The 72,089-nt window shown below is 38.9% G+C and overlaps 3 protein-coding genes across 3 annotated transcripts; 1 reads left to right on the forward strand and 2 right to left on the reverse strand.

Moving 5' to 3' along the window:
* Positions 1-12,130: 12,130 nt before the first annotated feature.
* LOC107770753 (uncharacterized) lies at positions 12,131-30,270 on the forward strand. Its single transcript, XM_075237054.1, has 2 exons — positions 12,131-12,987; positions 29,713-30,270. The coding sequence occupies exons 1-2, from the start codon at positions 12,335-12,337 to the stop codon at positions 29,975-29,977; spliced, it is 918 nt and encodes a 305-aa protein (XP_075093155.1). The 5' UTR covers positions 12,131-12,334; the 3' UTR covers positions 29,978-30,270.
* A 3,122-nt stretch (positions 30,271-33,392) lies between these two features.
* On the reverse strand, positions 33,393-35,656 carry LOC107822544 (uncharacterized). The gene is made up of 5 exons (XM_016649099.2): positions 35,445-35,656; positions 35,197-35,302; positions 34,201-34,272; positions 33,922-34,124; positions 33,393-33,812 (listed from the first exon to the last, which is right to left on the reverse strand). Exons 1-5 carry the CDS (start codon positions 35,552-35,554, stop codon positions 33,704-33,706), a joined length of 600 nt encoding a protein of 199 aa, XP_016504585.1. The 5' UTR covers positions 35,555-35,656; the 3' UTR covers positions 33,393-33,703.
* Positions 35,657-51,587: 15,931 nt separating this feature from the next.
* On the reverse strand, positions 51,588-53,191 carry LOC107819279 (transcription factor TCP7-like). Its single transcript, XM_016645377.2, has one exon. It carries the CDS (start codon positions 53,097-53,099, stop codon positions 52,197-52,199), a length of 903 nt encoding a protein of 300 aa, XP_016500863.1. The 5' UTR covers positions 53,100-53,191; the 3' UTR covers positions 51,588-52,196.
* Positions 53,192-72,089: the final 18,898 nt, after the last annotated feature.

Here is a 72,089-nt window from a genome sequence, read left to right on the forward strand (position 1 = left end):
GTATATAATTAGTCTATTCATATGATGTATATGCACTGATTGACCAAGGTTCCACCTTATCATTTGTTACTCCGTTAGTTGCTAGTAAGTTTGAAATAAAACCTGAATTGGTTAAACCTTTGGAGGTGTCTACACCTGTTGGGGACTCAGTGATAGCTAAACGAGTATATAAGGGTTGTATAATAGTAGTTCATAATTGATCTACCGTAGCGGACCTAATCGAGTTGGATATGGTAGAATTTGATATTATAATGGGTATGGATTGGTTGGCTTCTTGTCATTCCAACGTTGATTGTAGATCAAAGATAGTTCGATTTCAATTTCTAGGGGAGCCTGTTTTAGAGTGGAAAGGTAATACGGCGTCACCGAGAGGTAGATTTATTTCCAATCTCAAAGCAAGGAAGATGATCAGAAAGGGCTGTATTTATCACTTAGTTCAGGTTCAGGATGTGGAAGTAGAGTCGTCAACTGTTCAGTCCATCCATGTGGTTCATGCATTTCTCGATGTTTTTCTCGGTGAGCTTCCGGGTGTCCCGCTAGAGCGAGAAATTGAGTTTGCTATTGACCTACTACAAGATACTCACCCAATATCTATTCCTTTTTATATAATGGCCCCACAGAGCTGAAAGAGTTGAAAGAACAACTAAAGGACTTGCTTGAAAAAGGCTTTATCAGACCTAGCACATCACCAAGGGGAACACCTGTGTTATTTGTGAGGAAGAAAGATGGTTCCTTATGGATGTATATTGATTATAGACAGTTGAATAAGGTGACGATCAAGAATAAGTACCCGCTCCCGAGGATTGACGATTTATTTGATCAGTTGCAAGGTGCGAAGTGTTTTTCAAAATAGACATGAGGTCCGGGTACCATCAGGTAAGGGTTAAGGAGGAAGATATTGCAAAGACAACATTTAGAACTAGATAAGGTCACTTCAAGTTTCGTGTTATGTCGTTCGATTTGACCAATGCCCCAACATTATTCATGGATTTGATGAACCGTGTGTTCAGGCCCTTTTTAGATCGGTTCGTAATTGTATTTATCGATGATATATTCTCGTTCAGAGTCCGAACATACAGACTATTACTGTGCTCAGAACTCTTCAAAAAGGGAAGTTGTATGCAAAATTCTCTAAATGTGAATTATAGTTAAACTCTATAACTTTCCTTGGGCATATCATTTCGGGTGAAAGCATCCGGGTGGATACACAAAAGATTGAGGCATTAAAGACTTGGCCTAGACCCACAACACCGACGGAGGTTCGTAGCTTTCTCGATTTGGAAGGTTATTACAGGAGATTTGTGGAATGATTTTCTTCCCTTTCAGCACCTTTGACAAAGTTGACTTAGAAGGGAGCAAAGTTTCAATGGACTGACGCTTGCGAACGGAGTTTCCAGGCCTTAAAAGACATATTAACTTCAGCACCGGTTCAACGCTCCCAAAAGGGACCAATGGTTATGTGATCTATTGTGATGCTTCAGGCGTTGGATTGGGTTGTAAGCTGATGCAACATGGTAAGGTTGTAGCCTATGCTTCAGACAACTAAGAAAGAATGAGAAGAACTACCCGACCCACAATTTAGAGTTAGCCGCAGTGATTCATGCACTAAAGATGTGGAGGCACTACTTGTATGACATTCATGTTGATATCTATATGGATCGTAAGAGCCTCCAGTACATCTTCAAGCAAAAGAAATTGAATCTACGTCAAAGAAGATGGTTGGAGCTACTTAAAGACTATGACGTTGATATTTTATACCATCCGGGGAAGGCGAACGTAATAGCCAATGCCCTCAACCGTAGATCTATGGGTAGCCTATCATATTTACAACTAGAAAAGAGGGGAATATCCCATGAGGTTCATCAACTAGCTAGTCTTGGAGTTTGGTTACTAGACTCAGGTGATATTGGAATTACTATTCAGAATACAGCAATATCCTCTTTAGTAACTGAAGTAAAGGAACGCCAGTACGAGGATCATGTGTTAGTTCATTATAGGGATACCACCCTTTATAAGGAGAAGACACCATTTGAAATTATAGAAGATGGGGTCCTCAAATATCGAGGACAATTATGTGTCCCTAATATTGCAAGGCTACGTCGGCAGGTTATGGGAGAAACTCAATATTCTCGTTATTCTGTCCATACAGGAGCAACAAAAATGTATCATGATATCAGGGAAGTGTATTGGTGGGATGAAATGAAAAAGGATATAGCGGAGTTTGTTGCTCAGTGTCCTAACTGTCAGAGGTTAAGATTAAGCATCAGAAACCCGGTGAGTTATATCAAGCTATGGAGATTCCAACTTGGAAATGAGAAGTAATCAATATGGATTTCATCGTAGGCTTACCTCGTACCCAGCGTAAGTTCGATTCGATAAGGGTGATTGTTGATAGGCTTACAAAGTCAGCCCATTTTCTGCCCGTTAGAACTACATATTCCTTAGAGGATTATGCAAGGCTTTATATTAAGGAGATAGTACAATTGCATGGTGTCCCTGTATCTATTATCTCGGATAGAGGAGCTCAATTTACAACTAACTTCTGGAGGTCCTTCCAAAAAGGATTGGGGACTCAAGTAAGTCTTAGTACAACATTTCATCCCTAGACGTACGGACAGGCTGAGCGTACTATTCAGACATGGGAGGATATGTTACAAGCTTGTGTAATAGACTTCAAAGGTAGCTGGGGTGATCATTTGCCGTTTATTAAGCTCGCATATAATAATAGCTACTATTCAAGTATTCAGATGGCTCCATACGAAGCTCTATACGGACGGAGGTTTAGGTCGCCTATAAGGTGGTTCAATGTTGGAGAATTTGGATTACATGCGCTAGACCTGCTTCAGCAAGCCATAGAAAAAGTGAAGCTTATCAAGGATCGACTATTGACAACTTAGAGTCATCAGAAGTCATATTCTGATATGCGGCGATGAGATTTAAAGTTTGGGGTTGATGACTTGGTATTCTTAAAAGGTGTCACCTATGAAGGGTGTGATGAGATTTGGAAAGAAAGGCAAACTTAGACCACGGTATATTGGGCCTTATAGGATCATTCGGAGAGTGGGCCAAGTAGCTTATGAGTTAGAACTGCCCTCGAAATTGGAGTTTGTCCATCCGATTTTTCACGTATCTATGTTACGGAAGTGCATTAGCGATCCTACCCAAGTGGTGCCCACGGATGATGTACAGATTACAAAGGACTTGTCATACGAGGAAATTTCGGTTGCCATCCTAGACCGACAAATCCGCAAGCTACGGAATAAGGAGGTAGCCTCCGTGAAAGTACTTTGGAGGAACAACAATGTGGAAGAAATGACTTGGGAGGCTGAGGAAGATATGAAGTCTAGATATCCCTACTTATTTCCTCATCCAGATAAGAGTCCGACTGAGACGTCATAACCTCAAGGTACATGTGCGAATTCTTGTGTTAGCTATTATTATTGGTCGTGTGAGGCCATCGACGTTATTAATGATTGTGGTCCTATGTGGCATTAAGTTATTGGGTTTCTCCAGGAAGAGTTGGTAGTAGCGTTGTTACAAAGGCAACTTTTCCAAGGTTATATAGATCCCGGAGAGTTAAACATTCGAGGACGAATGTTTCTAAGGGGGGAAAGATGTTACATCTCGCGTTTTCGTACGCTAAAAGTTTCGTCTTCAGTAAATTGATGCAGACTGGGGGGTGAGATTATCTTGAGGTTAATGTAGTTACGCTATTTATAACAAGCAATAAATAAGTGTCATGAAGGATAAAGGGTACACAAATTTAAAAAAACGAGTTTCGTTGAAAGTGACCAATTTGGAATAAAATACGGGTCGAGCGATAATACCCGATAATTATGAACTAGTACCATACAAGGTACCATATGATCATGGTAGTATAATATATAAAGTATATTAAAAATAAGTAGAATTTTAAGTAATTTATGACAATTTTTAAATTATGCGGGTAATTGGTTAATTACCGGATAACGGGACATGACCCAGTTAACTAATAAGTGGATAAAAATTTATTAATTACACCTTCCCTAAAACGTGGCACAAAGCCACAATGACTAAGAATGATTCTTAGTCATTTATGCCATGTGGTTACTTAGGGTTAAATTAAAATTTAACTAAAATGAGACTTGAATATAAGTCTTATCTCAAAATGTCCATTAGGATCAAAATAAGACTTGATTATAAGTCTTAGCGTTCCTTCTTAGTTCAAATACGTTAGGAGCAGAAGTAAGTCCTGTCTTTGTACAGTTATATTTCTATTAGAGAGGTCTGTAGACGGTATGTCTAGTTGGATAGTATGTAGCCTTGCCGGCTTCCAATTTTGAGTTATATAGTTGTCTATAGCAGCCTTGTCGGCTCGCCCTACGTATGTTGCATGTATATGTATGTATTCCTTTTGGGCAGGTTTCCTTCATGTATATTATTCTTGTAATTCAGAAAATGTTATTCAGGTTTATATCTTAGACGCATGCTTAGGGGTGTTTGATGGGTAGGACTTGAGCACCCCTCGCGGCCCATCGGTCTGGTTCATGACAAGATTGGTATGTCACCATACAAATTGGTGTTTGAAAAAGCGTGTCACTTACCGATAGAGTTAGAGCATAGAGCTTTTTGGGCGTTAAGGCAATTAAATCTTGACTTGGAGGCCGCTGGAATGAGTAGAGTCACAGAGCTGCATGAACTTGATGAGTTCCGTTACCATGCTTTTGAGAGTACAAGGCTATATAAGTAGAGAATAAATATGATGCATGATAAAAATATATTTGAGCGAAATTTTAAACCTAGAGATGTAGTATTGCTATATAATTCGAGATTGAAGTTGTTTATGAGCAAGTTGAAGTCAAGATGATCAGGACCATTTTGTGTGGTAGAGATGAATCCCGCCGGAGCCGTAGAAATTGCATCAGAAGATGGCACTCGCATGTTTAGAGTCAATGGGCAAAGGTTGAAACATTACTTTGGCATGGATGAGGACAAAGTTGTATTAGTGATTCATTTGAAGGAGCCTCAAGTGTCAGGTGATTCTTGAGTTTGAGTGATTGCGTCGTGCCGCTACGTTAAATCAGGCACTTCGTGGGAGGCAACTCATTGAAATGTTGTATTCGTCATGCTGTGACGTTAACTAAGGCGTTCGTTGGGAGGCAACCCAATTTCTAGTTTATTTTAGCCCAACTAGAATTTTCTTTTTGCTTTTAGGCACTAACAAGTTTTTAGTTAAGTCTTGGTGTTTGAACAGGTACTAGAGCACGCTGGTAGGTCATAACTCTTGGAGTCATTCACAGAACGGAATGAAAATCACATAAGTACGCTCTAGACCTCGCTGCCTACCTCATGCTGCATAACCTAAAGCACAATGGACCTGTCAGTAGACCTCGCGTCATCCAGCTCCTAGCGTGATACTCCGCGCTACACAGCTCGCGCCGCACAGCTCCTATCATACTAATCTGTGCTGCTTCTCTTGTGTCTCCTGGTCTCCTCCTCATTGCAGAGCTCGTGTAGCCTGGTCCCCTACTCGCTGCCTCCTTTGCATTGCATGGTCTAACGCAAGAATGTCCTCGCTGCTGGACTCGCGGTGCTAGGTAAGTTTGAATTCTTTTTTTTTAATATCTTTTCTTTTCTTCTTATTTCCCCCTTTTCTTAAAATACCAAATATCACCATTGCCCGACCACTGTTCTCCAAAATGCCACTGCTCACCCTAATCTCCTCAATCACAAACTCCATTAATTTCATACATTCCTCCACTCATTCACTCCCTAACAACATCAATTAAAGAGCAATCCCCTAAGTATTTAAGGTATGATTTCTAACTCTTCTCTTTGTCAAATTTCGAATTGGGTGAAGTAATGAATCAGACACCTTTTGGGTATGTTCTTCATAGTAACAATGTGCTTGTTTGTCCTAATCCCATAAACCCCCATAGGAATGGTATTTTTGTTGTTTACAAGGGTGGTAACACAAAATTCCCAAGCCGATTTGGGAGGGTGAGGCAATCCCTCATTCGTACAAGCACCTCCATGGCACTAGTGCATGCTAAGTGTTTGTCAAAATACCTCAAAGGCATTCTTTGTCCCCATTGGAGCCCGAGTCTCCAAGATTGTTATACTAGTGCTATGTCATCTTGCACCACTTGAAATTTTAAGTGTGGGGTAGATCACCGGAGCCGAGATGGTATCTATATGCATCGCATTTGTAGTAGACATCATTGTGCCATTGCTTGATTCTTGTGCAGAAAAAAATAAAGAGGTGAAGTCTGAGTAGCCTCAAAATTGTGAACATCATGTGATGAACTCTTAAGTGTGGGGTCGTAAGACCATGTTTTAAATTGATTCAATGTCCCTAAGGCTGACTAGTGTCTACTTGTGTAGGTACAAATAGGTCTCCTAAGAAGGACAACGGTAAAGGAAAGGGCAAGGCCACTGCTCCTACCAAAGCCTAGGCTTCCTCCGCACCTCTACCGAAAAAAAGAGAAAAGGAGGGGAGGCCACTTCAAGTCAGGTTGAGGGATTGCAAGCAGCGGCAGCTATATCAGCCTCACACCCACAACCTTCAGGACAACGAGAATTTGGACTTAAGAGTATACCCCCATCGGTCAAGGATTGGTACAAGATTTGTCGGCCGAGACATATACACTTTGAGTCGGTTGTTCATGAGTGCCGTCTAAAAGTGAAGTATCAATCAATTTGGAAGGGTATTCATGATCTTGGATTGAGCTACGTGTTTGGAAACATTGGGGACATCCATGTAAACCTTGTCCGTGAGTTTTACGGCGTCTATGATTCGAATGATCCTGAGCAGCTAGTGCCTATTCGGGGGAGGTTGATTGATTTTTCTGCATTAGCTATATGCTATTACTTGGGAGCACCGGATGTTCTCTAGGATCCCCTAGATAACTTCATTGCCCGCCCAACATATGTGGCGCTAAGACACACTCTCTGTGGTGCCAATTATGTGGCTGCTTGGGTCTGTGACAAGAAAACCCAATGTCATAGGAAATTTACAAAGAGAAAAATGAAGCCGAAAGCTCAGGTGTGGTTGAAATTAATCAACACGCGACTGCTACCATGCAACCATGAGACTCTGATTAGCGGTTAAAGGGTCTGTCTGTTGTACTTCCTAATGACTGGCCAGAAGGTAAATGTGGGCTAGTTGATACAATACCAGATAGCGTAGGTGAGAAAAAGCAAGAGAATTGATAGATAGTCCTTCGATAATATGCTGACTCATTACCTGAGAAAAGAAGATGTGGAGGAGGAGCGAGATTTTGATGTAGTCATTCCACCACCCCTCCGACTGACGGACATCACCAGCATCTGGTTAAAGGAGGAGAGTGTTATGTACTCACTGATAGGTGCTGAGTGCAATGCTCGAGATGACAACTTTATGGCCCATTTATTTGGGATGATGGACTTGTAGCTTAGGATTGGAAGGAGGCTGGGCACTACGGAGGAGAGGGCCATCTTGGAGGAGTGTTTTCCGCTCAATCCTCATGCCCAAAATCTGGTTGGGCTTGGTGATGGCCAAAGATTCCTAGAGGAGGAGGATGTCAACATGCCAAAGTGTTCCGAGGTCGAGCCGGAGCAGTCCGAGGAGGAGGAGGAGGAGGATGCTGATGAGAGAGCAGAGGATGAAGAGTGGACAACTGCAAATGGGGCCTTCGACGACGAGGGCGATGAGGATGATTGATCAGGGAGTTTTTCCTACCACCTCACTTGTTTTTATTGATTTATATATGCAACGAGGACATTGCAAGAATTAAATGTGGAGTGGGGGATTCTATATTCTCTATGACTTGTTAATATTAGATAAACTAATTATTTTTTGTTTTATTTTTTAATTTTTAGCTTTTGTTTCCTTCTATTTTAGCATAGAATTAAAAAAATATAATAATAGTTTCATATTTTTAATTTTTTAAAGTAGTTTAGTATTTTAGGTGATTAATTTTAAAATAAAAAAACGAAAAATATTGAAAAATATTGGACTTTTCCAGACGATGGATCTCCTAGACAGTTTTCTTGAGGGATTAAAGTCTAGCAAAAAACCATTTTTTTTGAAAAACAGAAAAATCCAAAAATATATCTTTTTATTATTTTAGATAGTAATAATCCCTTGTGGTTTTTCTTTGTGGCTCGATTTTTTCCACGTGATGTAATTGAACCGTGTAGCAGTTTTTTTTTTTATATCTTTAGAGTAGAGTATGATTTAGGGAATAAAACGATGGGAAAAGGGAGATTTGCTTGGTGCCTTTGACTAGTTTGATAGTAGCATATTTAGGCTCTAGCATGTGTTGTACCTTCCATGTGGTTTGAAAATGCTTATGATGCCTTGTTGAGTAGATAACATGTTTATTGACGCATATATCTCGTTTTCTCGGCTTGTGTCACTTTGTGCTTGATACTTAATATTTTGTGGCTTCGTGAATACTTGCAATTATTTGAGAATCGGAATGGAACCGTCTTTAGTGAGTCATGTGCCATGTGTGGTGAGAAATTATATAGTCCGTGTCATTGCATTAGAGTCTAGAACTCGCCCGACATGTGAGTTGAAGCGAAATTTTAGGTTTTGCGTGGTTTGAAAAATAATTTTAGGCTTTCTTTAATCTTTTTGAGCTTAATGCTTACCACAAATAAAAATTATCTCTTTTGAGCCTATAAACTTTTATTTGGCAACCACATTACAAGCCTATACTCCTTTGTTCTTAAGTGTCATTGTTTTGATCCTTTTACCTCTCAAGACATTTTAATTGTAAAATGAGCGCTAAAAGAAGTAAGGAGAGAACTTGGGTAGATTTTGAGTGGAACAAATGAAGGAAAGAAAGGTGCACTTGTATTATACGGAATACACCACTAGCATGAATGGTAAAAATATTTTTTTGTTAAAAAGAAAAAAAATATATAGCAAAAGAAAATGAGAATATCTTGTCCTTTCTAGTGGGTATGAATTAAAGTAGTGCTTAAAAAAAGAGAAAATATTTTTGGAGGTGATATTGTTTGTGAAAGTGAAATTGATTGAAGAAAAATATGCATAAAAGTTAATTTCGTGATGTGTTAAAGTGCCTAGGAGGGTTAGTCACTATTCTTAAATTAATCCTAACCGTCCCTTAGCTTACAACCATGAAAAAGTCCTAATTGATTTTAGATTGAGCAAGCCTACATTAGTAGATGTTTACATAATGGGAAAGCCTATGGTACTTTGTGCATGCATGTGACTTCTTTGTGAGAGTGAAGAATTTCTTTGATTTATCTGAGTCCTTAAAATATATTTGAACATTTGATTCAAGTGTGTAGATTCGACTTACTCTTTTGTTCTTGTTGTGAGGACACATGATTTCGCAAGGGATATGTGACATTATTAGATGTCTCTGTGATATTAAGTGTTCAAGCCATAGATGCATTGTGATACTGAGTCGGTTTGTGAGGCTAGGATTATTATAAACATGTTGCCTTATGTTGATTAAATTTTTGAAGTATGGCATAAAGTAAAGGGAACTGTGTGTTGAAGGCATATGTTAAAGTTTAATTATTGCTATAAACCATAGTCATAGGTATGTTGTACTTCGAATTTGTTAAAAGGAAATAAAGTGCTCTAGGTTAATGTGAATTGGCGGTTGACACGAGGACAAGTAACGTTTAAGTGTGGGGTGATGATGTTTGACCAAAATGCTATAATTTTAATACATTACTTGCCCCATATTTTGTTGGTTTAGTGATTAATTATGCAATATTTGAGTTAAATTGTGTTGTTTTATGTTTAGAAACATCGGGAGAAAGAGTCGGATGAAAGTTGTACGAAAAAAGGACAAAAATGCAAAAAAAAAAAACACAAAATCATCAAGTACCCAAACCGTGCTACAGGCCAAGTAAAGCCAGCTCTGTAGCGTGCCTAACCGTGCTATAGACCAAGTAAAGCCAGCTCTATAGCCAGCTTAACCGCGCGACATGCCAGGCGTAGCTAGCTCTGTAGCCAGGCTGACGCGCTATAAGCCTGGTCTTACGAGGTCCATAGCCTGGTAATTAAATGTTGCGGGTTAAAAGACTCCAACCCGGATTTAGATTCAAGAATTTCGGCCCTAACATATAAATACTCCCCCAAACGAGTTGAGAGGGGGTTGGATACGAGTTTGGAGAAGAAAAAGGATACGGAGCACTGTGGAGCAAGAATCAAACGAGTTTTTCCTCCGTTTATCTCTTTACGTTGTAGTTTAATATCTTTGAACATCATGACGATTGTTGATACATTTATGAGTATTTAAACTCTCTAATCTAGGGTTAGATAAAACCCACCGGAGGATGATTTTCTATTACGTTTAATATAATTTAGCCTTTGATTTTTCTCTACTTGTTCAACTACGTTTTCATTGTTTTTGATTGAAGAGCTCTCAATTGACTGTGTCTATTTAGTGTGTATTGCTTGGAAAATGGTACACATTTAGGTAGTTGTTGAACAATATCACTCTTAATGTATATGAGGAATCAATACGAACGATTTAAAGGTGAGATTAAGAATAACGAAACCTTGGTGCGATCATAGTAAGCGGTAAATTAGTGTCAGCTAGCGTAGTTCGGAAGAATACGTCTAGTAAATTGTGGTAGTTACTCGGAAGAGAATTACGACACCCAAAGTACTCACGATCGGTAGAGAATACTTAGGCGAATTTATAGGAAATGTAACGGGGTGGATTCCGATAATAGGGAAAATCATAACCCTAGACTTTTTTAAATCTCGTCTACAATATTTACTCTGATGGTAAGCAACCTCCACTTCCAACCAAGAGGTTGTGAGTTCGAGTCTCCCCAAGAGAAAGGTGGGAAGTTCTTGGAGAGACGGATGCCGGAGGTTTATTTGGAAACAGCCTCTCTACCTCAGGGTAGGGGTAAGGTCTGCGTACACACTACCCTCCCCAGACCCCACTAAGTGGGATTATACTGGGTTGTTGTTGTTGTTGTCTACAATATTTGCTCTGTTAGTTATAAATTACTATATTTTAATTACGTTAATTTTAGTTAGTAAATATTCAAATCGTTATTTAATACTTCTGAAGATTGATTAATTGAATTCGTGCAAAACTAGTAGCTGTAATTAATAGGTTAATTCTCTCTGGGATTCGACTCCGAACTTGTAAATCGAATTATATTTGCAACGATCACTAGACCTTTTGGGAGGTATAGTTGAGCATGATAAGATCCCATTCAATCCAGCCTATTGTTAATCACCAACGCGATTACTGAGTAAAGAAATGTGAACTAACTAGTATTGAAAGAAGTGCATCACAAATTCTTATGACCTAATATTGTGTTATTCCCTAACTTTTTTGCGAAAGTGAAATGTTCTGTTCCACTTGCTTCAATTAACTAATTATTGCAAAAACATATTCTTAATTTTCTCATTTTTATTATCTCTCTTTACTGACCAACAACCGCTGACATTGTATCTAACGATATCACTCTTCTTATTATCCAAGGTTGTTCTCTTCAATGAAGTCACACATGCTTTTGGCCAAGTATCACCCTCTTTGTCACGAAACAAGTTATCTCAAGATTAATTATCTTTATATTAGTTATTCCGGGATTGTTACCCCATTTTTTTATATGGATAAATAAAAATACTATAATCCCGAAATAATTAATTTCAAAATTAATTATACTGTAATTTTATCCTAACCAAACATGATATAAACTCATCTCAAATTTAATTTCGAAATTAATTATTTTTTATCCCTCGTACCAAAGGAACTTTTAGAATTGGTACAATGCACCGGTCAATGTTATTCCGGGATGAAAATAATGACGGTGATGGAATAGAAGATGGATAGAGGGGTGACATTCAAGCAGAAGGCGGGATAGAAAAGAAACTTCTCTTTTATTAAAAGAAAAAATAAAAAGAAAAAAGGTGACACAAAAGAAAAAGCCTGCATGGGTCTGTTGAAAAAGAAGAAAGAGAAAGAAAAAAAGGAAAAAGAAAAGAGAAATATAATTTTTAAAAAGTAAAGGTAAAAAATAAAATAATTTAATACTGGTGCTATTTGTATATCATGCCCTTTACAATTGTCCTATTTTCCCCACTGTATAAACGTTATTCACCAAGTCATATTAACATTGGCATATATTGGAAGATACTGAAGTAGATTCGATACTATTAAATTCATCGAATTATAAAATATTGATTAGTTGAAATAATTGATTTTGTTTTTCTTTTCAAATTACAAAATCCTTTTCCTTTTAAAAAGAATGATTTGCGGCGTCGTACTGTATTTTTATGCACTTCGATAGTTAATTTCGTTGAACTGATTGCAAAATTAACCACAAGCTGTCAAAATCATAACCCCACGGTCCTCAGAAGATGCCCCCTGCGACCCCTCAGTCCACCGCCACCGCCTCCGCCTCCACTGCCGTCGCCGTCGCTTCCACCGCCAATCACCGTCAAGGAAACCCCAATCCCAACCTTAACCCTAACAGAATTGACCTAAAGAACGCCAACAATCTCAACAGAGCAACCAATTCCCGTCTCTCTTCCGTAGTAGACTCCGACATGCCCGACCCGAATTCCTCGACCGGCGCCAGTTCCGCCGGCCGTCCCTCCTCTTCAACGCCGATCAAAATTGACGGATGCGAGGAGGACACAATTTTGGGCAAGTCCAAGTATTTGCATAAATTGGAAGTTCTCAAACGGCGGCATCGGCGGACGAAGCAACTACAACGTATATACAGAGACTGTTACTGGGCGTTAATGGAAGAAGTGAAGCTTAAGCACAGGGAATATTGCTGGAAGTATGGAACGAGCGCTTTTCAAGAAGACGAAGATAAGACTAAGGATGGTGGCACTCTAGGGGGAACTGGAGAGAACAACAATGGCAATAATGCAGTTAATAGCAATACGTGTGGGGTTCATGGCTGCAAGTCGAAGGCAATGGCACTTACTAGGTTTTGTCATATGCATATATTGTCGGACTCCAAGCAGAAGCTCTACAAGGCTTGCAATTATGCCATCAAAAGGTTTGCTTTTTATTCTTTTCTACTTTGTGTTTCACAGATTTTTGTCTTTGCATTTTACACATTTACCATAAACATATTTCTAAGCTTTTTATGTCTGTCTCTCCGAATAGGTAGGTTGAACTTATCATGCCCTAGAATATATAGCACTGCTACTTGTTAAACCTATTAAAACAAGGAATATGTAGTACTACTTGTTATTTAGTTAGCCCGAGTATGATTACTAGGCGAAATCTGCTGACAGTGGAAAAAGATAGTCTCTTCTTTTGTGGAGAAATTTTTATACCAGCTAATTGATGGCTGGTTGCACTTATTAAGATATGAATTGCGAGAAATACACGTTGCTTGGAGAGTAATTCGCAGTGATTTGTCCTTCCTGAATTGTTTCTGAAGCAGAATTCGTGCCCCTAATTTTATGTTTTATTGCTTAACTAATCTGGATCTAATAATTTTTTACTTACTAATAAAGAAAATCTTTATCTTTTTACTCAAAAGGAGTTTTACTAATATAGAATCTAACTATTTTTTGATAAGTTGCTGATATTTTTGAAAATGATACCTTTAGTGAGTGAGATTGGTTCATCATGAATTGACAACTTGTTTGGGACGGAAATGTAGTTGTTGTTATAGTGAGTAAAATTGGTTGCCTACACTGTATCCAGAGCTGCAAATTACCACGTTATGACTTGTAAGTTAGTATAAGTAGGCTAATGTCGTTCTTGCACGTGCATATTGTGTTCATTTACTGAGTAATCTGTTTGGTTATGGCTTTCAATAATCAATATATCATCTATGTCTCAATCCTAAGTTATAGGGGTCGGCTTTGGTACTGTCTTAATTAAAAGAAAATTATTCTGTTTGGTGATCGTGACTCTTACTCAATAAATGTGTGAGCCCAGCTCAGATAATTTAGGCTTCATTTTTGCCGTGCTTATGAATCGATGCTTGTCAACTCTTTTTTATTATTTCCATTTAAGAAGCAATCAGAACTTTTGTTCAAAATGATTCACCGAATTGCCGTTGTCGTGAAATGCTTGCATCTATTAGCATGCTTTTCAGTTCTCATCTTTGTCTCTAACCTGCTTCCATGGAGGGCTAACACATGCCAATGATGCTCCTTACTTCACATATGCACGTTCTTCCTCCATTTGTCTCATCTTATTCCCATAATTGATATATCCAATCTATCTGTTACACAAAGACAACCTTTAAAGAGCCATTTGTCCACAGTGGCCTCAAGGTATAGTGTCCTCTGCCGCCTAGATAGATTTGCACTACATATCAATGTTATTGGGAGTTCTTCTACTTCTATTTGCTCAAACTTCAAGTACTGAAGCCCTAGGATATCCTGAATTGCCTATTCTACAATTAGAAGGTGTCTGCGAACACTCGAGTGATCTCTCAAAAAATTAAGCTGGACTGCCATCAAATTCTCTACTCTATTTTTAGCTTAGCCTTAAAAGAAATATCTTCCTTCAGTCCCAGAATCCATATGATAGCAGCATATAATCTTTCAGTAAAAAGAAATCTTGTCAGTGCTATATTCACTGCTTTCAAGTTGTCTCCATGTTGTTATTCTTAAAAAAGTGTTGTCTCCATGTGTTGAAAGGATTCTATGAAAATGGTTTCCTTTCACCATTCCGTTCTCGAATTCACCTGGTTTCAATTCTGTTGGCTTCATTTGTTACCGTAGCAGCAATGGCAGATTGTTTCTAACGGGAGTTTCTTTGCTGCACTGATCATCCCAAAACTTTAACCTGCATCTCTTCCCTATCTCTAAACTGCTGCTTTATGAAGTTCCCATCCTTTCATCATGCCTTTTCATAGGGACCAGTAGAGACACCATTAACACATCCTTTTTTTAGTATCAGTGCCAGCAGCACTGATCCATCTTTGATATCTGCTTCATATTAGCAGGTGATCACTTCGTGTCACTATCTGGCTTCTTCCATGCTATATTTCCAAGCCAAATTATCCAGAAGAGCTATCTTAAAGTTAACAACCTGAATTATTGAAATAAAATAGCACCAGGGAATTTGCCCATGAACTTTGATAAATTATGTACCCCTTGTTGTTTCCATCCGAATAGAAATCTCCTTGTAGTTGCTTTAACCTATCGCGATCTGATTTGGTGACAGAAGCATTTTAAAGTTTGTAAAAGGTGCAGGACGAGTATTCTTTTTTCCTTTTCTTGGGTGATTGGTAAAGTAAAAATAATTTTTTTTTAAAATTAAGTGCTTGTTTGGCTAGACTGAAATAGTGCTTGTTTCGACGGGCAAAAAGACCATATCTCTAGAGTAAAAAACAAGTTACGACATTTCTTTATTGGTGTATGATAAATGGACCTTGGGCCTAACTCAACCCCAAAAGCTAGCTTATGAGGTGAGGATTGCCCAAGAGCGTATAGGGAGACCAAGGACCTCAAATTCCACCGATGTGGGACAACTCAACAATGTAAAAGTAGCTTCATTGATAATATAGACCAATATATGGATTTTCTGGAGTAGCTAGGGAGATGTTCTACCTGACCGTATGAATATGCCCAGCAGTCTTGTGTAACTTTTTGGTACCATCTTGGTACTCGGTTAATAAATCATTATGGTAAAAAAATAATAATTTTAAACCAAGTGGCAGGCTCCAAGATGTTGCATAAACTATAGACAATATTGGGAATGAGATGGACTAATGATGTACGCATCCGCACACATGCACATACATAGGGACAAGAGATGGGGGAATCTAAAGCAATGTGAGCCGAATTGAAGTTTAGTCATTGCGTTGAAAGAAGTTCGAAAAGGGCCAAATGTCTTTGACTTGTTTAGGATATGAGCCTTACACTACAATATAAAGGCCTAATGCACCCAATTGCAGTATATGCACTTTAACGTCTTTAAAGCATTTGTTGTTGCTCCCTCTCCAAGTGGACCAAAACAAAAAAGCAATTACAATTAGGAAGAGTCTACTACGACGTACATTTGACTTTTTGGATCTCATACCTTGCACAAGAAAATGAATGAGAAATAACAGATTAGGTTTGGGAATGTGGGTAGTCCAAGGTTCAAGCACCATTTTCAGAACTATTTTATTGAAGATGAGATGTTCGACAGCTTACATAATTAGTTTAAAGTAGTGATTATTTTCTATTTATCAAGGTTCTCTATTTTTCTGGAATATTTTGTGAGTTTTTACTGAAATATTCTACTCTCGTGCAAAGAGTGCTCTAGTACCTAGGAAGCAAAAATTTGTGTGCGAGGGTAATTTTGGTTCTTGAAGGTTTGAAGGTAAAGTAAACGCACTATAGGTAGGTCATAGGTGGCTTCACTTTTGTTCTGAAATCCTTTTAAGGTGGATTAGGTCACTCACTCGGCAACTATGCTTTGTTTTGAATTGTGTACTTCTATTCTAACTTTCTAATGTCATGGTGTAATGCCTATTGGATCTAGTTCTGATTCGTAGGGTTTTATCTTTTCTTTCTTTTCAGATGATACTACTTGTTATTCATTTTGTTCCGGCCCATTTATGCTTAAACCTTCCATATGACATTAACCATCATTAATGATTTAAACCCATAAATTCCGCTAAATTCAACCTCAAATCTGCACTAAATTGAATCCTAAAAACTAACCTTCATGCTATGTTGTGCGGACTATCCAAAACAGCTGCCGCCCACGTGTCGGATCCTCCAGAAATGCACTAGTTTTGGAGGATCCGACATGCACCCATCAACATTTTCGGAGAGATGGAGCAATATAGCCCCATGCTTTTTAGTAAATAAAGGAGAAACTCTCAACTGTGATGATCATTATTTCTTGATAATGGAGAGATTTCCAATTTTTCCAGCTTCAAAATACGATGGAAAATGGGCCTCCCTATATCATTCTCCACTTAAATAAATAAAAAATACTTGGTTCACTAGCCAACATTTGAACTCGTGATGTACACCTGCGCCACGTTACACGTTGTGCTATCTCTTCCGTTGAACCAAAGTTCCCAATTAACTTTCATTATTTCATGTATTAGAAATGCTCATTTAAAGTCTTTCTCCCAATGAGAAGGCATTTTGACATTTCAATTGAGAGGTCTAAGGCCTCATTTTTTTTAATTTAAAAATAAGACGTCTCAATCTGAATGCATGTCTGAATATCAAGGTGTGTATTAAGATTAACACATCTGAATCTGAATACACATCTGAATGTTAAGATGTGTATTAAGATCCGAATACTAAATGATTAAGACTGTTTGATTTTTAACATCTAAATGTATAAAATTTACCTTTATTTAAAAATTAATAAACATAAAATTAAATAAAATACTAATTAATCTAATATTCCACCAATAAAATATATAGTTTTTAAAAATATGATAGTTGTTGGTGGTGATGGCTAACGATAGTGCTTGTGAATGCCAACTAAAAGCGGTGGTTGGTGGTAGATTTGGTTGATGGTGGTAGTTTTGGTTGGTGATAGTTTAGGGTAGTAGCTAGTGGTGATTGGTAGTGGTACCTATTATCTAAGTTGCACGGACTCTTCAATTTTGGTGCCGTCCCCGTCTCGATACGAGACTTGGACGGGTGCTGGAGCGGGAAACGTCCCGGATACGGTCAACCGACTTCGGACACTTTGACCGGAGTTCATCGACAAATTTGGGAGAAAAAATTGAGATTTTGATTTCTCAAAATCAAAAATTAAACAGATTTAAGTTATGGAAAATGGCATACCTTTAATGTTGTAGTATTTTTGTCTCATATTTGCTTTTGTGTGTCGGAGAAACCAAAAATTCAAAGTGTCATGTTCTGATTTTGGACTTCATGTAAACTTAGCAGATGTAGATGGAACTTTGCCTTGAATTGCTTTCTTTTTCTCTTATGAGGGAAGAACAAAAGGGATGTGAACGAAGCGTGAATGGCGATCTGTACGAGCTTGAAAGAAGCTGGGGAATTTTGAGCATTTGTAAGAGAAGATGAGAAGTTGGGGAATTTTGAGGAAGATGAGAAGTAGGGGAATTTTGAGGAAGATGACCTAGAAGATCGGTAGTTCCTTCCTAAAGACTCTTAATTGTAATAATATAATAATAAGTAACCCCTTCATTCTCCATTATATGCCACCTGTCCCCTTTATTCTCCACACTTGTGAGTTGTGACACGTTATTGACAGGTTTTTAGTTGCTATTTGCAAATATTTCTTTCTCATACAATATATAGGAATAATTTCTAAATTAATTTTTAGCATGTTGATTTTTTGCTAAATAATTTATATATTTTAATCGCGCAAAATTAATTTATACGAAATTATTTACTAGTTGTACAAATTTATAGCTCTATTTTTTATTATTTTGAATTTTCTTAGCCGTATCCCCGCACCCGTATCCATATATGGATTCACACCTCCGAATCTTAAAATTTAGATTTTGCCGAATCCGATACTTGGAACCGTCCCCGTATCGGATACCCGCACCTGAGTCCGAGCAACTTAGCTATTATGATTGAGGCTGGTGGTTGTGAGTGGTGATAGTTAATAATGGCGGGTGGTGGTGGTGGTGGTAGTTGTGATTGAGGAAGATGGTGGCGGGTGGTAGTAGTTTATAATCATGGGCAGTGCCAGCTATGGTTGTTGATGGTGATGGGGTGGTTAGTTGTGGTAGTTGAGGTGGATGAGTGTTGGTTGTCGTTGAGAATGATGGTGGTGGGAAGGGTGAGGATGGTGGGTGGTGGTAGTCGACAATGATGGTGGCTATGATTGAGGATAATAGTGGTGGTGGGTGGCATGATGATAGATGATAATGGTAGGCGATGGAGGCAGTTAATAATAAATATGGATGATAGCATCTTAATGAAATTAAGTCTTTGTTATAAATCTTAATCATACAAACCTATTCAGACCCGTTAAGTGGTTGTGAAGTAAAAAAAACAAACACATTTAATGATTAAGATCTGGATAATTAAGATTTAGACTTTAAAAACAAACGCACTTAATATCTGAAATGATCTGAATGATTAAGATTTAGACCTCCATTAAGTGCAAACAAATGAGGCCTAATTACCATTTTCTATCTATTAGCCATCACCATAACTCTAACTTTATAGATGCACCTATCCTCAAAATGAAATTTATATGGATTTACCACGTACATCTCATTCCAAGTCTGAAGCCTTTGAGATTGAAAGCCCCCAGCCCCCCTCCTTTGGGGGGGGGGGGGTCCCTGGAGTGAAGCACGTGAAATTTGGCGTGAGCCTTTCTCGTTATATTATCTGCTGACTCTAAGTATCTCATTTATGCTTCAGAAAGCTACCAACCAATTGGACCTGGTGATATATTTTATTAGAGTCAATGTGATTTAATCTTTTAATACAAAAAGCACCAAGTTGGTACACACAGGTAAACCCTATTGGATGGAATTTTTTTATTTTTTATTTTTTTATATTTCAAAAGCAAGAAAGACTATTTGAATATTTGAATCCAAGACGCTTGGACAAATGATAACAAAAAACAAAAAAGACGCAAAAAACTGGTAAGGCCCTCATGAACAAACCACTCAATAGTTATAATTGCTAACTCTTTCTTCTTGTGCTTGTCATAATTTATGTTTGTTTCCATTCTTCTTAATTAGATTCTAATTTTTAGCTTGATTGCTTTCTTCCTGCCTTCATCTTCCTGCGTTAAACTTTAACAGAACAGCCTCTAGTTCTCTCCTCATTTTCCATGTCGACGCCCTAAAACTTTCCAAAGGATTTAACAATTAAAAAAAGGCTTTCCAAAGGCTTTATCTACAGTTCACGCATTTGACTCAAAAGAGGTCTAGCATATAAAAATATATTCATATCTCTATTTCACGGTGTTAGAGTCAGACTGCTGTGTACTTCCCATGTCACTTCCATTTGTGGAAATAGAGGAAACAAAGAATGAACTCCTGAGATTCATTAAGTCCCTTTCGCAAGGATGATTAAATTCCTTAGCTGCTTGGCTTTGGACCTCTCATCAGAAAGAAATTTGGAAACTTCGCAACCCCTTCTCAGTGACTCCGTTAGTTCAGGTTTGCTTTCCTAATTCTGTAAATTGCTCTTTTGGGTGATTTCATCTACGCTTCTGATCCGTCTCTTATCTTCACAAATAAAATGTTCTAACTTATACTATTCCTCTTAAGAAAAGGGGACGTTTGCTATGTTTGAAGCTTACTTCTTCTGGTGAAGCTTACTCCTGATGATGCATTATTTTCCTTCATTAGGCATCTCCTTTCGTTCAGTCTTGTTTACTGTCTTATCTTCCCTCTCACTTATTCTTTGGACTCAGTAGTAGTGGGTAAAATATCTGCCCCGCATTGTTTCTTACTCAGAAATTTGTAGCCCGTCTTGATTTCCGAGGCCAATATTTTGATATGATTCTGGCCCATTTGATGTGATCTATAATGGTCAATTCTACTGATATTTACAATTGCCTCTTGCTAGCCGCGCCCGTTTCCCACATCCATCAATTTTACGCATGTCCGAGAATTCGTCCCTATGATATTACTAAAGATATCTTTTCGAACTCCTATAGTATTGATTTCTAAGAACTATCTCAGTAAGTATTCCGTTTGCTCGGGATTGAGATTAGGAAAATCCTCACCATTAAGTTGTGGTTGCATAAAATAGGTCTTCATAAAGACTTCCATTAAATTTCATTCTCTTCTTGTTTCTTTTCCAAAATATCGTGGACCGCCACCAAGTCTTTGGTCTGGTAGTAAGAGCGTAGCGCATGATGTGGGTTAGACACACGAAACGAGTTCAACTCTATCGCAGAACAAAAACCTGGTATTTAAGTGGAGAAGGACAGGCCCATTATCCATGAGTTTCGAATCGTGCACCAATTGGCCCTTGGGGATTTCTTATATACAAATACATATATATATATATATATATATAATATATATATATATATATATATATATATATATATACATATTGGGCCTGAGGTAACCGGTTTAGTTTACCGGTTCCTTTCATTAAGAATAAGGTAAATAAATCTTATTAATAAGGGAGAATTTCCTTATAAAAGTTGCATACCAGGAAGTCGAAAGGCTACACTAAAATATAATTATCTAAAAAAAACACGCAATCCTCTATATTAATAAATAATAGGGGCCTCATGGGTGCACCTAAAGTTTAATTAAAAATAAAATGGTACTCCACAAATGTATACTGTCATTCTCCATCCCCAGAGCTTTGGTTTAGTGGTAAGGTCGCAACACTTAGTGTGTGAGTTAGACACACGTCACAGGTTCGAACACTGCCATAGATAAATCCTGGTATTAAAGTTGCGAGGAGACTAGATGGGCGAGTTCGCACTCCCGGAGTTTCGAACCCGTTGGGCAACTGGAGTCGGGTAGAAGACCACGAGAGATTTCTCATATATGAAAAACAAAGTCATTCTCCATTCCTTTAAAACTTCTCCTATTTTTATCCTTGGAGAGGTAGATGGATAATGTCTTATGCCCTACATAAGTTTTCCTTCTTCCAGTGGCAGAGTTGTGTAGGCATCTTCACCATGCCCAATAATGTCCATTATACTCCAAACTAGTTTAATAGCACAGACCACAGTTGGTGCCACATGGAAATGCAACAGGAGGTCCACTCTTTGCCCAAGCATCTGCACTACTGATGAAGCACCGACTAGCATAGTTGAGCCTCCTCCTCCTCAAGTTCTCAGCTGTCAATATCATTCTCCTTGTTTCCGGCCATTGGCACCCTGAGAATCCAGATCCATAAGTGCAGGAAGCCCGAGTTCTCTCTTAGCAAAATTTTGCTGTAGTATAGCTTCATTGAAAAGAGGCCACCTCTCTGGATCCCGCCTTCACAAGATATGCTGGTTAGCATCTCTTGCATTCTGCCTGTAGAGCATTTCAGTTGGAATCCAGCTACCTCCAATCTATAGTTTCTTCTGAGCCTCAGATACATGATACTTCTGAGCCTCAAATCGAGTGAACTTGTCCGTCTCGTGTCCTGCATATTTACTGCATTCCATCTCTCTCATTTCTCTGGTTCAGTACTATATAATCCTCTACATGTTTTCTCCAACCACCTTCCACCCGTGACCCTAAAAACTAAATCATGCAACCGAAGGGTTGCATGATTTTGAGTCCTTCATCCCCTTCACAGTCCCACATTTTTATATGGTCACAACCCTCCATAAAGCATGTTCCTCAGTCTTAAATCTCTATAACCATTTTCCTAGCTGTGCCTTGTTGAATATTCTCAAGTTTTTCACCCCGAGGCCTCTCCTCTTCCTAGGGGACATGATGCCATCTCTATATGGCACAAGATATTTATAATTCAGCCAATGCACGCCTGATTTCTCTCCAGTCCCCTTATCAGGGTCAGTTTTTTCTTGTCATGCAGATTAATATTCATATCTCAATTTTGCCTAGAATTGCCATTCTCCAATTTAAATTATCTGTCTTTCTTTTTATTTGGTGCTACTCTTTGATACGGATTCCTTGCACTTTTAGCTGGTTCCCCATATATGGATCCTTTACTTGTAACCAAGTTGTTCAATTCCCAGATTCTGAGTGGAATGAGGCTTTCTCTTGGTGCAATCCTCACAACCATATTAAAGGACCATGTTTCAGGCAGTTCTTGCCAAACAGAATTGACGAGACAGGAAGGTACTCTTTCCTGCGGGGAAAGTTAAGTGATTTAAACTCCAATGAAACCAAACAAAGAACTCTCCTCAAGTAGCAAGTCCAGCAACTCATGCTTTGCAATAGAAGGAGCCGCTGATTTGTTTCTGTTTCTTAATAGAAGAAGACACTGATTCATTGACGGCTTCATGGTATTCCCATTAGGATAACCAGGGGAAAAATGAGGACCAACCACTTGCCAGGAGGTCTGACGTAAAAAGACCCAATAAAAGCAACCTTTTACTCTTTGTTGATATCTATTGTCGGTTTATTAAAAGCCTTTGCTTTGCTAAAATTGATGAAATGATGTGTAGCTAGGGGTTATCGCTTCATGGGTGAAACCATGCTCGTCAAACGATGATGTGCAAAGTGATCCAAGCGAGAATCAGTTGGTTCTTTGAATCTCAACTTTGAGGAGCTGGATTAACATCAACATTATTATATATTGGACATTTTTGAAATTAGAGTTTTTGTTCTAATGCACTAAACTCCTATATGTTTGGTTTTTTCCCCCCTTAAATTTTTGTGAGCTACCTGCCACACCTTAAAGTGCTGAGGTTCCTGGCATCAATATCTTCCGTTTTTGTTTCTTGGAGGCAAATACATCACGCCTAAGCGTTGAAATTATCCTTAACCCATAATTAAAGGGACCATCACCCTTCTAAATGTTGGGTTTACTTAGTTGAAATTAATTGACATGTAAATACTTAAGCACTTTTATAGTACAATTGCTTCTCTTTAAAAGAATTTGAAATTAATTGGACTGTTTATAGCCTAGGAAGAGTCTCACGCTGGAATTTCGTCTTCTAATCCATGTAGAATCTTCACACCCCCAATGGATTTCATAACTTTTCCCCTTTATACTTGGAAAATTGTAAATATTTGTGTGCCTTAACGCCTTTAGTAGTCATTTAAATTCTTTTTTAGGTTGACTTGTACCCTTATCTCACTCTTATCTTCTTGCAAAAGTTTAAATTACTCAGCCTTACTCACCTCTTGTTGAAGTTATTGGGGAAATCCCAAGTTCGTTATTCAACTTTTGGGATTTTAGTGTATTCGCAATATTCTGACTGTGCGGAATTCTTGCATTATGCCTTCATCGCCGTGTCCTTAAACAATTTTGTTTGCCATCCTGTTTTGGCTTGGAATGGGAGAATCCCTCTTGGATGTGTTGTCTGAATGGCGGGGTACGGCGGGGTACGGAGGAATACAATTATCGCTCTAAAAGTCATTGAAGAAGGACTTCTATATTCAAACACAGTCTTGAATCATAAGTGGGCAAGCAGAGAAATGAAGGAAGCGGAGGTCCAACAAGAAGGAGACTTATATCTGGAGATTTAACACAACGATCTGCTAGGTAGGTGCCTGGTGGGATTCATTACAGAAGAAAGCTCCGAAATTGCAACCGTATCGAAAGTTCGTAAATGGGCAGCAAATTCTCGTATCAACATTTACGAGATGCACCAAAATAGGTTTCTCTTCGAATTCCCTTCGAAGCTAATCGCTGACCATGTACTGAGAAGCGAATGGTTTTGGAAGAAACACAAAGTTAAGCTCCAATGGTGGAATCCGATGGTGGGGTCTGTTCCAAGAAATAAAAGATGAATCATGTATGGATTAGACTAGTAGGACTTCCACTATATCTATGGTCTCAAAAAGTTTTCAAAGAAGTTGGGGAATTTTGTGGTGGCTGGATTGAAACTGAGGAGGAAACAGAACTAAAAAATCATTTGAAATGGGCAAGAATAAAGATGAGAGGAGATGGATCTGCAGTACCAAAAACAGTGAAAATAGAATGTGAAGGGGTAGTCATTGAGATTCAGATCCGGTGTGAAGATTCGGTGAGTACGTACGGCGGTGCTGCAGTCAAGCAGTCAGCAGGGGGAGTAGCTACATGTGTTTTGATGGGACATGTGGGTAGCTCAAAACAGGTTTAGCCTATCCCTAAAAGAGCAACTGACCAGTCATGTGACTCTTTAATGAATACTAATCGGGCTTCGCAGCACTACAACAAAAAGGATTTGGGCCTAGATTCATTGGCTCAAATTATATCTGAAGAGAAGGCTTTTAAAACACGATTCACAAAACACATGCCAGATCCCTTTAATGAAGAGATAACAACTATTCAGTTTGAACCTTCTGTGGTAAATCAAATAACCATTGTTTTGGAGGAACCAAAGGAAAGCAACAACATCGTCAGCTTAGAAGAAGAGGATGATGGAGATAAAGAAAATCAACAAGAAGCTATTCCGCAAGATAATGCAATGTTGATTTTTGCTGAGCACGAAGGGAAGGGACAAAATTCAAAGGAATACAACAACATGCACATGTAGTCAAAAGAATCTGATATGTTTGTGGACTGGGCAATTGAAAAAGCTGTGCCTCTAAACCATCAAAGCTTAGAGGCAAAAGAAGACCTGGAATTTGAAGCATCAATTTGGGTGCATCAGAATATCATCAGATTGAGCAAAGAATTTGGGGTGGATTTTAGTGGATGTGAGAGAGAAGCATTGGAACTTTACATGAAAATTGACAACAGAAGGCAAGCGAACAAAGGGAAAAAAGTTACTCAAGTTGTCCAGACTACAAAGAAGAAGGGATTCAAAGAGCTGAAAGGTCTGGATATTGGAAGTAATTTCAAGAGCAATGGAACTAGAAGTAGGGGGAAGCATTATCAGCCATAGCCAATGTCAGTGAATATCATATCACGGAATGTTAGGGGACTTAATAGAGTCGGGAAAAGGGGATTGATTAAAAGTTTGATACTCAGCTGGAAGGCAGAAATTCTTTGCTTCCAAGAATCTAAAATAGAAGGGGATAATAGGGAGATTGTAAAAGAATTATGGGGTCATAGATGGGTGAAATTTGCTCAGCTAGAAGCTAGTGGGACTAGATGGGGTATTGTAGTAATGTGGGATGGTAGAATATGGAAGGGGGAGGTATGTTGTGTTGGATCACATACAGTTACATGTAAATTTTCAGGCAAGACTCGGGAATATACTTGGCATCTTTCAGCTGTGTATGCTCCTATTGATAGAAAAAGAGGGAGGAAGTATGGTGGGAGCTAGCAGGTGCAAGAGGTCTCTTTAATGGACCTTGGGTGGTATGTGGGGACTTCAATACTCTAAGGTACCCATCAGAGAAGAAAAATTGTTCCAGATTCACAAGAGCTATGACTGACTTTTCAAACTTCATTGAAGACATGGAACTAGTAGACATCCAATTATCAGGAGGAGAGTACACATGGAGAAAAGGGGACAAGCATATAATAACAGTCAGATTGGATAGATTCTTGATTTCTGCTGACTGGAATGAAGATTTTAGAAACATAAAACAATCTCTGCTTCAGAGAGTTACCTCAGATCATTTCCCATTGATGCTGCAATGTGGTAGTTGGGATCCAGTTAAATCATACTTTAAATTTTGAGAACTGGTGGTTGCACACTGAAGGATTCAAAGACAGAATTGAAGAATGGTGGAATTCTTTCACCTGTGAAGGAAGGCCAGATTTCATTCTAACTTTGAAGCTTAAATACTTGAAGACAAAGTTAAAGGAATGGAGCAAAACTCTACAAGGCAACTTAGCATTACAGAAAACAAATATCCTCAACCAACTTGCAGTGCTGGAGGAGTTACATGACCGGAGAAGCTTGACAGAGGAGGAAATATTCACAAAAACCACATGGACCATGGAGTTTGAGGAGATTGCAAATCATGAAGAAGTAGCATGGAGATAGAGATCCAGGGCCCTTTGGTTAAAAGAGGGAGACAGGAGCACCAAGTTCTTTCACAGAACAATCAATACTCACAGGAGATTTAATAATATAGCTTAGTTGATAGTAGAAGGGGAATCTCTGCAAAACCCGGAAGACATCAAGAGGGAGATGATTAGATTCTATCAAAACATATACACAGAAAAAGAGGAGTGAAGGCCAATAGGTTCCATCAGAAACAACCAAATGATCACAACAGAGGATAACTCAATGCTCGAGAGTCCATTTGGAGAGCAGGAAATATGGGACAGTGTTAAGGCATGTGAGGTGACAGAGCACCTGGTCCAGATGGTTTCACAATGGCCTTTTTCACTACTTGTTGGGAAGTGGTTAAAAGGATGTGGTAGCTGCTGTTCAGATTTTTTATGAACAAGGAATCTTTGAAAAGAGCCTTAATGCCACTTTTGTCGCTCTGATTCCTAAGAAGCTGAGGGCCAAAGAACTGAGAGATTTCAGGCCTATCAGTCCGATAGGTAGTATATACAAAATTATCTCCAAGTTACTGACTGAGAGGCTAAAAAAGGTGGTCAATAAACTGGTGGATTCTCAACAAATGGCTTTCATAAGAGGAAGACAGATCATGAACGCCGTCCTTATTTCTAATGAATGCATTGACACAAGGAAAACAAGCAGGGAACCGGGGATACTATGCAAGCTGGATATAGAGAAAGCATATGATCATTTGAATTGGAAGTTTCTACTTGAAACACTAAGGAAAATGGACTTTGGTGGAAGATGGATTAACTAGATAAAATACTGCATCTCAACTTTTAGCTTCTCTGTACTCATCAATGGAGCCCCAGCTGGTTTCTTCCCTTCCCAGAGGGGTCTGAGACAAGGGGATCCCCTTTCCCGTTTCTTATTCATTATTGCTATGGAAGGTTTGAACGATATGCTAAAAAGAGCACAGACAAACAATTGGATCAGAGACTTCAAGGTGAATTGCAGGGCTGATAGCAACATGAGGATTTCACATTTGCAGTATGCTGATGATACTTTGGTGTTCTGTGAAGCTGATAGAGAACAGCTGAAAGTACTAAGGGTGATATTCATTCTTTTTGAAGCCACTTCTGGACTACACATAAATTGGTACAAAAGCTTCATTTATCTAGTAAATGAGGTAATGGAATTACAAAGTCTTGCTGATATTCTAGGTGAGAATGTAGGTGAACTGCCTACTGTATATTTGGGATGCCATTGGGAGCCAAGAGTAAATCAAAAGGAATTTGGAATGGAGTGTTGGAGAAGTGTGAAAAGAAGCTAGCAAATTGGAAGAATCATTATCTATCTATGGAGGGTAGACCAACTCTGATTAACTCTGTACTAGATGCCTTGCCTACTTATATGATGTCTCTTTTTCCAATCCCAGTCAATGTAGTGAAGAGAATTGATGCCTTAAGAAGGAATTTCCTATGGGAAGGCAACAATGAGAAGAAGAAGTTCCACCTGGTTAATTGGAGCTCTGTGACTACTAGCAAAAAGGCAGGGGGACTGGGAATAAAAAACATAAGAATTCAGAATCAGAGTTTGATGATGAAGTGGCTATGGAAGTTTGCAGCAGATGAACAATCACTATGGACGGAGGTTGTTACGGAGAAATACGGAACGAAAGGAAAATGGACAACCAAATCAGTGAGAACTCCATATGGTGTCAGTGTGTGAAAGTCAATTAGAATCTGTGGCCAAAACTGATTAACAAATCCAAGTTCAAGGTAGGAAGGTTTCACTGTGGGATGACAATTGGCTAGGACAAGGACTATTGAAGGATCTCTTTCCTGACATATATTCCTTGAATCAACAACAAGTAACATTACACGAGGCATGGACTAATCAGGGATGGAATCTTATGTTCAGAAGATTGCTAAATGATTGGGAGATTAAAAGAGTAACTGACTTTTACAATACTTTGGAGCGATTCAGTGGTACCAACTCTAATCAAGATTTTATCGTATGGCAAAGGAATAGGCAGGGGAGGCTTTCTGTTGGGTCTGCTTACAAGGAATTCAACTTGTCTAACAACCAGGTTGGTTGTTGGCCATGGAAGATGATATGGAAAGTAAAAATTTCATACATGGTTGCTTGCTTTACATGGATACTAGCAAAAGAGGCAGTACTAACACAGGACAACTTAATCAAAAGAGGATTCCACCTGTGTTCTAGATATTACTTATGTGGAGAGGAGGCAGAGACAATTAGCCATCTTTTTTTGCACTGCAAACTCACTGTACAACTATGGAGAATCTTCATCAGATTAATGGAAATTTCATGGGCAATGCCGGGAAGAATTAATGATGTTCTAACTAGCTGGAATAAAGAGGCAACATTTTTAGCTATAAAGAGAGATGGAGAATAGTTCCAGCATGCATATGGTGGACAATCTGGGAAGAGAGAAACCAAAGATGTTTTGAAGACAAGTCCAGTAACATCCAGAAGATAAAGATGAAATGTTTGGCTCTTTTTTATTTTTGGTGTAAAGGAAAGTTTATGGAGGATCATGAATCCATTTTTGATGTTCTAGATTCCTTGTGAGATGACTAAGGTTTTATGGGCACTTTCTTTGTAAATATGGGTGACTTCACTTTTTTAGTGAAGTCTTTTTATTAATATATAAATATGTTACCTTCTCAAAAAAAGAAATAAAGTGCAGCCCGGTGCAGTAAGCTCCCACTATGCACGGGGTCCGGAGAAGGGCCGGACCACAAGGGTCTATTGTACGCAGCATTACCCTGCATTTTTGCAGAGGTTGTTTCCACGGCTCAAATCCACGAGGTCACATGACAGCAACTTTACTGGTTACGCCAAGGCTCCCCTTCATATTGTACAAGCAATAGTATATAAAAAAAGCTAGAGGTAGGCCTATGCCTATACCTGCAGACTCCTTCAAGATCTAGAGCAGTCTAGGCGAGCAGCCTGTTCGGGTTGCTTGCCTCGAGGTGACACGCGTGTGCTAGTTTGTTGCTATTCGTGGCCGGCATAATATATTTGCTCACAGCTTGCTCTAATTGGTGGTGTGTGCTGGCTAGTCAGTTGGTCTGCCGGCAGGGCATTGGTGCCATTACCAATGGGCTCCTGGGCACTTTAGGACCATGCGATGCTTTGGTGTTGCGGTTGCTTGCACCCTGAGACATGGCCCGAGGTATGATACGGAACATCTTGTGTTGTGAGTCATGGAGTGGAATAGGACAACAGCCTGTGACATGGTCCTCTTTGCTTGTATAGTCTTTAGGTGTAATGTTAATTGTTTGCATGGTTTAGTTTTGGCATCCAGTACTTATTTATGATGCGTTGTTGCTTCATTTTGCAGTTCGCCGACGGGGCCCATACTTTGTGGGAAGCCAATATTGAGGTCAACAGTTCCTTCCTACTGCTCTCTTCATTTTCAGAAGGCTGAAAAGCATGTGACGCGGGCTTTGAAGAAGGCAGGACTTAATGTCTCTAACACAAGTAAACTGGCCCCCAAGTTTCATGTTATAGTTGCAGAATATGTTAGCCAGATTCAAAACAGAAGAAGAGCTGCACAAAAAGCAATTTTAGAGATTACCGAGGTAAAAGAGGAGAACAGCTCCTAAGGTCGAGCATCGCGTAAAACACAAGCCTGTACATTTTCCTGGCAAATTGGTGAAGCAGCTATTGCAGTATATTTTGGTTAAATAGATTTCGTATGGGAGGCTGGACTTATGACTTGGTGGAAGAGCTTGTATTGTATAAAGAAATATTCTGCTTATGTTGGTTTTCTTATGATCTGCGCATTATTGAAGATTATTATAGAAGGAAACACACAACAATGTAGTTGTATTTAACTGATATATTGGTTAAAACAACTAACTGATATTTTAGTTAAATAAAGTTCATTTTTAACCGACATCTGCTAATGGTTGCTGTAGTTCTTTGGGCGCTTGGTTATCACAGGAGGAATACCTTATTTGTTTATGGATGTAGAGAAGCTACTTTTCCTAACGGCAAAAATGAAGTTTTTAACCCAAATTGTCCATTGAGTTTAGGAGTAGAACATCCCCCCCCCCCCACCCACCCCATAATTATTCTGAGCACACGATTTTTTAAGTTGGCAAAGACTAAGCAAATTTTGCTTCAACTGACAAAACTCTTGAAAGACCTAATTGCAATTATCGTTCCAGCTCAAAGTTATGTTCTAAAAAGTCCTTGGAAGTTCCATCCATTGAACCAATAACGCTTGGTTTTGGAGGAGTTACAAGATCTTTAGTGCTTAGCTTAATATAAATAGAAATTGAAAAAACGAATTAATTGATTATTGAGTTACACACTAAATAAGCAAATAATAAAAATTAAAAATACGAATTATGATTATTGAGTGCAAATCCCCAAATTGTTGACTGTGGGTAGTTCAGGTGCTTTGAAAGTCAAATACTTATATAAGACATGCTGATCTTATCACAGTAAATGATTGCCTTTGATTGTGAATAGCTCCAAGCAGACAGATGATATTTTAGAGCACAAGGAGCTCTAATTAGGTTGGATTTCAATAGTCTAAGAAGTGTCATATGTTCTCCACAACTAATGGTGTCATCTCCCTACAGAAAGGTATAATCAAACTTTAGACTGAACACTAGTCACGTTTTGTTGATTGGTTAGGACCTTCCTTCTATCGCCATGAACAATGTTACACTGATAACCGAGGATAAGGTTCCAATCTGTAATCTTCAGATCATGAGTTTATATGGTGAGTTAACCAGTTTTTCTACCACACAAAAACTTTCAATTGCAACCACTTTGAAATACGTTTAATTATTAAAATAATCATCTTGTCCTAAAATTCTAACGATGACTGAAGACTCTATCTCGAAAGGTTGCGTGACTTTATCTCTTTGAAAAAAGACAAACTCTTCTTTACATACACAATTCGATGTACGAAATTGGAAGAAGAACTATTGCTTTTCAAGCGAGAATATTGTCCAGGGTTTGGACTAGAAATTGCTTGATGTCCGATGCAGCAGCTCTATTCTCTGAACTGAGGGCGGAAACCATCAAATCTTAGGCTGGGGGTTTGCTTTTGATAATCAATAAGTAGACAAATATTTATTGAATATTCGAACTTATCTTGTATATGTAAATCATAGATTGAAGCCTGCTACTCAATATTATATTATTACGATTTACCATCGAGTTCTTTTTCCGAGAGAATTTTCGTTTTGATCCCCCAAAAGTACCCTCGTTATAAAGTACTTATATACTCCCTCCGATTTAAAATAAGTGATTTTTTTGGATGTTTTCACTCAGTTTAAGAAATTTACTTTTTAACATTAATTAACAATGAAATTGATCATATTAACCTTTACTATCTCACATAAACACTCTTAACACATACTCCAACACTATTTACTCCAAGGGCAATGTAAGAAAAAAATAATTAATTCATTATTGAAATCTGAAAAAATCACTTATTTTGGACCACAAAAAAAAGATTAAAAAATCACTTATTTTGGACTGGAGGGAGTAGCATATAAGACAAAGACCTTTTGTTGGTTTTTGTCTTTATTTAGCTATACTGAGAGGGCAAAGAATCTTTCTAGGTAACTTTCTCAAATTTCACAAATGTATTTGCACATTCTTCAATATTGGACTACTCACGAGCTGCTAAAATATTATATATAAGATATAATCCGGTGACTATTACCTACTTATAGTTCAATTAGTGTATATTAGTATATACATATGCACACATATATACATACACCTTGAAAAATTAATTTAATTATGATGCCATGATTGGTCAACGGAGGGGTCTATAAATGACACATAAAATGACTTGCTTGTGTTGTGTTTATCTAATTGCAAAATTAAATGGTATCATTGGACACATAAGGAACCATTCGGCCGACAACATATAACGCAGATTTCTATATATGTATAACTTTCTCATGCTTAGTATTTCTTGAGCCATTCGCCAGTCGAGGCGAACCAGGGCATCTCTCTTTTAAACAAATTCGGCCAAACCTTAGGTTTAGATCGTTTTATAAATATATAAATAAATACTCTAAGCATTGACATACAGGGAGTTTTCATTGCACATACACTTGTGAACTTAATACTATGGCAAAAAAGGTAGCAGTGATCTTGTTGATGATTTTGGCACTTTACGTTCATGTTAGAGAAGCAAATGCTGACATTAACCCTTTAGCTGATGATACTTCTACGGCTAAAGGAGTTGGTGATGTGCATGAAATAGAGAAGCTAAGCAATTTGCTGACAGGAATGGGCATGCACCCAAGGCTACAGACTAGTTGTTCTTGCTATAATTGTGGTACTTTTCAATGCTACTGCAGAGGTTGCAGTTCAGAAATGTGCTGCATATAAATGATAAATATCTATGATGCCCGGACTCTCCGAAAATGTGGCCGGATACATGTCGGATCCTCCAAAAGTAGTGCATTTTTGAAGGATCTGACACGGATGCAGCTACATTTTGGAGAGTCCGCGCAACATAGATAAATATTGATCAGATGAAAGGAGATCAATTGGAGGAAACCCCTCTTTTATTTGAATAATAAGTCTGTTATATGTATAGTACCTTGAAGGAGTGCTTTATTCTAAGATGTGAAATTATTATGTACTGTTCTTTGCCTGGCTGCAGCATTTTCAACATAAACTACTGTAATTACTACTCTTTTGTTGCCTCTTCATCTTCTCATATATATGACTTCTTGAGATAGTTTTTGTATGAAATATTAACCTACAATCCTAGTGTCTGTGACCATGTACAACATCCTTTTCCCCCCTGTTCATCATATCATATACTCACGCTAAGGGCGGGACAATTATTAGATTACATTTCATTTTGTCAAAGAGGAAGTCAAATTATAATGTTTAGTTCATATATTCACAGGAGAAAGGACCTCTGCTGATCCATTTAAGAGTGAAGCTACATCTTTGCCAACACCGAAAAACACCGATATTCTTTGCAGAATTTTAGTTCCTACCATAATCACTTCAAAGTATCTCATATGTCAACTCAATGATATCTGAATTATTTTCATATCTTCACAATTTAAAAGATTTATATACATCACACATGCTCTAGTCAATCTCTATATCTCTCTCTCGCAAGAAGCAAACCAAAACAACAGGGTTTAAATAGCTGCCAAACAATCCAGCATATATGTATGTATATATTCATTAAGAACTTGAGGGAGTATAACTAACATATATATACAAAAATAACTCACTATGCTTCTCTTTATGGAGAGATCCGAAGGCATCAACGAAAAGACGCATCTTGCACAAAATTTGGCATTTATCCAGTTAACCTGCAGCAAAAGCTATATAGACGTTTCAGCAGACTGTGACTGGTATGAACAATGCCTGAATTTAGACTCTGGCTTAGGCTGCTGCAAGTAGATAAATGTAGGATCGTTCGGGTCGACATAACTGCAAAATTAACCAAAATAAGAATTGTATGAAATATTTCTATTTACACTTTCAATAAAAGATGATTTCATATAATTTCACAGTACAAAGAGCAAGCAATGTGACATACGCATGTCTAGTCATCTCATCAACTGGTGTTTGTGCTGTTTCATGAGGATCTACACGAGGCTTTGCCCTTGAACGTCGATAGCGTCGTCTCACTTTTCCAATTAATTTAAAAACTAATGGGATGAAAGTCTCATAACCACCTTCATTGAACAAAATCTTAAACGAATGAGGAAGGGTCGTGTTTCCATTAGCCGCTTGTACAACCTGAAATAGACTAGAATCAGTCATCTGAAGTAGCGTTCATTGTCCATGGATAAATAAATCTATCTATTCTACTTACCGGATTTACATATCCAGAAATGTTTTTGCAGAAGAATATTGGTTGGTTAAATTTTTCACCGTGAACAAATAGCTGCAGAATGAAGTCAATTTGGTCAGCAGAAGCAGTTATCGGTTCTAAGTTTTGTTGCCTATCTCCGCTCATCAAAATAAGCCACGAATTTGTATCAATATAATTGGGAAGATCTTAGTCTACACATGCATATGTATATATATGTGTGTCTATTTGTGTTTGTATGCATAAAACTCCACCTTCTCGGTACCTACTGACTCTAACTAAATGTCGAATCAACCTCTTAATCAAGTCACAAAGATACAGTAAAATCTACACAGTATGACACAGGCACATCGTTATGACAGCAACAAGAACGTTGATATAAGCAAGTGTTGAAGCACAACTCGACTAAGAAAAGATTGATCCAAACCAAATGGTATGAAAAATTTCACAGTATGTCAAGGTAGTCATCCAAGTCCAATGTTATCAAATTTGAAAAGTCAAAAATAAAATAAAATGCTGAAGCTTATTGGGGCTTTAAGCGCAAACTATGAAGAAAAACAATTGAAGGGAAAGATGAAAAAATGTAAATATATGCAGCAAAACCAAACAACCAGGGGCGCTAGAACACGACCTACGGGTCCATACCATGTATTTGTCTTAAGAAATTTATAGAATATGTATAATTTATTAATTTAGAACCCAGTAACTTAAAACATATTAGATTCTCGAACCCATTAACTTCAAATCCTGGCTCCGCCTCTGCAAACAACAATTATATAGACAAAAGAATTGAAAAAATTACAATTAGATGAAGCATGCATTAAGTGTTGCCTCTTCATGACAGAGCCTATGGACAATAAGGCACACACCTTAGTGCCTACAACCGTCACCTAAGATAGGGAAGTGCACTGTGGACAACCTATTTCGCACAGGAATCAAAAAGCATATAATTCCTACATAATCAGGGAATTAGAAGGTAGAATGATGATGACTACATACCAAGGGAATATCAAAAGCAATGAAGTTATCTCTAGGGTTGTTTGCAACAAAGACCATCCGGATATTGGACAAGTAGATGGTTCCTTTTGCTTGTACTTGTCCTAAACTGCAAAATCAAAATAATCATGTCAACTCAGGCATCATTAACTTTTAATTAAATCAGCATTAACTTAGATGAAAATAATTAAAATTAAAATTAAGGAAGAAAAATACATAGTGGAAAACACAGAGAGATGATGAATTTATACCGAGGAATGTTATCGATCTCAAAGTCAACGACATCGCTGGCGAAGACAAACAATTCGTTAAGGAATGGCATTGGCATCCCATGAGGAAATAATTTAGGATTCAATGCCATTTCTTTGATAGGATTTGTAGTGATGAAACTTGAGAGAATGTTTATCGGCTTTTGTTTTCGTCGCACCCGTGTATTCTTCTACGTGTACACCTTTATATCTTTACCCAAAACAAATCATTTACTGTATTAATTATGTATGTTACCATAAATATAAATATAAATATAAATAAAAAAGAACTGTACGTGTCTCACTAATAATTTATGTTGTCTACCGCGTAGTGATGGCGATACTGAAATTAAACCACGAGTCCAGGACTTATGGGAAAGTCCTAGTATAGATTTATTTTTTGATATTTTCTGACCTATCACATTTGACGTTCAATTGTGTTAGCCTTCTAAACTAATCCACCTACTTGTACTTAGTTTCTTCTTCTTTTTGTATTTATACTATATTGGCAGTATAGACAATTAAATTTTTACTGATTTTAAATCCATAAGAAATTTGGATTTAATCTCAATTAAATATATTTTGGTCCAAATAAATATCATGAGCTAATATAATTGGATTGCTTACTTAAGTCCAATGAATATTGACTGGCTAGCCCATTTAGTTAAGCTACAAATAACGAGCCCACTTCATTAGGACCAATATGTCATCTTCTTAGAGGTCTGGTTTGGTGTCATATGACGTGGCACGCCAAGTCAAGCGGAAGAGCCAATAGAATCATGCCACATGTCAAATGACAAGGCATGCCAAGTCACATTAAAAGGCTAATGAAATCGCACCACGTGTGCAAGTGACATGTTCTGGCCAATCAAATGCGGCCTTGTCACACTTCGATTTGATTGGTCGGAAAGAGTTTGTTCTTATCATAACTCTTCCCTCCCACAACTATAAATATGGGTCTTCATAACCCAGAAAAGACACCAGAAGTTATAACAAGAAGCAAGAAAGAGCTCACACCAGAAGTTATAACAAGAAGCAAGAAGAGCTAGTGGATCAAACGCTGCAAATTCCTCCACAAGTTTCAAGCTTCAAGCTTCAAGCAATCAAGTTCAAGCTCAAGAACGAAGAACAAATCAAGTTCAAGCTCAAGAACAAAGAACAAATCAACGTCAAGTTCAAGCAATCAAGCTAAAGCTCAAGAACAAGATCATCGTTCGTGGCGACAACTACATATTCAAGATCAAGCTCAAAGGCCCTTGAATTCATTTACTAATGGAAAGAAGAATCACAGGATCCATAGAGATTGTAACAGTCAAATATTTGAAATAAAATACTATGATTTTTGCAATATTTTTCGGTCCTGATTTTATTTTCTCGACGCACTTTATTGTCTACAAATTCTGGCACGCCCAGTGGGGCAATCTCTACCTCTTATCTCAACTTTTCAATCACCAAAGTTCAAGAACATTGAAATGGCTTCAAAGAAAATCAACACCGGTTCAACTTCCACTAAGGCTGCTAACTCCAGGTTCTATGCTGATGTGGAAAGCATCCTCGATGTTACGTTTGGAAGCTTCAGACCAGTTACGAGGAGCAAAGCGAGCTCTTTAGAACAACAAGCACCTCAAGTGCCATCCGCACCAACACCTATTTTCGGATCTTCATCCTCAAAAGGAGCAAGGTCTTCCACAAACGCACCTGAAGGAGGAAGCGATGTTGCTGAAAGATAAAAAAAACTCTTGCTTTGCTTGACCTCTCCGGATCTAAGCACTCTACTGTGAAGGAAGATGATGATGCTTCAAGTGATGGATCCTCCCCGCTTATTCCACATAGAGTGAGCTAATCAAGGATCAATCTGTGTGAAAATCCATGTTACTCCCCATCGTTTACGACAATCATGCAAGCCGTGGTGACAAACACTTCATCTGTGGAGGAGCAGTTAGCAAACTTGACGGAAGCAATCACTGGCTTGACCAAATGCATGCAAAATCAAGAGGCTAGAATTGACAAGCTAACAGACAAGGTGGGAATCTTGATGGAAGAAGAATCCACCCATGCACCCGGCAAGCTCCCAAAAGTTCTAGAGAGTGACTCTCCCCCAAGACAAGTAGCATCCACTAAGGCTATCCCTGTCTCATCTGAAGGGATGATTCTAATCGATCAACTGAAGGAGTTCATTGAAGGAACCATTAAGAATAAACAAATTGCTGCCAAATCCTCCCTTATATATGCAAAGCCGTACACCGCAAGGGTCGATATGTTGAAGATTCTTATTGGCTATAAACCTCCAAAGTTTCAATAGTTTAATGGTAAAGGTAACCAAAAGCAACATGTGGTGCACTTCCTGGAGACGTGCAACAATGCTGGGACTTATGCAGATTACCTCATCAAGCAGCTTGTTCGCTCGCTAAAAGAAAAGGCTTTTGACTGGTACACATACCTCGAGGCTGGATCTGTCAATAGCTGGGATCAACTAGAGCAAGAGTTCCTTAATCACTTTGATGGCACAAGACGTACTGTAGGTATGATAGAACTTAAAAACACTCGTCAACGAAATGGTGAACCAATTATCGACTTTATCAATCGTTGGAGGAATGTGAGCCTCAACTGCAAAGACATGCTTAGTGAAGCTTCTGGCATAAAGATGTGCATCCAAGGCATGCATTGGGGACTACACTACATCTTGCAAGGTATCAAGCCTAGAACATTTGAAGAACTTGCAACTCGTGCCGATGACATGGAGTTGAGCATGGCCTCCGCTGGAAGTGGAAGGTTGCCTATCTATGAGCCTCGCAAAGGGAACGACAAGCAAGAAGTCAAGAAATGGGCCAAGTTCATACGCAAATCTGAAAACAAAGAAGCTAAGAAGGTCAACACATCACTGTTAAGTTCACAACGATAAGCCAAGTGGAAAATTGACTCTAAAAGAAATGCAAGAGAAAGAGTACCCATTTCTGGATTCTGATGTGCCAGCTATTTTTGAAGAACTCCTCGAGTTAAATCTCATTGAGCTTCCAGAGATGAAGCGACCAAATGAAGCTGGAAAAACAAATGACCCAAATTACTACAAATACCATCGACTCGCGAGCCACCCTCTCGAGAAATGCTTTGTCTTCAAGGACAAAGTTATGGACTTGGCTTGTGAAAAGAAGATCGTGCTTGAAGATGAGAAAGCAAGCACAAATCAAGTCTTTATCATATTTGGCTCATTCAATCCAGACGAATTATGTAGTTTTGAAGGAAGTAAAGATGAAGAATTAATGGAGAACAACAAAGCTGAAGTCAATCAACTTGATCATCTTGAAGGTTGGACGTTGGTGACTCGTCGTAGGCACCACAAAAGGAGCCCATGAAAAGAATCAATAAAACACCCAACAAGGAAAATGATGGTGAAAAGACCAAGGAGATGGAATGCAGTTAAATATTTGAAGAAAGCAAAAGTGGGGTTGCACCATCCTCAAAATCCACGACATCTAGTGACCTTGGATGAGATCTTACCAAGTTGGTTTCGCATGAAGATTTCCCATGAGGGCATTGATGCCTCTTGTTGCCATGCTGACAAAGAGGAAGAAAAGAGTGATGACCTACCATTGGCACCATCTTCAGAAAAGCTCATCGAGTCCACTCCTCAAGAAGTTAATGCTTGTGAGGAAAATGTCACGTTCAGAAATGACAATCTTCTACTAGGTGACACTCTTCATAACCACCCATTATACCTGGTTGGCTATATGCGTGATGAAAGAGTAAATCGAATTTTGGTTGATGGAGGATCCTTAGGGAACATTTTGCCAATTCGCACTGTGAAAGAACTTGGTATTCCCATGAACGAACTCTCGAAAAGTCGTGTGATGATCCAAGGATTCAACCAATGGGGCAAAGAGCCATAGGCACGATTAGGCTGGGAATCACTATTGAAGATATGCAATCAAGTGCATGGTTGCATGTGATCGATGCAAGGACTTCATACAATGTCCTGCTTGGAAGGCCTTGGATACGTGAGAATAAAGTGGTTCCACATACCTACCATCAATGTTTGAAATACTATGAGGGCAAAGTCGAGAAGAAGATAGTTGCTGATGATGAGCCATTCACCGAGGCAGAGTCATACTTCGCCGATGCAAAGTTCTACTTAAAGAACCGCATTGTGAAGGAGCTAAAAGTTGACGATGACATGAAAAGCAAGAATGGCGAGCCTACAACTAAAAGAGAAGAGGTGACTACTGGTACATCCAAAGCTGTTACTGAGGAGGTACAACCCAACGCGAATAAACCTTATAGAGGGAATATTGCGTCTTATGACAAGAAAGTAAGCCCTGAGCTCCAATATGTCCCTAAAAGGAATAAAAATGAAGGTGAATCATTTAATCTCCAAACCAAGACGCTAAAGGAGTTAACTCTTCAGGTAAAATGAATTGAGGCAGTAAAGTTGTCCTCGAAGCCGCTTGCAGGGTTTGTAGCCCAAATTCATTTGCAGAATGTGGCATTCCCTACAAAGCGAATAGATGAAGGTTTTGATCCTAACGCTGACAAGTTATTTGCAAAAGCTGGATACAATCCCAATGAGCCGTCAAAGTTAGGGAAGCTCTCATCAGAAGCTGCAATGAGGCAATCACGTGAAGGTTTGGGATACAAGCAACCGTCACCAGTGCGCATCTCCATAAGAAGGGCGAACAACATTTATATTACTGTAGAAGATGAATCGACTACTTCTAACAAACCTTCTGTCTTTGATCGACTTGGAAAATCACCTATCAGGGCCTCCGTGTTTGAGAGATTGGGTCCATTAAAAAGGAGAACAAGTTTCAGAGAAATTTTCAAAGCATAAGAACACCCGCTTCGCCCAAAATCCAAGAGATCTCTAAGGATTTCCAAAGTTTGGTTCCTTCTAGAATGAGGCGACAAACAAAACTTGTGGTTTCATGTAAATAAGTACTGAAGGTAAAGCCATATACTGTGGTCTACACTAAGGAACGTGATGAAGATGAAGAAAGTGTGGGTTCTTTGTATCATGTTACTGTACAAGGCGAGAATGGTGTTCCATCTTCAATGGAGGATAATGCAGAATTGGAGGATGTTTCACTATGTTATCATATATCCTTCAACGATGGGGACCCTAAAGAAGATGAAGATGCGAAAGATGCTCCACCTGAACTTGAAGAAAGAGTGAAGACGATAGTTGATACCTTAAAAGAAGTTAACCTTGGCACCGATGAAGAACCAAGACACACCTACCTAAGTGCTTTACTAGAAATTGATGAAGAGAGTACTTATATTGAGTTACTCAAAGAGTTCAGGGATGTCTTTGCTTGGAGTTACAAGATGATGCCTAGCTTGGACGCGAAAGTAGCAGTCCATCACCTTGTAGTACAAAATGGCTCTCGCCCTGTTAAACAAGCCCAAAGGTGCTTTAGGCCAGACTTGGTTCCCTTGATTGAAACCAAAGTTAACAAACTCATCGAAGCTGGCTTTATTCGTGAAGTTAAATACCCAACATGGGTTTCAAGTATTGTCCCTGTAAGGAAGAAAAATGGCCATATTCGAGTGTGCGTTGACTTTAGGGATCTTAACAATGCGTGTACGAAAGATGAGTTCCCGCTTCCCATTCCAGAACTGATAATCGATGCTACTACTGGGTGCGAGGCAATGTTATTTATGGACAGTTCGTCAGTCTATAACCAAATTCGTATGGCGCCAAAAGATGAAGAGCTTACTGCATTCCGTACACCCAAGGGTATTTATTGCTACAAGGTAATGCCTTTTGGCTAGAAGAACGCTGGTGCTACTTGCCAAAGAGCTATGCAGAATATCTTTGATGGCCTTCTCCACAAGAATATTGAATGCTATGTTGATGACTTGGTGGTAAAATCAAGAGAGAAGGGTGACCACTCGAAAGACTTGAGTATGGTGTTTGAGTTGCTCCAGAGGTACCAACTTAGGATGAATCCATTGAAATATGCCTTTGGATTTACTTCCGGAAAGTTCCTTGGTTTCATTGTTCGACATCGAAGGATTGAAATTGATCAAGCCAAAGTAGATGCAATCTTGAAGATGCCTGGGCCTCGGGATATTCACGAATTGAAAAGTCTGCAAGGAAAGTTAGCGTACCTTAGGAGATTCATTTCAAACCTAGCTGGGAGGTGCCAACCATTCAGTCGCCTTATGAAGAAAGGTGTCCCTTTCAAATGGGACCAAGCGTGTAGCAATGCCTTTGAGAGCATTAAATCCTACTTGATGAAGCCTCCGTTTTTAGCAGCTCTTATACTTGGAAAGCTATTGATACTGTACATTTCAGCACAAGAAAGGTCTGTTGGAGTTGTTGGCCAAGAAAATAGTGAAGGGAAAGAAAACTCCCTTTACTACTTGAGCAGGATGATGACACCAAACGAGTTGAATTATTCACCAATTGAAAAGTTATGTTTGGCGCTAGTCTTCTCAATTCAAAAGTTGAAGCACTACTTTCAAGCTCACGTTGTCCGTCTTGTTTCTAAGGCAAATCCTATCAAGTTCGTAATGTCAAAACCTGTTCTTAATGATCGACTAGCGAGGTGGTACCTCTAATTTCAATAATTCGAGATTTTGTACATCCCTCAAAAGGCTGTAAAAGGGAAAGTATTGGCAGACTTCTTGGCAGATCATTCGATACCTGATGACTGGGAGCTAACTGACGAACTACCTGATGAGGACGCAATGGTCATTGAAGTTCAGCCTCCATGGAAGATGTACTTTGATAGTGCTGCACATCGTAGAAGAGCTGGTGCTGGGGTGGTATTTGTCACTTCTTAAGGTGAAATTCTGCCCTACTCTTTTACGTTGACGCAACTCTGCTCTAACAACGTTGATGAGTATCAAGAACTAATACTTGGGCTTGAAATGGCTGTTGAAATGAAGCGGTTACAATTGAAAGTCTTTGGTAACTCTCAGTTAGTGGAAAATCAGCTTCTAGGTAGTTACGAGGTCAAGAAGCCAGAGCTACGCACATATCATGATTACGCTAAAAAATTAATGGGGTGGCTCAGTGATGTGGCTATTCAGCATGTGCCAAGGAAAGAAAATAAGAAGGCTAATGTTTTAGCTGCCCTAGCTTCATCTTTAACCTTTCCAGATCACGCCCAAGTTACTATCTGCCAAAAATGGCTAGTACCACCGCCAAATGAGGCTAAAGGTGAAGAAAATGAACTCAAGTATCTTGTCGCTGTTTCTGAAATTGATAAAGAAGAATGGCGATAACCCATTATCGACTATTTATGCTATGGGATACTTCCAGAAAATCTGAGGAGAAGGACTAAAATCTGTCGTTGTGCACCTCGCTTCCTTTACTATAAAGATACTCTATACAGAAGGTCATTGGAGTGAGTACTCTTGCGATGCTTAAGAAGCACTCCAAACTTTACAAGAGGCACGTTCTGGGGTATGTGGGTCACACCAGTCTGGACCAAAGCTTCACTTCCATATAAAAAGGATGGGATATTATTGACCAACGATGGTAAAAGATTGCTTGGACTATGCTCGAAGATTTAAGGCTTGTCAATTCCATGCGAATTTTATTCATCAACCTCCTGAAGTGTTGCACCCCACTATTGCATCTTGGCTGTTTGACACTTGGGGATTGGATATTGTTGGACCACTGCCAAAGTCCTCTGGTGGGCACCTGTACATCCTGGCTATAACCGACTACTTCTCAAAATAGGTTGAAGCTGTTGCTCTTAAGGAGGTAAAGAAGGAAAATATGACAAGTTTCATCCGAGTAAACATAATCTATCGCTTTGGCATTCCTCTTTACATAATAACGGATAATAAAAAACCATTCGATAATAGGTTGATGAACAAGATTTATGATCTCTTTGACTTCAAGCAATGTAACTCTTCTATGTGCAATGTTGTCGCCAATGGTCTAGATGAGGCATTCAACAAGACTCTATGCAACTTGTTAAAGAAAGTTGTCTCCAAATCAAACGAGATTGGCATGACCGTATGGAAGAAGCTCTATGGGCATATAGGATAACTCACTGCACGCCAACGCAAGCGACCCCTTACTCACTTGTCTATGAAGTCGAAGCCGTCTTTCCACTCGAGCGTCAAATACCTTCATTACGATTAGCTATTCAAGAAGGGATCACTGATGAAGAAAATGTTCGACTTCGATTAGCAGATTTGGAGGCTCTTGATTAGAAGAGGTTGGAAGCTCAACATTGTCTTGAATGCCATCAAGCTCGATTGTCTCGCGCCTTCAATAAAAGAGTTCGCCCGAGATCCTTTCAAGTAGGAGATCAAATCCTTGCCGTAGGAAGACCCATAATTATTTCCCATAAACCTGCAGGGAAGTTCACTTCAAAATGGGATGGGTCATACGTCGTACAAGAAACTTACACAAGTGGGGCTTACAAGCTAGTAGATGCAGATGACATAAGAATCAGCCCTATCAATGGCAAGTTTTTAAAGAAGTATTATTCAGCAATTCAGTTTTTAAAGTAGTACTCATTCCCACATCGAGAAACAGACTTCCCAATGTTCTCTTTTGCCATCTATATAAACCCGTGTGCTCGTATTTGTTGAGCATCAATTCACAATCTTCGCAAACCACTTGAGTCTAGTTTTGTGGGTTCGGAAGCATTAACGCGAAGGTAATTTCTTCTTCTTTTCTTGTGCCTTTCTTCTTTTGTTGTCTTTTTTTTTTCTTTTTGTAGGTTAGGAAAGTGAGAGTAGATTCCTCTATGCATGAAGGATGCAATTTTAGGTGTGAAGGGATGAGTACTCATCCTTGCCCGAATATCGGAGAGATTACTCTCATGGCCCGACTATCGGAGAGGTTACTCTTAATATGGCCCGACTATCGGAAAGATTACTCTCAATGTGGCCTGACTACCGGAGAGATTACTCTCAATGTGGCCCGACAAATGGAGAGATTACTCTCAATATGGACCTACTACCGGAGAGATTACTCTCAAAATGACCCGACTACTGGAGATATTACTCTCAATGTGGCCCCCAACTATCATAGAGATTACTCTCAATGTGGCCCAACTACCGGAGAGATTACTCTTAATATGGACCGACTACCGGGGAGATTACTCTCAAAATGGCCCAACTACCATAGAGATTACTCTCAAAATGACCCGACTATCGGAGAGGCTAACTTAAGGTGCAAAGGGACTCATATGTCCACCTTAATATTGGAAAGTTATAGTTCCTTTTAAGGACAAACCCATGAAGAGGCCAACTTAAGGTGAAAAGGGACTTATATATCCACCTTAATATTGGAAAGTTATAGTTTCCTTTCAAGGACAAACCCACGAAGATCTAACAATTCGACTATGGAAGAACTACTTGCAAATTTGACCAAAGCACTTGAGAAGCTGACCAAGTATATGGAGGATCGAGATGCTCGCCTCGAAAAGTTAGCAAGTGAGATCGAGAGCTTAGCAGAAGCAAAATCAATTCAAGCACCTGTGGAGCTTTCCAAAGATAAAGAAGGGGGAGAATCCGCTGCGAGGCAAACGATCGTAGTCAAAGAGATCCAAGTTTCTTCAGAAGGTCTAATTCATGTTGATCAATTGAAGTACTTCATCATGGGGATAATTGAAGATAAAATTGATCCTCCGATTAATTCTTCCCTCGCATATGCAAAGTCATACACACAACAGATTGATAACTTGAAGATGACTACTGGATATCAACCTCCAAAGCTTTAACAATTTGATGGAAAAGGAAATCCCAAGCAATATGTGGCGCATTTCGTCGAGACATGCAACAACGCTGGGACTTATGGTGATCATCTTGTCAAACAATTTGTTCGTTCTCTCAAAGGTAATGCATTCGATTGGTACACAAATCTCGAACCTGGTTCTATCCATAGTTGGGAGCAGTTGGAGCAAGAGTTTCTCAATCGTTTCTATAGCACAAGATGCATCGTAAGCATGATCTAACTTACAAACACTCATCAAGGAAAGGCTGAGCTAGTTATTGACTTCATAAACCATTGGAAGAGCTTAAGCCTCAACTACAAAGATCACCTTAACGAAACTTGTGGCATCGAAATATGAATTCAAGGCATGCATTGGAGTCTTCTCTATATCTTACAAGGCATAAATCCCAAAATATTTGAATAACTAGCAACTCGTGCACATGATATGGAATTAAGTATGTCTACAAGTAGAGATCAATGGTTTTCTGGCTTTGAGCCTCATGATGAAATAGAAGCAGAGAATGCTGAAAATGGGGGCAAGTATTCATCCGAAGATGAAGTTGAAGAGTCCATGTATGTTGCAACGCTCCTTAATGCACGAGACTAAATTGCAAGTTATAATGCTCCTTAACGCACGAGCCTAAACTGCAAGTTATAATGCTCCTCAACGCACGAGCCTAAACTGCATTATATTGTTTCTTGGCATATGAGTGTTATTGTATGTCACGAAGCTCCCCAATTTTGAACTAAATCTTTAAGACGTAAAGCTCTTCAAATTCGAGCAAAGTGTTCAAGTTGCAAAGTTTTTCAAATACGAGCAACGACTCAAGTCAAAATCTCTTCAAAGTCAAGCAAGGACTTCAAATCGCAAAGTTTTTCATATTCGAGCCAAACTTCAAGACATAAAGCTCTTCAAATTCGGCAAAGTCTTCGAGTTGTAAAGCTTTTCAAATTCGAGCAAAGCGTTCAAGTTGCAAAGCTCTTCAACTTTGAGTGAAATCTTCAAGTCATGAAGCTCTTCAAATTCAAGTGGAGTTTCAAGTTGCAAAGCTCTTTAAAATTAAGCAAGTCTTAAAATTGCGAAGCATTTAGAACTGTAAGCTAAATCTTCAAATTACAACACTCCTGGACGCACGAGTCTAAAATGCAAGTCAGAAAGCTCTTCAAATTCGAGTAAAATCTTCAAGTTACAAAGCTCCTCAATACATGAGCTTAAATTGCAAGTCACTATGATCTTTGACGCATGAGCCTAAACTGCATGTTCCTACACTCCTGGCCCGCATGAGTCTAAATTGTGTACGGCTAAAAAAAAGAGTCTGCTAGGTTGAAAACGTTGAAATAGGCGGCCTAGACAAAAGTTAGGATATGAAAAAAGTCTGTTGGGTTGAAAACCTCGAAAGAGGCGGCCTAGGCAAAAGTTAGGATCTAAAAAAAATAAAAAAAATCACTCATTCTGAACTACAGTATGACTTGATCCTCTTCACCAAGGTACGTAGGCAGCTTAGAGTTTCATTCTGAGTTCAGTCGCATAAGTTCAAAAGATACATAACCCCCAAATCGTTGTCCGAATGAAGTATGATAGAGTGTAATTCATTTAATCAGCACTTGAAAATCGAGTTGAGATACCATTCCTTTGTTAAACTTTGGATCCCATTTGATTTAAATGGGGCAACCCTCCATGGTATATTGGTATCTTCAATGGGACGATTTTAGGAGGATGCCGAGTATTTGCGCTAAAGTCCAGGGGTTCACTATGTCTTCATGTTCGCCAAATCTTTAAGTCTACCGGTCTTCAAGTTCTTCGGTCTTCAAGTCGAAATGTTTAAGCCTCCAAGTCTTCAAGTTGAGGTCCTCAAACTCGCCGGTCTTCAAGTTGAAGTATTTTTGCCCTCAAAGTCTTCAAGTTGAAGCGTCAAAGTCCGCAGAATCCTCAAGTCCATCAAATCTTCAAGTTTGTCGGTCTTCAATTTGAAGTCTGCAAATTCCGCCAAATCTTTAAAGTTTTCCAAGTGTTAAAGCCGACATCGTCAAGTCCACGAAGTCTTTGAGTTGAAGCTTCATAATTTTCCAATCTTAAAGTGGACATATAAGTCCCTTTGCACCTTAAGTTGACCTCTTCGTGGGTTTGTCCTTAAAGGGAACTATAACTTTCCAATCTTAAAGGTGGACATACGAGTCCCTTTGCACCTTAAGTTGGCCTCTTCGTGAGTTTGTCCTTAAATGGAAACTATACTTTCCAATCTTAAGGTGGACATGCAAGTCTCTTGAGAGTAATCTCTCCGATAGTCGAGCCATATTGAAAGTAATTTCTCAGATAGTCAAGCCACATTGAGAGTAATCTCTCCAATAGTCGGAGCACATTGAGAGTAATCTCTCCGATAGTCGGGGCACATTGAGAGTAATCTCTCCGATAGTCGAGCCACATTGAGAGTAATCTTTCCGATAGTCGGGGCACATTGAGAGTAATCTCTTCGATAGTTGGGGCATATTGAGAGTAATCTCTCCGATAGTTGGGCCACATTAAGAGTAATCTCTCCGATAGTCGGGGCACATAGAGAGTAATCTCTCCGATATTAGAGCCACATTAAGAGTAATCTCTCCGATATTAGAGCCACATTAAGAGTAATTTCTCCGATAGTCGAGCCATATTGAAAGTAATCTCTCCGATATTCGGGCGGGGATGAGTACCCATCCCCTCACACCCCATGATTGTCTTCTTCATTTATGGATCATCTTGTTAAGAAAGAACATATCCTCCTCGTTGACTTACAAAGAAAAGAAGGGGAAAAAAAGAGAAAGAAAAGGACGACGGTAAATACATAGAAGGAAAAAATTACCTTCGGATTGCCTCCTTGTGAAAACACGAAGCCAAGATAGCTTGTAGATGCTACAGTCCAATGCTTAATAAGAATATGAGCATGGGATTTATATAGATCTCCTATGAAGCTGATTGGGAAGTGAGATTTCAATGTGAGAATAGCCGAAATCAGTTACTGAAAAGAATTGGAATTGCTAAGGCGGCTGCTACAATTGTTTTTCGTATAGGATTTGATCATGTGTATTGGTTTGATTATGGTGACAACACTCCAAAAGCAACTCAAATTGTTTGTAGGAGTTTGTGAACAGAACATGGAATTATTTCTAATTATTACAATAAGACAAGATTCCTTTCCCAATTAGGAATGTAGAAATCACTGGCGCCATTACGATTTCATATGGAAATCACAATTTCAATGGTTTTGTCTTATTCCCATTCAAAGTAAGTTGTCATTATGTTGCTTAAAGTAATTGACTGGGTGTATATATAACAAATTGCATGGATAAGCCTTCGTGCTCTAAACTAGCCTAAGCCAAATTTGATGGTCCGCTAGTATTTCATTACCCGTTTACGATTTTGACAAGTCTACACCTCAACAAGTCTTGAAGTAAGAGGCATTTGTAGATAATTAAATTTTTATTAAATTTAAATCCATAAGAAATTTGGATTTAATCTCAATTAAATATATTTTGGTCCAAATAAATATCATGAGCTAATATAATTGGATTGCTTACTTAAGTCCAATGAATATTGACTGGCTAGCCCATTTAGTTAAGCTACAAATAACGAGCCCACTTCATTAGAGCCAATATGTCATCTTCTTAGAGGCCCAGTTTAGTATCATATGACGTGGCACGCCAAGTCAAGCGGAAGAGCCAATAAAATCATGCCACATGTTAAAATGACAAGGCAAGCCAAGTCATATTAAAAGGCTAATGAAATCGCGCCATGTTTGCAAGTGACATGTTCTGGCCAATCAAATGCGGCCTTGTCACACTTCGATTTGATTGGTCGAAAAGAGTTTGTTCTTATCATAACTCTTCCCTCCCACAACTATAAATATGTGTCTTCATAACCCAGAAAAGACACCAGAAGTTATAACAAGAAGCAAGAAAGAGCTCACACCAGAAGTTATAACAAGAAGCAAGAAAGAGCTCGTGGATCAAATGATGCAAATTCCTCCACAAGTTTCAAGCTTCAAGCAATGATGCAAATTCCTCCACAAGTTTCAAGCTTCAAGCAATCAAGTTCAAGCTCAAGAACGAAGAACAAATCAAGGTCAAGTTCAAGCAATCAAGCTAAAGTTCAAGAACAAGATCATCGTTCGTGGCGACAACTACATACTCAAGATCAAGCTCAAAGGCCCTTAAATTCATTTACTATGGGAAAGAAGAATCAGAGGATCCATAGAGATTGTAACACTCAAATATTTGAAATAAAATACTACGATTGTTGCAATATTTTTCGGTCCTGATTTTATTTTCTCGACGCAATTTATTTTCTACAGGCAGTATCCAAGCTTGCGCCACACCTCGGCAATTCATTGGACTACTTGTCCGTCTTGTAAGTTGGAACATATGAGCTCACATCAAGTAAAAACTTACACGCTCCACGTTTTTACCATAAAATATAATTTACAATGATTAAGTTATAAATAAAGGTGAGAGTATGTACTAATTAACTGCTCCTTCTGTCCCAGAAAAGAGCAACACCTTTCTATATTTAATAACAAGTCATTTCCCTTTTTACCCTTAATGAGATAATTTCTAACCACAAATTTTTGTGGATGGTTTTAGATCACAAATTTTACAAGTCTTTATTTATTTCTTAAAATTTGTGCATAGTCAAACACCTTCACATAAATTGGAACAGAGAAAGTATAATTTAGTAATAAGAACGTATGTAAAGGCACGTATCATGTATTCATTCAATTGATAAAAACATTGGATATGAACAAGTTTTCAAAATATTTGTAGTTGGATGCAAACCTCAAATCTCAAGGTTTTTCTCCCGTGCTTCAATCCTAGGCAATCCTCGTTGGATTATAGTTATGATTTTCTTAAGCTTGACAATCACGATATTTACATTAGAGCTGTTCCTAGCAATTTAGAAGCGAAGGTGAATGTTGACATTATCATCATTCAACAATTGCCTTGTTATTTGAAGTCATATTCTGCACAGGTAGCTTGCTGGAGTTACTCTTATCAGAACCCTGTATAAGCAAATACTATGAAATAAACTAACGAAACAATTAGCGACTCAATCTCATTTCAGATTTGTTATGTCCACTACATTATCTATTGGCGCTAACAAGTGTAGACAGGCATCTGTGAATTAACCACCCTAACCATGAAGTTGATGGATAAATGGTGCCCTGATTCAGCAATGTACCATATACAAACAAAGAGGTGTTGCTAATGAACTTCAACAACTTTGAAGTTTGAACCAAAGTGCATGCAGTAAAAGAGATCACCCTTGATACTGCACCATAGGGACAAGCAGTAAAAACACCCTGAAGAGCCATGTTTAAGGGAACCAATGTACCAGAAACCAGAGTTATCCTATATGTTTCCAAGATGAAAATAAATCTTTCTTTTTTCTGCCAGCATTATTAACAAACACAGGAAAAATGAGAGCAACCAGATGTTAGCAAATCAGTCGTTCCTCTTTATATGTGAGACCAAATTACTAAACTGATGTTCCATAACCTCTTAAGATTCAACAAATTACCAAGTAAAGCACAAAGCATTTAACAATCTCTTAGCATCTGCTAAAATATTTATAAAGATTTACCATTTGTTCACCCCCCCTTCAAAGGTTCATTACCTTCTGAATTCTTCAGGGTAGTTGAAAAGCATTTCACAAGTCCTGCAAATGTCACTTGGAGAGTTCAATCTGATCTTGTTTCACCAATTCATTTTCAGAACGTAAGTAAATTTCCACTGAAAGTTTAAGAATTCAATCAGAAATTTAAATATTAGTAGTCTATTCACTTAGAATTTCTTCATCACAAGTAAACAGTTAAAACATCATACTTCTGACCTTTAGTAAGGAGGTGGAACTTGCAAACTCAAGCTGAGTCCTCTAAATATCAGCCTATTTTTAAGCCATGTAACCTTTTACAATAACTAAACAGACATAATGTGTATGTTACGAAATCTAATGCAAAAGGCTAAAATATATCCTTAATCTCAGATGCTGCAGAGCAGAATTCTCCAACTAACTTAAGAAAATACTACAGCACGCTGCAGTATGATTCTTATCCTATTCCTAGTTGAAATAGCACATCATAATAAAAAATGCATGTGAGTCAGCAAACATGTGGAAGATTACATCAGTTTAACAACTAGGTTCAGAAGTCTAGTCTTCTTAGTACTCCCGAGAAATCCATAGTGTGATGATAATAAGAGAGAACAGTGTAGCTAGAATTCATCAAATAATTTTCAAGTTGAAACTCAAGCTTCTCCACTTCAAAATGTGGCATTAACTGCAAGTTTATAGAACAGATATCAAGCCTGAAAAACAATTATTTACTCCATACACCAATTAAAGAAAGCATAAATTGTAGAGATCAAAGGTTTCCTTTTCCCCTTCCAATATATTGTGGTGTCTGAGATTCAAAATCAGCTAATCGACATCAAAAGCATTAAACATGTTCAATCAAGACTCCTGAAAATATTAATTACAGTGCTTCATTTTACACCTTTTCATGTATCACTTGATCAGGGGCAAGTGAACCTTCACACACACAAAAAGATCATCTAATCAAGAAACAGAATGTATCTGAACAAAGTCCCATAGCACTCTTTTGAATCTGAAAGATTACCTCACGCTGACAGTTTCAACAAATTACAGAATTCAATTCATCAGAAACCTCCACGGTTTCATTACAAAACATTCATGTGGAACTACAGGTTTTGGTAGTCCACACACCAAACAGTTATCTTCTCCACTCTCCATTACCGAAATGGTCAAGCACTTATTTAGAGTTATGTGCCTATACTGGTATCCCCACCAAATTCAACACAAGCAACTCCCTTGATTCTTGTGTCTTTTCTTAAGAATTGAAACCCTAACAAATGCAACGAAGCAAACACTCTAATACTAGCAATAATTCAACAAATTGCACAGAAACTAGCTCCATTTCTCACTCGCTACACTACCCTAACCCCTAAAGACTTTAACAACAATGTCACGTCTACGGAAACAACAATACACATTTATACATATCATCAACAGAAAATACTTCATATCTTCAGTTTCCGTCATCGTCTCTTCTCCCAGAAGAGGGCGGTGCGGAACCCGATAGAGAAGCTAACAAATTCAGGTGCCCTTGAGCTATAGGAAAGTAATTCCCTAATCTAGCAGCCGACTCCTCTCCCATTTGTTGCTGAAGAAATCTCGCTGCCGATGAATGTGTCGGCGCCACCATCTCCGGCGGAGGAGGCGGCGCAAAGCTCCAAACCTGGCCAAAATCCGGCCTAGCTGGAACAGCCCAAAACCCAGCGGTAGGTCCCACAACCGTAGCTCCGTTACTAGCGTCATCCTTGTCCCCACTCCCGTCGTCATCCTCGGGCCGCAGACGCTTCCCGAGCAAAAACGGCGCCGGCGAAATCGACGGCTGTGATGACAACTTGTAATCAAGCGGAGCAGAAACAGAAGAAGAAACCGAAGAGTTCCGCAGCGAAACGGAGAGAGTTGAAAAGCTAGCAGGGATAGTACCGGTACCAGTGGCGGCGATAATCGAGGGTTCAGCTTGACGCAGCAGCCATTCAATGGTTTGACCGTCAGACTTATGACCTAGTTCGCGAGTGAGCTGGAAAACCCTAGCGGCACAAACAATTGGCATCCTTATACGCCTTCCTCGTCCATCGACTTTGCTATGACGGTCCTTTGCCGGCGGCTTCTTCACTACCAAAGCACCATTATTGCCAGCATCAGAAGAGTGTTGCTGCTGCTGCGTATGTGAACTAAGTGTAGCGCCGTTAGCTTCTACCGACGTCGACATAAAGACTGTAGTTGGGATAGCCTTACAAAAACTCAGAATTGAGGAAAGGGTGAGGGAAAGAGGGGGAACAGGGCAAGGGGAGTCTGGGTTGGGGGTGGGGGGTCTAATGATTGAGCGGCAGGAGCTGGTGGAGACAGAAGGAGGGCACATGGGTTGCGTGGGACCACATATAATACTCTCACTCTTTTATGACTATTTCCTCTTTGATTGTTTATAAAACACAAAATGCATAATTCAAACTTGTCACGAAAAATTATTCACGCACCTTATTTTTACGGGCAACTTATGTCCCCCTATTTTTATTTAGGATGAATTTAATATCTCATTAGTAACACTTAGTTAGTCTTGTAGTGGAATGTGTAGTACATGCGCGTCACGTGTCAATATCTGCTTTATTTTTTTTCACTTATTTAATTATTTTGTTTTGAGGGACTATTTTGTCCTTTCACCCTTATTATGTGAGGGACTGTTTTGTCCTTTCACCAAAAGCCAAATGCAATTATTCTTCTTCTCTCTTCCTCCCCTCTCCCCGTTCTCTCATATTCAATTTTCTTTTCCAATTCAAAGCTTTTTACACTGCTAAATTATTGATTTTCTCATAGGTTACAACCAATAAAATTATTATCTACACTCAAAGAACAACTTTATTGAAAATCTGAAAAAAACAAATCAAACCCATATGGGTTAGAATTCAAATTTGAGATCTAAATCAGTCATGTCCACCCTCGACAAATTTGTTGTTCATGTTCTTTTCTATACGATTATACTCTTCTTCAAATCACTGGGAAAACAAATGAAAGAAGCACAAATGCCTTCTTAAGACGGTCCGATTGTTTTAGAGGATTTTTGTTGGGCAAGTTCTGACCTCCATAACAATAATTAGCAAAGGTAGTATATGTTAGCAAGATCTGACCTTCTGGATTTTGTTTCAGGTCGGAAAAAAATTTACTTATAAATCAACTGGGTGTTATCTTCAATTGTTGGAAACTATTGCAAACTTGAATTCGAAGTTTGAGAAGTTTTGGCAACTGATTTGAGGTGTACCACGACTGAAATTTCAGTTGAAACTCAAGCTTCTTAGATCTGAAGAATTCGAATTTCTTGGTAGTCTTGGTTCTATTAACTTCTGTTTTTCTTTTTATTAAGCTAATTGATAGAATTAATTAAGCTTCCATTTTTTCCATTAAAATGACAATTGTTGAATCATAATTACAGAGGAGAGAGATTGAGACAAGGAGAGAGGAACAAGGAGAATGGGTGTTGGATTTAATATTTTTAATATATGTCTATTTTTAATCCTTTTGGGAGGGGTTTAAAAAAAATTAAAAAATAAAATAAATAAAAAATTCTTTCCCTCTTACACGCGAGTTTGGGAGAGTGAAACTACTGTCTTTGCCATGTCACCATTTAGGGTGGTATTAAATTCACTCCAAACAAGAATAGGGAGGACATAGGTTGCCCGTAAAGTTAAGGTGTGTATAATAATTTTTCATGACAAGTTGAATGCGGATTTTATGCATTTTCTCTTTATAAAAGAATGATGTATTTTTATGTGCGAAAATAATTTAATTTTAAATTTTATGCTTTATTTTTTTTATAATCACATAAATATTACTCATTCCGTTTCAATTTATATGAATTTGTTTAACTAGGCACAGAATTTTAAGAAAAATAAAGACTTTTGGAATTTGTGGTCCTAAACAAGTCAAAAAGGGGTCCAGAGTATTTGTATGGTTATAAAAGCATCTCATTAAGAGTAGAATTGTAAGTTTAAGCTAAATTGTTACCAAATTTAAAAAGAGGTCATTGTTTTTGAAATGGACCAAAAAGGAAATAAGTTCACATAAACTGGAACAGAGGGAGTATGATATATTTAGTAGGTGTTCGGGCATAAAAATTATATATATATTTTTTAAAAAGTAGTATTTAGAGTTAAGTTAAAAATTGATATTGGAATTTAAAATTATATTTGGACATGCATATCACTTGAAAAAATATTATAGTTTTGTGATTGGGAAAATAATATTTTTTTTATTTTTGAAAAACTTATTTTCAAAAACTTCCAAAATTTGGACTAACACATTTTTTTAAAAAAAAAATTGAAAAAATATAATACTATGTGAAAGACTCTCACTAAGTGTGCTTATCGGGTAGATTGGGCGGATGTATACGCTAACGATTTATTTTATCGGCTATCGATTTATAAATGTAGTAATCTACTAGCCAACCAATAAGTCATCAGGCGGATTGGTATCAAATTAGCGATTATCGGGCGGTTTATCAGATTATCCATTAAGAAAAAATTTGGAGTAAAACATCACATTTGCTTTGTCTTTGTAATGATTCTGGATGAAGTAAATGAAGCCCTATGTATTGAAAACGAACTAACTGAGTAAGACTAGAAAATAGAAATTGAACCCCAATAAAGTGCTCTTCAAAGCTGAACTAACTGAGTAAGGCTAAAATTTCTTGACTTTGCTTTGTCTTTGCAAATCAAATTCATTCAAAGCTGGAGTGGGTGTAGTATTTGGGCAATGAGATTATCAACCACATTTAGTTTAAATTATATACTTGTATATATGGAAGTAGCAGACTAGCAGTACTACTCTTCCCCAATTAACTTAGGTCCAACCCTACATCAAGGTCTACATTTGTTACCAGATCATGACGAGTTTGATATACCTTGAACCGACCAATAAATATTACTTTATAATTTATATACATAGAGGTAAAAGTATAAATACAAAAATTCTTAATGGGAACGGTTTATCCGATAAGAAAATTGAGTAATCCGCCGCCAAACCGCTAAGCCGTTAGTTATAAAATTTCAATCCGTTCACCAACCATTACCTCGATAATCTGATACTAATAAGACAATAAGCCATTTTGCGGTTCGATTAATGGTTACAGTTCGATTTTGAGCAGCCTTACTCTCTGCTTTTGAAAAGATGTTCGATTTCGACACTTAAGACAAAGATTCTTTCGATAAATATGATTTTATCTTTTACTAAGCTAGCCTTTGGATCTAGATTTGGTTGAAATTTTAAAAAATAAATTCTAAAGTTGTATTAAAAAATAATTTTTGAAAGTTGAAGTTGTGTTTGGACAAGCATTTTACTTGAAAAGATGTTGAAGTTTTATGAGTGGAAGAAAAAATTTCACCCAAAACCTGGGCAAAACAAAAATTTTTAGAACTTAAATTTTTTTCATCAAAATCTTTTTAAACACTGATAAATTCCATAAACAAACAATATTTTCAATTTTTTAAAAGTAGTCGAAAGTTGTATCCAAATAGAAGTGATCGGGTCTAAGCCTACACTACTATTGAGTAGAGAAGGTAGTCGATGCAGTTTTAACCCAACTAGGTCGGGATCGAATCCACAGGGAGTTAATAATTGGAATTAAGTTTATATCTAAGCTAGATGCGAGCTTTGAGTCTAATTACACTTCCACAAACTTTGGGTTTGATTTCTACTTCTAACTTTACGCTATTGTATGCAATGATTGAAACTAAGGACAATATTTTTGTTGATGTTTTTCAAGTGTTTAAAGAGGCTAGGTTCGTGACTTCCACCTAGGTGTATATCTAACGGGTAGTAAGAATCTAGGGCAAGCTTGATTAGTTGGAGTCGTAATATAGCTATCATACCCGGGTACTCACTCTATACCTCTCGGTAATCTGAGTGATTTTGCCCAATTTGGCTTTCTCAAGTCCAAATGGGTATTAATGCAATTCAAGTGATATTAGCTCAAGTCGGGTATTACTATCTCTAGGTTTAACCCTTTAATTGGGGCTATCAATTTCTTGAGTTTACCCCAATTCCTTGTTAGCTCAGTCTTCCTAGACTTAGTGTATCTTTCTCAAGTAGAGACTAAATCATAAAGGCATGAATCAATGTTTGCAACCATTAATTCTATAGTTCTAGCAAGAACTAGGCCACATATTACTAATTCTTTCATATTCAAGCTCTAAAATCAATTACCTATCAAATACCCACATTGGGGTTGGGTCACAACCCTAGCTATGGGTTTAACTACTTATGGAAATAACAGAAATCAAAAATGAAAAGAAGATAAAATTCATAATACTATATTAAAAGATGAAAATCTAATGCTGAAAGATAATTCTAGTACAAAATTACCCAAAACGGAATGTACAACCGTCTCACGTGCTCAGATAATACATAACATAACCTAAAAATGTCAAAAAGATCTATTTATACTAAGCTAAAATTTTCGGACAAAAATACCCCTGCGGAGGTTGTGCGGCCGCGTAATTCTGAGCGCGGCCGCATTCTTGCTTTCGCAGCCGCGTTCTTGATTTCATGGCCACGTAATTCTGATTGCGGTCCGCGTTCTTCAAATCTGAATCCGGGTTGAGCCGAGTTTCACGGTCGTGCATAATTCCATTCGCGACCCCGTAAGGGACTCTGCGGCCTCAAAATTCTGACGCGGAGCACACTTCTTTCTTTTGCTCAAGTTGTGAGCTCTCTGAACTTCATGCATCACGGTTCGCATAATTTCCATCGCGGCCTTAGAGAGACTTTCATAGCCGCACATTTCTGGTGCGGTTCGCGCTTATCATTTAGCCTGAAAATGCAACTCTCTAAACCTCCCTTTCGCGTACCGCGTATTTCTGATCGCGACCGCGTTATGGATTTCGTGGCCGCACAATATTTGCACGATCTGCGTTTCAGATCTCTTGGCCTAGTCTTGATTTTTGTTCAAGTTTTGACTCCTTTATGAGTTGGTTATGACTCCTTTGGCTCATATTGAATAATTCCTGCAAGCAAGCATATTACATTAGTTTCCGGGAATACCTTCATGCATTCTTGGCCCAAAACACAAGTAAAAGAGAACAAATAATAGGTTTAAATCCTTACTTATCAACTCCCCCAAACTTAAGCTTTTGCTTGTCCTCAAGAAAATAAGGTAATTCTCACCTCCACTAGAACAAAATGATATTTCAGCTGGCCTAAGGTGAATCCATTATGCATCAATTGAGACTAACAATTACCCTCACCACAAATGAATTATCAACAATACCATGTTTTGACCTTTTGAGTACCATAGTTCTAACGTGATACTAGAGCACCAAGAGTTGACTTAATTCACCAAGGAAGCTCTCTCTATTACATAGGTCGTTGTGGAACCCAAACTCCTCCTCCTCTACTCTCCATAAGCAAATCTCACTTTAGAATGAAACACTCAAAACAAGGATTGTGAAGAGGTACGCTCATCTCTCTCAAAGGAATGACACAAGTCCGGCTCTAAGTACCATAAGCTTGCCCCTTATATAAATCACCACTAATTTAAGCTCACTTAACTCGAAATCATATAGGACTTTTACGGGAAAGTAATGAAGGCTTTTGGATCAAGGTAGGACTTATCGACATATAATGGTTTCATCTTTCCTTAAGCACTCCATTTTCTCATTTCGGCTCATACTTTCTTAACTATTTGAGTCATTTTCTTCTTCCTTAAGGGAACTAGGGAGACACACTGTCACTCTTTCTTGCTCATGAAAATCATTTTTCTCCTTTTCTAATCATTCCATGCCTTTCATCATTATTTTCTTTGAATCCTTTCAACTTTCACTTTCTTTTTGACACATTTCTTTTTGGCCTTTCTTCCTTTTCTTTGCCTTCCCTTTTCTTTATTTCTTTTTTTGTACCTTTTATCACTTTCACATTTCTTTTTTTTCCCCTAAACTTATGCTTTTGCCAGTTGTTTATCAAGAATACCAAGGAAAAATCGGGTGCCAAGAGAGGGTCATTATAGAACAGATAAAGGTTTATAACGTGATTATTGAAAGAAAAAGGGCTTCGGCTCAAAGGGGTTGACTCGAGATATCATATTGGTAGGCTACGAAAGTTTTCAAGTTTCAAATTGGATCAAGGAGAGCCTATAATCATTTCTCAAGTCGAGCTACACATAGAATTTCGCCTAGAAAAACATTCAGTGCAAGTTCTTGACTTATTGGCGTGGAACTTGGACTTGCAATTCAATACCTCACCTCTCAAGCTGTTGGATTGCTAAAGAGAGCAGAGTCGAGATCCCACAACAACCCTATCTAAGATTGAACATCATAAATGGCTCAAATAAACCACTCGATGATTGTTTTGGTCAACAAAAGAGTCTAAAGGTCACAACTAGAACTATTCTTTGCCAATCAACTTGTTTCTAACCATAAGGTCGAAGGTAAATGTGTTAGTACAAAGTGAAGCCTGCTTGAGATACTTTTATTCATTACTACTATATATACCAAAACATAATGAAAACAGAGTCAATCCCTTAAGAAGGTTGTCACGCCATTCATCGTTCGGAAGAGCCACCTGTTTCACACAACATCCACCTTTAGAAAGAACCATGGCATTAAGAAAACCAAAGACTTATTGTTAACATAAAACGTACAAAAGAAGCTAACAACTTAAAAAGAAGCTACTAAAGGAAATAAGAAGCTATGCTACTAAGGGAAAATAATGAAAGAAATTATGAAGTAAACTACGGAAATTAAACTAAATATATACAAACTTGAGGTAAAGCAAATATATACATAAATAAAAATGAATATATACATCAAATGGTAAAAATATATACATATCAAAAGTGAAAATAACGAATATATACATACCAAAAGTGAAAATAAAGATAAAGAAAAATAGTGTAATGGTTATTACATACCAAATGTCATCAAATCAAAATGGACCACCCCCAAATAAAAGATAGCATTGTCCTCAATGCTAATAACAAATAAGAACAGGGAAAAGGGGTAGAGAGTAGAGAAAACTCCCTATGTGGTCTCTGTCTGCATCGGGTCCTCAACATCAGCACCCTCTGTCTCCTTTAACTGGATCTCCATATCCTCTGACTGGGGGACTACGGGGTTGCTGAGCATCTGAATCAGCTCCTCAACAGTGTGTGATGTTGTAGCTAGCTCCTCAGACTGGTTGGCTGCTGGCCCTGGCGCCTCGGGCTCTGCTGCATGTGCTGCTGGCACTGTCTCCTCCATGAGAAGGTCCATTGGCAAGTCTCCTGCATGTGCAATCTTCTCAACCTCCTTAGCCAGCTTCTCCACAGACTTCTTTGAGGACTGAGACTTCTTCATCTTCCTAGCCTGCTTGGTCAGGTCTGCAATGACCTTCCCATATGTATCAAGAGTCTCCAGGATCTTCTTCTGGTTTTCCAGAATCTTCTTCAATGAGTCCTTCACTGATGAAGGTACCTGAAGCACTGTTGTGGCTGAAGGCTGTGCTGCCACTGCACTGGATATGGCAGTCAACCTTGTGGTAGCTACTTGTATCTAGTTGTTGAGATTGGAAAGTGTCTAGGAAACCGTCAGTGCAGTCTAAGGGTAAGTGGAAGATGAAGACACTGGCAGTGGCACAAAGATAGATAGTCCAGAAGATGAAGGAGGCATAACTGCTGCTCCGGTGGAAGTACCAGTAGCTTTGGAGGGCTCGACAACTAATCCAGTGTTCACTACCCCTGGCTCCTCAGACTGGCCAGTGGAAGTAGTGGCTTTACCCTTTGACTTTGGGTTGTCCACTCCCTGGAGGTAATACGATGAGAATGGCTTTTTAGCCTTCACCTCCACATTGAAATGCCTCGGCTCTACCCCTTGATCTTGGAAATACTCAGTGTGGAAGTTGGGGTAGGGATATGATCTTTCTTCTTTTTGGACTGCATTGGAGACGTTGTAGGACATCAGGTTCCCTACATTAATAGGATAGCCTACCATGATGGAAGCTAGCAATACTGCCGGGGGAAGTGGAAGGACATTCTCATGTAGGCAAGGGTCAATACGGTTGCACACGAATGTTTGCCACTCTTTTGCTTCAAAGTTAAGGGTGGCTCTGACAATTGGGGCTCCTGATGGGAGCCATGCAGGTGTTGTTCCCAGAATAGCAAGTATCTCAGCTAGCCATGGGCGAGCTGCATCTCCCAAGGCTAGCTTCTCCAGGTATTAAACAGCCTCAACCTCCTCGAACCCTACATATTTGTTCAATGCTTGGTCATCGAACCAGATTTTCAAGTTCCGGACCTTCGTCACTTTTGTACCCTTTTTGATGTGGGAAACATTAGCATAAAACTCCTTGACAAGGTATTCATTGGCATCTTTCATACGTTCGGTGAACCACTTCTATCCTTGTCTCTTCGTGAACTGCTTTAGAACATTTGGATTGTGGTGGATCAGATCTTTGGTTATAAATTGTCACGCAAGAGTGAGTAACTTTTGAGACCACCATTCCCGGAACCTGGAATATGCCTTCTCACTGACAAACCTATCAGCCCACACCTCCGGCTTCCTTGATCTAGCTAGACCTCCCGCAATTGTGTCACCCCTCTCCCATCATCCGGAACCTCATTATCATCCTCTAAATTGATTGCAGCTAGGGAAGTATGTGAGGGAGAGGGTTCAGAATCTTTACTACCCTCTCCGAACCCTCAGATGACCCCTCAGAAGAGGAGGACTCATCAACCAAATGCAATCTCCCCGGGAATTGTTTGAGGATTTATTGGGACTGGACTTTCGGTCGTGCTTACATGGAGTTTCCTTTAGAAGATTCCCCGGAGGGGACATATTCACTGGTCTAAGAAGTGTCCGGGGGAGGAGGTTTAGCAGTCTTTTTCTTGCTGATGATCTTCTGGACTGATAGTGGAATGTTGGGTTTTCCTCGACCCCGACTTCGGGAGAGTTTTGCCCTCCCTTTGGAAGTATCACCTCGACCTCAGGAACTCACCATTGTCTGCAATACACCAGTAGTGAAAGGCAGTTAGAATTGGGGTTCAACGTGTGTTAAGGCATTACATATGAAATAAAAGACAATGCTTCTTAGAACAAGGTAGCGCGGATCCTACAAAAGTGAGTGCAGCCACAAACTGCCCATCACAGACCGCATAAAAGTGAATGCGGCCGCGAAGAGACCAGGCTTAGACTACTGGCTCTATGAAGTTGATCAATCGCGAACCGCATAAAAATAAGTGCGGCCGCAGAAGACCCAACGTGGACCGCACAATTTTGGGTGCGACCGCGAAAAAAATGACTGAGTCTCTGAAGTTCATATGCGCGGATCGAACAAAATTGAGTGCGTCCATGAAAGATCAATCGCGGACCATGCAAAAGTGACCGCTGCCGCAAAATCTAAGCAAATGTCAGTGCCTCTGAACTAGGGTATCACGAACCACACAATTTTGTACACAACTGCATACCCTATCGCGGACCGCACAAAAAATGTGCGCGATCGCGAAGTTCAAATTATATAGGCACTGAGGTACGATCAAAACTAGGGTTTTCATAAATTAGGCAAGATTTATGGCAATTAAGAAATAAAAGCTACTAACCCCAGCCCTCATTATGCATTCAAACACTACCCATAAGTTTCTAAGCAAGAATCAAAAATCAATTCGACATTTTGGCATGAATTTAACCCTAGATAAAAAGAAAACTAAAACAAAGAGAAAAGAAAAGAAAAAGAAAAAGATGAAATTAATTCATTATAAATGAACATACCAATAGTGAAATGTAGCGATAAATCACACTTGATGAAAATGGAATGAGAGTGAAAACAAGGAAGAGTGCACTGTGTCTAGCTTTAAAGAGCAGAGTTTGTAAAGTGTGAATGGTATGAAAAAGTCCTATTTATTCTTTTACCCAGGTGGCCTACCAACTTACCTGAGTGCGGCCGCAAAATCTTTTCGTGGTCTGCACTTTTTACCTTTTTGTGGCTCAGCATCGGACTCCTGGGTGCGGTCCGCAAAAAATTGGCAGCGGCCGCACAAATTGTGCGGTCAACAAAATTTTGAACGCGACCGCGATCTCTTAAGGAATTTTGACAGGCCAACTTCAGAGAGTTGGCAATTTCCATCATCCAACTACACGACCGCGCATAGATTTGTGCGGCCGTGAAGTTCTTGCGGTCCGCATAATTTTGGGCGCGGTCCGCAAAATTTCACTACTTAGCCAAATTTTTCCTTGTCAATTTCCTGCACTGCACAATCAATTCCTACACACACTTCACAACCAGTTAGTGCAAAACAATGCCTCATCTAAGAAGAAAATCAAAAGAAAGAAAAATACATGGGTTGCCTCCCAAGAAGCGCCTGATTTAACATCGTGTCATGAGGTATGTTACCATCATTCACTTGAAATGGATCCATGCCACCACGTGGCCATCGTCAACCTTACCAAGGTAGTTCTTCATCTAGTGCCCATTGACTCTAAAGATCTCACTATTCTTGTTTTTCAAATCTAAAGCACCAAAATGAGTCACATGCACCACTTCAAAGGGACCGCTCCACTTTGACTTTAGTTTTTCAGAAACATCCGTAACCGAGAGTTGAATAAGAGAACAAGGTCACCTTCTTTGAATTCTCTATTCCGAATATACTTATCATGTAGGTACTTCATCTTGTCATTATACAAGGACGAACTGGAGTAAGCATAGAACCGGAACTCATCAAGTTCATTCAATTGCTCCACCCGAAGATTGACAGCTGCATCCCATTCAAGGTTTAACTTTTTCAATACCCACATGGCCTTATGCTCTAATTCCACTGGGAGGTGACATGCTTTCCCAAACACCAACCGATACATAGACATACCAATTAGAGTCTTGTAAGTTATTTTATAGGCCCATAAAGCATCGTCAAGTTTCCTTGACCAATCAGTCTAGTTTGCATTGACAGTCTTGGATAGAATACTCTTGATCTACCTGTTGGAGACTTCAACTTTCCCGCTTGCTTGAGGATTGTAGGGGGTCGATACCTTATGAGTGACACCATACTTGGAGAGTAAAGTTTCAAAGGCTTTGTTGTAAAAATAAGAACTCCCATCACTAATGATGGCCCTTGGGGTGCCGAACCTTGTGAATATGTTTTTCTTCAAGAATGCCACCACACTCCGTGCTTCATTGTTGGGCAAAGCCACAAATTCAACCCATTTGGAAACGTAATCCACAACAACAAGAATATAGGTGTTCCCACACGAACTCACAAATGGACCCATAGAGTTGATGCCCCACACATTGAAAATATCAATCTCAAGGATGGTGGTGAGAGGCATCTCGTTCTTCTTGGAAATCCCACCGGCCCTTTGGCAATCATCATACTTCTTAACAAGCTCTCTAGCGTCTTTGTACAAGGTAGACTAATAGAATCCATAGCTTAGGACCTTTGTAGCAGTTCTCGCCCCACCATGGTGACCACCATAGGGCGAAGAATGGCAAGCTTCAAGAATACCCAATTGCTCTTCTTATGGAACACATCTCCGGATAACACCATCGGTGCAAATTTTGAAAAGATATGGCTCGTCCCAATAATAATCCAAGCAGTCCTGTTTGAGCTTCTTCCTTTGGTTTGAAGAGAACTCATTCAGGATAATTCCGCTCATAATATATTTAGCAACATCAGCGAACCAAGGCATCTCGGTCGAAGACATGGAAAGGAGTTATTCATCTAGAAACGAATCATTGATCTCAAGGCCATCATAGGGGCTCCCCTCCTCTTCCAAACGGGACAAGTGGTCCGCCACTTAATTCTCACTCCCTTTTCGGTCTATGATTTCAAGATAAAATTCTTGTAAAAGAAGTACCCACCACATCAATCTAGCCTTTGAGTCCTTTTTACTCATCAAATAACGAAGCATCGCATGATCGGTGTGAACAATCACTTTGGTGCCGATTAGGTATGGGCGGAACTTTTCCCTATCAAAGACAATGGCTAAGAGTTCTTTATTGGTCACCGTATAGTTGAATTGGGCATCGTTTATGGTCTAACTAGCATAGTAGATCGGATGAAATATTTTGTTGATTCTTTGCCCCAATACTGCTCCTACTGCCACATCGCTAGCATCACACATGAGCTCAAATGGTAAGCTCCAATTTGGTGCGATAATGATGGGAGTGGTAGTCAACTTATGCTTGAGTAGCTCAAATTCCTTCATACATCATTGAATACAAATTTGGCATCTTTTTCCAACAACTTACACAAAGGGTTCACAACCTTTGAGAAATCCTTGATGAACCGATGGTAAAACCACACGTGACCTAGAAAGCTCCTCACTCCTTTGATGGAAGTAGAAGGATGGAGTTTTGATATCACTTTAATTTTTGCTTTATCCACTTCAATTCTATTCTTGGAGATCTTGTGGCCGAGGACAATGCCCTCCTCGACCATAAAGTGACACTTCTCCCAATTAAGTACCAAGTTGGTCTCTTCACAACATGCCAAGACCTTATCAAGATTATCCAAAAACTCTTCAAAAGAATCCCCCACAACAGAGAAATCATCCATGAAAACCTCGAGGAAGTCCTGCACTATATCGATGAATATTGCTATCATACACCGCTGAAAAGTAGCTAGTGCATTACATAAACCAAACAGAATTTTTGAGAATGAAAATGTGCCATACAAACAAGTGAAGGTGGTCTTTATTTGGTCTTCAGGTGCAATGAGAATTTGTTATATCGGGAATACCCGTCCAAGAAGCAATAATAAGCACGGCCGGCTAGCCTATCCAACATTTGATTAAGAAATGGAAGCGGAAAAAGGTCTTTCCGAGTCACTTTGTTCAGTTTCCTATAATCCATGCATACTCTCCAACCGATGATAGTTCTTGTAGGGATCAACTCATTGTTGTCATTTATAATCACAGTCATGCTCCCTTCTTTGGGACACATTGTACCGGTAAAGTCCATGAACTATAAAAATGGGGTAGACAACCCTAACATCCAACCACTTGATGATCTCTTTCTTGACTGCCTCTTGCATGGCCTTATTCAACCTTCTTTGAAGTTCTACGAAGGGTTTGGCATCTTCATCCAATATGATTTTGTGCATGCAAGAGGCGGGGCTTACGCCCTGAATGTCCGCCAATGTCCAACCTATTGCCTTCTTCCTCCTTTGGAGCACCGCAAGGGTGGAATCTACATGCACGTTAGTTAAGCACGAGGAAAGAATAACATGTAAAGTGGAATAAGGGCCTAAGAACTCATACATGAGGTGTGAAGGCAAGGGCTTCAACTCCAATGTGGGAGGCTCCTCAATTGAGGGCTTTGTTGGTGGAGTCTTCCGGTTCTCCAAGTCCAAGGAAAGTTTTCGGGGCTCATGTGTATACGAACCCTTTCCTTCCAAAGCATTGACACATTCTATGAAGCCTTCCTTCTCATCCTCATCATGATTCAATAACACAGCTTCCAATGTCTTCAACATTAATCATAGCACTTGTGCCATCAACAATTACTTCGGTCACAAGATCCACAAACGAACACACTTTGTTGCTATTAGGCTGCTGATTGACTTGTAAACATGGAACACAATTTTTTATCGCCCACCTGAAAGGTGAGCTCTCCAGCTTCCACATCAACTAAGGCCTTCCCTATAGCTAGTAAAGTCTCCTCACAGTGAAGTATCACAAAATCTATGGGAAGTATGAACTTGTCGACCTGAACTAGCACATCATAAATTATCCCCAATGGCCTCTTCATTGTCCGATCCACTATTTGCAACCTCATGGATATGGTTCTTGGTTGTCCAATACCCAATGTCTTGAACACAGAATATGGCATCAAGTTAATGATTTCTCCCAAGTCACACAAAGCTTTGGCGAAATCGGCACTACCAATAGTGCATGGGATTGTAAAGGCACCAGGGTCTTCTAACTTTGGAGCCAAGGAGTGAACAATGGCACTCATTTGATGTGTTATTTTGATCGTTTCACAGTTTATTGATATATTCTTTATTACCAAGTCCTTCATGAACTTGGTATATCCCGATATTTGTTTTAACACTTCAAACAATGGAACATTTATGGACAAACTTTTTATTATATCAATGAATTTCTTGAACCAATTCTCATAATTTTGCTTTGCAAGCCTTTGAGGATATGGTGGAGGATGCCTTGGCAAAGGAGCCTTGGCTTTGGGCACTACCGAATCCGGTATGTCTATCACATGTCCCCTAGATGGGTTCACATCATCTTTCTATATTTTCATCAATGTCTATCCTCACTTCATCATTCACTTGAACCTTGTTGCTTGGCTCATCATTATCTTGCATCACCACATCATCATTCACAATCTTTCTTGAGTTTGAGGTACTAGCAACTCCACCTTTCACACTTCTTGTAGTCACCTTCATAGCATGCCCCGTATTGTTCCCACCCTTAGCGTTTACTACCGTATCACTTGGTAGTTCCCCCTTAGGGCGAGTATTCAAAGCTTGAGAAATTTGGCCAAGTTGGACTTCCAAGTTGCGGATAGAAGTATTGTGGGAGGCTAGCTGAGCATCAGAGTTGGCATTTTTCTTCATCATTTGCTCGAACATGGTTTCAATCTGTCCCATCTCATTGTTGGAAGAACTAGGACCTTGTGACGGATATGGAGGTGGGTTGTTCGGTTGTTGAAACATCAGGGGACTTTGAAAGCCCAACCTCCGATTCCCTTGATCATTGTTGTTCCAATCCCCTTAATTGTTATTGCCTCCCCAATTACTATTGTTATTGTCACCCCAATTGCTTTGGTTGAAGTTGTTGCCACTATTCCAATTTTGCTGTTGATTTTGATTGCCCCAATTTCCTTAGTTTCTCTGTGATCTCCACTGTTGTTGATTCGGAGCATTGCTCCTTTGACCTTGGTAATTGTTGATATATTAAACCTCTTCACTTTGATCATCATAAGAATCATCTTGATTGTACCTGCTACCACTTTGCTCAGATTGATCCGGATTGTTTTGAACTTGTTTACCTTGTTGCCGTCTTTTGTTGACCATCATGTCCACTCCTTTCATGGCATTTACTTGTTTTGGCCCTTGAACTTGTTGAAGCTGAGCTTTGGCCAATTGGTTCATGGTAGTTGTCAACTCGACTATAGCTTGCCCATGGTCATATAGCTCCTTGTGTATGTGAATAGCATTAGGATCACCTTGTGTCACATTGGCTCTACTTTGCCACACCGAAGAGGTATCCTCCATCTCATCAAGTATTTCATAAACTTTGGCATATGGCGTGTTCATGAAGTTCCCCCGGCGAGTTGGTTAACCACTCATTGGTTTGTTGTGTTGATTCCCCGGTAGAATGTTTGTTGGATCATGGCGTCGATCATATCATTATTCAGACATTCTTTAACCATCGTCCGGTACCTCTCCTAAATCTCATGTAACAGTTCATTTGGCTCTTGTGTAAAAGCAAGGATCTCATCTCTTAGCATTGCCATATGTCCCGGAGAAAAGAACTTTGTGATGAACTTCTCGGTCAACTTATCCCAAGTGTGTATAGAATGGTGGGGTTACCTCTCTAGCCAATCCAAAGCCTTCCCCCCCGCCCTAGAGAAAATAAGAAAAGCCTTAACCTCAAATCATCTTCAGAAATGTTGGTTTGCTTGCTCCCCCAGCACGTGTCAACAAAACCTTTGAGATGCTTGTTGGCGTTATGTGTGGAGCTCCGGTGAAGAAACCCCTCTGTTCCAACAGTGTAAGCATGTCATTGGTTATTTGAAAGTTGCCCGCCCTAATCGGGGGAGGGACTATTGCATTCACGTAGCCTTCGTTGGGCAACACCCGATGTGCTGCTCTTAGAGGAGGTGGGGGAGGGTTTGGGATATTATTATGAGGCAGTCGGCCTCACCTGTTTAATTGAAGTTCGGGTTTAATCTTATCCACTTGATCATCATCTACCTCTTCCCCCAATGGAAAATTCCCGAGGGCTTCGTTGTTAAGAGCCATTTGGTACCTAAAAGCAATTCACACTCAAAATTAGAAAAATGGAAGGAAAGAAAAACTAAAAACTAAAATACTTAATATATACCTAAAACCGTCTAACTCCCCGACAACGACACCAAAAATTGATCGGGTCCAAGCCTACACTACTATTGAGCAGAGAGGGTGGTCGATGCAGTTTTAACCCAACTAGGTCGGAATCGAATCCACATGGAGTTAATAATTGGAACTAGGTTTATATCTAAGCTAGATGAGGGCTTTGAGTTTAATTACAATTTCACAAGCTTTGGGTTTGATTTCTACTTCTAACTTTACGCTATTGTATGCAATGATTGAAACTAAGGATAATATTTTTGTTGATGTTTTTCAAGTGTTTAAAGAGACTAAGGTCGTGACTTCCACCTAGGTAAATATCTAATGGGTAGCAAGAATCCAGGGCAAGCTTTATTAGTTGGGGTCATAAAATAGCTATCACACCCGGGTACTCACTCTATACTTCTCGGTAGGTTGAGTGGTTTTGCCCAATTTGGCTTTCACAAATCCAATGTATTCATGCAATTCAAGTGATATTAGCTCAAGGAGGGTATTACTATCTCTAGGTTTAACCCTTTAATTGGGCTAGCAATTTCTTGAGTTCACCCCAATCCTTGTTAGCCTAGTTTTCCTAGACTTGTACATTTTTCTCAAGTAGAGACTAAGTTATAAAGGCATGAATCAATGTTTGCAACCATTAATTCTATAGTTCTAGCAAGAACTAGGCTAAATATCATTAACTCATTCACATTCAATCCCTAAAATCAACTACCTATCAAATACCCACACTGGAGTTGGGTCACAACCATAGCTATGAGTTTAGCTACTCATGAAAATAACAGAAATCAAAGATAAAAAGAAGATAAAATTCATAATACTAGATTAAAAGATGAAAATCTAATGTTGAAAGATAATTCTAGTACAAAATTGCCCAAAACAGAATGTACAACCGTCTCACGTGCTCAGATAATACAAAACATAACCTAAAAATGTCAAAAAGATCTATTTATACTAAGCTAAAATTTTCGGACAAAAATACCCATGCGGAGGTTGTGCGGCCGCGTAATTCCGAGCGCGGCCGCATTCTTGCTTTCGCGGCTGCGTAATTCTGATCGCGATCCGCGTTCCTCAAATCTGGATCCGGGTTGAGTTAAGTTTTGCGGTCCGCATAATTCCAATCACGGTCGCGTAAGGGACTTCTGCGGCTGCATAATTCTGATGTGGACCGCACTTCTTTCTTTTGCTCAAGTTATGAGCTCTCTGAACTTCATGTATCGCAGTTCGCATAATTTCCATCGCGGTCGCAAAGAGACTTTCTCGGCCAGTCTTGGTTTTTGTTCAAGTTTTTACTCCTTTATGAGTTGATTATGATTCCTTTGGCTCATATTGGACAATTCCTACAAGCAAACATATTACATTAGTTTTCGGGAATACTTTCATGCATTTTTGGCCCTAAATACAAGTAAAAGAGAGCAAATAATAAGTTAAAATCCCTACTTATCAGGGAGCTAAGTTTACCATACATGAATTTAAATTAGTTAAATATTGAATCTTTGAATACCAGGTGATTGCCTTCGACTTTTAAGATGAACCTTTATTAGGAAATGAGTGTTTTACCTCTTTATGAATTTATTTGGTGTAGATCTATGTTAACAAGATTTAGTAACTTGGATATCAAAAGGCCTCAACTTTACTTCTGTAAATGAATTACCTTTCGATAAAAGATGTTTTAACCTCAATGGCTTCCTTGGAATTTTTTCAAATTAATACAACTAGTAAATTGAGTCATAATAAAATTTTTACACTATTATGTCATTTTATTTGTCATAGTAGGTAACCGATCTTACAACAACAATAACAATAACAAACTCAGCGTAATCCCATAAGTGAGGTCTATGGAGAGTAGTATGTACGCAGACCTTACCCTTGCCTTCAAGAAGGCAGAAAAATTATTTCCTGTAGACCCTCGACTTAGAAAAGGTAAAAGGAAGGGCAACAACAAGCACACCAATTATAAACCCAAGAAACAATACAAAACTAACACTAGGTACTACAATCAAAAGCCAAAACAAAAGCAATAACACGTAATAACAGAAGTTAAGGAATACGAAAATACACAAATGATACTAAGTCATGTATTAAAGCTACTGTTATAGACAAGAACAACGTTTGGCTACTTAACTCCTTACCTTTATTCTCAACCTCCATACCTTCCTATCCATGGTTGTATCCTCGGTTATCACGACTTAGTCTCTAAAACTAGGTAAACCTAACAGTTGCGGAATAACTGAAATAATGGCAAAACCTTAACAACAACAGGTATATATATAGATAAAGTTGGAAAATTGCCGCTCGACATGCACAAGTAAAACCAACAACTCTGAGTATAAACATCTCCCAAAGACCCAGTAGTCACAAGTCACAAGCTCTAAGTAATTGTTCTAACAGTCTCTATACATCAGTATCTAGGAAAAATAAAGAAGAAACAACATAGAAGGTAGAGGGGGACTCTGAGGTCTGTGGATGCTAGCAGATATACCTTGAAGTCTCTGTAGCAACAACACGTACTCTCTACTAATAGCTGGGCTGGTAGGAGGTATCTGGATCTGCAGACAAAACATGTGCAAAAGAGTAAGGCAGAAGATATAGTAATATAATGAAATACTGAGAATTTAACAACGAGGAATACAGAATGTGGCAACTACACAACAAATAGGGGTAAAATACTAGGGCCCTCCCGAGGTACCGCCTCGTAGTCCCAAAAGTAAATACTCAACAGGGGATCTCTCAAGGTACCGCCTCGTAGTACCAAAAGTAAATATGCAATGGGGATCTCCCGAAGTACCGCCTCGTAGTCCCAAAAGTACATATACAATAGGGGATCTCCCAAGGTACCTCCTCGTAATCCCAAAAGTAAACACACAGCTCAAAACCGATGGAAAAAAACGAATTCATAGCAAGAAATCCTACAATTAAAGACTAAATACAAAATTGAGGAAAAACATGAATTCAACTAAGCATGCTGCTCAAATTTTAAATAAGCATTCAAGACAAATAGACATGCGATATTAGGCTAATCATGATAACTACACATGTTGGGATGACTCATTTAAGATATAACATGTTATTTGTTCAGTAAAAATCAGATTTTCAATAATTAGCCCCGTGTACGCACTCGTTACCTCGCATACACGGCACTCACATATCACAGAATTGTCACAACAATACCAAATCCTAAGGGGAGTTTCCCCACACAAGGTTAGACAAGTCATTTACCTCGAACCAAGCTCAATCAGTCAATAATGATGCCTTTTCCTCAATTTTTCGACTCCGAATGGCCTAAATCTAGCCAAAAGCAATTACACTCTATAAACATAACTATAAGAAACTAAT

This window comes from Nicotiana tabacum, chromosome 18 (genome assembly GCF_000715075.1).
Source record: "Nicotiana tabacum cultivar K326 chromosome 18, ASM71507v2, whole genome shotgun sequence".
NCBI lineage: Eukaryota > Viridiplantae > Streptophyta > Magnoliopsida > Solanales > Solanaceae > Nicotiana > Nicotiana tabacum.

What these genes read in the sequence shown, in the direction of transcription:
- LOC107770753 (XM_075237054.1), top strand. Translation starts at nt 12,335, where the DNA reads ATGCCCCCTGCGACCCCTCAGTCCACCGCCACCGCCTCCGCCTCCACT. An exon ending in TGCAATTATGCCATCAAAAG is followed by an intron (nt 12,988 to 29,712) that starts GTTTGCTTTTTA and finishes TTCATTTTGCAG; the next exon opens with TTCGCCGACGGGGCCCATAC.
- LOC107822544 (XM_016649099.2), bottom strand. Translation starts at nt 35,554, where the DNA reads ATGGCATTGAATCCTAAATTATTTCCTCATGGGATGCCAATGCCATTC. An exon ending in GAGATCGATAACATTCCTCG is followed by an intron (nt 35,303 to 35,444) that starts GTATAAATTCAT and finishes TTGATTTTGCAG; the next exon opens with TTTAGGACAAGTACAAGCAA. An exon ending in GATGAGATGACTAGACATGC is followed by an intron (nt 33,813 to 33,921) that starts GTATGTCACATT and finishes TTAATTTTGCAG; the next exon opens with TTATGTCGACCCGAACGATC.
- LOC107819279 (XM_016645377.2), bottom strand. Translation starts at nt 53,099, where the DNA reads ATGTGCCCTCCTTCTGTCTCCACCAGCTCCTGCCGCTCAATCATTAGA.